The sequence below is a fragment of the Cyprinus carpio genome, chromosome A14 (assembly GCF_018340385.1).
Source record: "Cyprinus carpio isolate SPL01 chromosome A14, ASM1834038v1, whole genome shotgun sequence".
Classification (NCBI taxonomy): domain Eukaryota; kingdom Metazoa; phylum Chordata; class Actinopteri; order Cypriniformes; family Cyprinidae; genus Cyprinus; species Cyprinus carpio.
Window position 1 is genome coordinate 21,491,876 of NC_056585.1, and position 70,611 is coordinate 21,562,486.

Consider the following 70,611-nt stretch of genomic DNA (forward strand, 5'->3'; position numbering starts at 1 on the left):
GTTAGTCGCTATGCGCAGTTCTCTAAAGGCATCAGAACTCTGGCTGGACTTGTCCATGGTGCGGAGAAATTTGGACTGGAACACTTGAAGCACCGCCATCTTGTGAAGCACTGAGCCAGCCTGGCCAACTGCTGAATAAGCCCTGTTTGCTAGGGTTGAGGTAGTCCTGCATAGCTTAGATGGATGCACTGTTTGGGCTTTTAACCCCAGGGCTGATGGAGCTCACAGATGCGCAGTGACTGCCTCTTCCAGAGGGGGTAGCTTGCTATAACCTCTTTTCTTCAGCGCCGTCAACAGTGTTGAGAGCAGTGGAAGTAGAGGGATTAACACGGGACGAGTATTTGAAATAGATGTCTTATATAACATTACCAATGTTTCTACTTTTAATCAGTTTAATGGATCCTTGCTGAATAGAAGTATTAATTTCTTTAAAAAATATTCTTACTGACCCCAAACTTACTGAAAAAAAAACATTATTTATATTCACGTATGATGAGTCATATCTGTATAAAACAGTTAAATTTTATAGCACATAATACATTTAAATGTGGGAGGGACAATCTGAAGTTTAGCTTTTTTTTTCTTTTAACAAAAATTTGTTAAAGCTTGGATATTTTAAACAGCAGTAAATGTCGGACCTTCTGCAGTAACACTGTGGACTAGTTGCTGACCCCTGGATAACAATATTCATGTCCCATTGTATATTCTTAATATTTTAAAATTCAAAGGCACGTTCAAAAAACATGATTTTGAAAATTTATGTTTTTGTTGTTGCTGTTGTTTCCATAATTGTTATTTATCTAAGACAATTAAAATGACAAGTCAGTAAATGGATCCAGTACTGACTGTCATTGGCTGGTCATAAAATCTGTTCCTGGAATATATCAGAAGCATCTCGAACACATTATTTTGGCAGATTCTGTTTGAAGGACAGGTGTTTGCCACACAACAGGCAGCAGGTGTAACAGAAGATTTATAGATTTTAATCACATTATATTGTTGAGAAATAATTCTGCCCCAAGGCTACAGGAAACAGTGTGGTTGATGAGTGGATATTGAGCATAGATCTAGCAAAATAAGTCAACACAAAGCAAATTAGTCAAACACAAATGTACATTTGTGATAATCAGTCATTACTGACCTGTTGCCGTAACAAGTCCCCCCTCACAGAGGCAATGTGTTTGCTTTGTGCTTTGTGTTTGTTTTGTTGTTGTTTTGTTTTGTTTCATTAATTGTGGTCTCATCCTCTTTATGTATGGCTGTAGGCCAAATGTGGTCAAAAACAACATAAATAAAAATGTCTTTATCTCTGTTATATCCTTTGAATGAATTTTCCACTTTTATTTTTAATTAAATAACTGAACAGCTTACTGTGAAATATAAGGGAGGAGAGGACAACTTTAAATATAATTTTCATATCAGAAATGCATATCATGGGACATTCATTTGTAAATTTGCTTTACGTCTGCTAAATTGATAAATCTAAATGAGGACAGCTGTAGTGACTGCAGCCCCAGAAGAATATATATATATATATATATATATATATATATATATATATATATATATATATATATATACAGAGAATGTTATTCTACAGAATAATTTAATTTATATTTTAAGGTGTATTTTGGTTTCCTAGGAGAGATCAGAGATCAATTGTAAATTGCTGTCTGAGTGGAAAACAGTCACAAAATCTCCATATACATGGGCCAAAAAGAAAGCACTGAGCATTTCCAAATGGTAAAATAAGCAGTTGGTAATTTGCATCATTACATCAGTGAGAGGGTGTAGAGTTTTCAACCAAAAGCCAGCTTTCCTTACATTTGTTTTATTGTTAGGTTTTGTAAGACTGAGTGTTCCTTCTGTTTCTTTTGGCACATTTGAAGCAGACGGTACAGAGTAGAACAAGTTCTTCCCTACTTTCACCTGCCACAGCTGGTGCTCGACCGGCATGTAAATATAAACTAAATGCCATGGAATATATGCACTGCTGCATAAAAACAGTGGCAAAATAAGCAAAGATCTATGTGATATGCAAATACACCATTAGAAGAATACATACCTTTCTATTAAAACTTTCTTTCTTTTTTCTGTTTATATGCGTGTGAATAATGTTTATGGTTCACAGGCCAACAGGAATTATCATAACTCATCTCAAAGATAAATCCAATAGTGCAAATGTTTCTTTAGTGTGCCGAATAATGGCACGTGTTTTGCGTGTTACTTTAACTAAGGAATTGCCTTATAATAAATCCACAGATTCCATACTACTTTATATCAATTTCTCAATCTGAAGAGGACATTCCCTTGGGCAAGAATTTGCTTGAGGGCTCATTCTCTATTAATTGAAGCTTCTGCTCGTACACATGAAACAAATCGTAAGAATGAAAATCATGAAACCCAGATTTGTTAATTTCTTAAGAAAATGTAATTCCCTGGTCTCCTGGGGTGTTTTGTGAGCTGTTATGCAAAACAGTTGTTATATGATCTGAGTTGAGGTCTTTGTGGTAAACTTCTACCTGCTTAAAGTTACCCTTAAGTCAGGTAAAGACAACAACCAAATGGATTCATTTCTGACAGGATAACTGATTTACAGATGCAACATGTCTGTTGGTGACCTTGGTGAAATTTGCCAAACAAAGTTCTCCATCATGTAGACATTTTTTATGGTTATCTTGACAGTACAAACGTACACATGCATACTCCTACTCTAGAAACTGCTCCGGGCTATAGACCCCACTAACAGAATCAAGTCTCAGAAACTATTCAGTTTGTCTGAACCAAAGGTTTCTTTTTTTTTTTCTAGTTTCATTTTATTATTTTTCATTTGTATCTCTATTTTCTGGTTGCTAAGCATGCATTTTAATCATTACAGTATTTGTACACTTAAACAACACTAAGACACTTAAAGTGTTTTAAACCCTAGGTAGTTTAATTAGGCCAACGTCAAATTCTTTGCTTAATTTCATTTTTTAATTATATCAGTGACAAAATTGAAAATAATAATACATTAAAACACATAGTATTTCACAATTTCACAGTTAAATAAACATGGTTTTAACAAGGTCAAGTGAAAAGTCCGTAATAAAGTAATAAAATGCACAAATCTATTTGACATATTTTGATTTATTTATTTTTTTGTCCCATCCGTTGCGATCACTACAATAGTGGTTATCGCTGTGTCAGTGTCAATCATTGCAATTTCGTGAGTGACTCATGGAAAGACAATTTAGTGGATTCACTCCAGTGTAGAAATGCAATTGTCATTGCCAAATCTTGGCAGAGCATAATTTGGCTGTTGGTCCATTTAGCAGCATGTAAAACAAAACATTTATTCAAATCGTGAATGGGATGTATACAGAAAGCTCGCAAAAAGCACTTCCTTTATAGTCATTCACTCACTGCATTTCACCATGAGTGCAAAAACTCTTGTTATAATCTGACATGGACCTTATTAGAGTTGTAGTAAATCACATTAACCATGTATGTTTACATTTGACAACCAGAAGTGTCCAAATACTTTATTTTTCTTAAGATGAAACTGTATATTTATTGTTTCATTTCAAACCTAGAAATCTATTAATTGTTTTGAAATGCATAAATGTCCAAATGCTCTTTGAGGCCACTATATTTAAGAATAGAACAGAAATCATAGAGCAGAACATGAAGGGAACTGTTAACTATCTGTCACTGTCTGGCTGTATCAAATTTTCTGTTAACTAAACAAAAATATCAAGCTCTTATCTCGAGCAGCTACTGTACTGTCTTACAACATATTATCTCCCATGTAATCATCACATGAATACAAATGCTGACAAATTTTAAGTATAATTGAAGCACTGCCAAAAACTGTGGGCTCAGCAGTAGCCTACATAATACAAAGTGAAAGTTTCAAGAAAAAAAAGGGAGGAGTGATGACAGTTAGAGTGACCTGGTGAAACTAGTTCTAGTTCTCTCAAGGTCATCTCTTTTTTTTTTTTTTCATGGAAGCTCTAAATCTGAGATAAACTTTGCTTTTAGTAAAATAAAAAGGAATTTGTTTTTAGTAAAATACAAACAGAATTTATTTTAAATAAAATTATTCAGTTGAATAACATGTCACTTTTATTTTACATGTATTTTATTAAAAAAAGAAGCAATATACACCCTTAAAGACCTCATAGTAAAGTAAAATAAAATAAAAAACACTCCATCCTTCACACATACCCAACTTTACAACTATACATAAAACACATTATCATGTTAAAATACAAAGACTGACATTATCATATGACAATACCAGCATGCAGCAGAAGAAATTCTGCTATACGTATATATTTTCACTGCATGGAGTTTCTCCGCCCACATAAGAAGTGATTCTTCTGTTCTGTTTCATTACATGTGCTTGAATTCAGTGTCAGTAATATGAGCTAAGTAAGAATCAGATATGTGCGTAAAATGGCTTGATGTCAGCAGCTGACCTCAGGTCAGAGCTGCTGGTAACAGCGGCCTTTGCTAGAGTCAGCCTGTCATATCTCATGCTGACTAGACCATTCCTGTGGGAATTCATTCGTATCTTGTGCCCACAGAACTCAAAGGATTTCGGTTAGGCCAAAAGCAGTGTATAGTTTCAGGAAAACAACAATTTTTTCTTGCCCCCAGAGACAGTAGCGTGTATTGATCATTCAGTTTTTTTTCTGTTTTAGCTGTCACCCGCTTTTCTTCCTACACCTCTGTGCCCTCCCGAGGGTAAAGAATACCTGTGGAGCTCAAACCAGGGTAGAAATGCCCATTAAACTGACTGAGAGCAGGCCCGCTGTAGCCTAAAGTGGAGTGGGACGCTGATGGGGAAATAGGGGGTGGTGGGGGCAGAGGTGACGCCCACTCAGACAACGTGGAGCTGGGGGAGTAAGTGCCAAACCCTACGGGTTGCAAAGCTCTCTGTGCTCCATCCCCTGGCAGACTGAGTGTAAAGGGACGACTCAGGGGATCTCCCTCCATGTCGAGAGAACCAGCTACGCCAGACATCTCAGTCAGGAAGTTGCTCAAGCATGGTGACGGACCCGTGGATGTGGGTGAAGGACCCTTTTCAGGCAAAGTGGAAATGTCAACAGCTTGATTTTTTGGACTGCCCCTGCCATTACTGTCTCCTGACTCTGAGCTCAGATTCCCACCAGAACTGCTCTTCTCTAGGAGACTGTCAGACTTTCTCTTCCTCTTGCGTCTGAAGTTACCGTTGTCAAACATTTTTTCACAATTTGGATCTAAGGTCCAGTAATTTCCCTTCCCTTTAAAATGAGAGATAAATTGCACATTAAATACAGTTATATGATCAAAAAATTATCTAGGTATTATATAGTATTATTAATTATTAAAAATTATTTAAAAAAAACTATTTATTGAAATATAATGATAAATTAAATTTATTATTAAAATTATATATAAAATTATATATAAATAATATTTACATAAGAAATAATGTGTAATGTTTATATATTTTATTATTATTAAGACTATATATTTTAATACTTTTTAAAAGAATTTTTAACTTTTTAACACTCACCTGGATCATCTTCATCTCGTGGAACCTTTTTGAAACAGTCGTTTAGTGAGAGGTTGTGACGAATAGAGTTTTGCCATCCTGCTTTGCTCTTGTTATAAAAAGGGAAGTTGTCTGCAACATACTGATAAATCTGACTTAGAGTGAGGCGGCGATCTGGTGCAACATGTATGGCCATGGCAATAAGAGCGGAGTATGAATAAGGTGGCCTGACCAACTTCATAAGATCCTCTTGAGAAGGCATGGAGAACCAGCTCAGGTCGCCACCGGGACCACCTGGTCCCCCAGGACCCAAATAGGCCCTCTGCATGCCGTAGTGCTGGGGAACAAAAGGAGGTCCTGCAGGGCCTGGGGTTCCACCCAGATAAGGAGTGCTGTTCATCCCTGGGCTGTTGAACCACAGGTAGGGGTTAGGCGATGAGGCGGCGTAGTCTCCGAGTTCATATGAGGAAGGATTTGCTCGCTGTGGACTCGGCAGTGATGGTGGTGGATAGTAGCCATCGCTGTACAGACTCAGTTCTGGAGGTTCCTGTCCCAAGCTTGGGAACTGAGGGCCACATCTCGTCGGAGACTGACCTTGAGATTCATAGGATGCCATTGCTGAGTGATCTGGATGTGTTCCTCTTGGAAACTCTTTCTTTCTGATGACCTGTAATAAGATGTTTCCAGTCGGAGTTGTCCTGCGTGTGTCCTCTCTCAGTGCTATTGTGCTTTCTTCTGCTGTATCAACGTATCAACATCATCACCTGTTGCACCAGTTTTATTTATGCATATGTAGCACCGCCTCAGTCCCACCTTATTGAAACCTTCCACGTGTTTATACTCTTCCTGACACAGCCCCCATAACCACCCACTTATCCAAAAACCAGCAGCAACACCATCACCTGAAGGCATTCACAATTTAGCCTGACACACTGGAATTTTCAGTTACAACCACATAAAACTACTGAAAATAAATTTATATGTGTGTGTGTGTGTGTGTGTGTGTGTGTGTGTGTGTGTGTGTGTGTCAGTGTGTGTGTGTGTATGTGTGTGTGTATGAATAAAACTTTTTCATAACTTTAACTTCTCAAAATATTTATGAGGAACAAGCACAAATTCATTGACGGAAAAGTTTCAACAGCAGCTTGTAAGTAGAATGATATTTACATTCTTGTCATTCAACCGTTCTGTGTAGAACACTGACTGGATAAAACAGGTGTAGAACCACCACCATCAATTCATTTCCCTTATCGAAAGTGTTGGTTGTAATTAATTAAAGCATGCAATAACATTTTAGCCAAGAGATAGTGCTTAGTATAAGTGCAAACTGTATTACATTGTATTATTAAATGACATTTATTTATATTTATTTAATTGTGTTGGTTCGCTCGTTCATTTATTTAGCAGGCCACGCCGGGACGTCAGGGAGGACGTCATGACGTAAAAGAATCGATGAATCGTTTTATCAATAGGTTTTCTGAAAAGAACACCTTTAAAGAACCGATTCGTGTAAATAAAGCGGATGTCCCTTAAAAGAAAGCGAGATTTATAGCGATTCCACAAGGTGTACGGTATTTGAGAGTGTGCACGCGCGAGAGCCGTTAAATCTACGTGTCGCGCGCATTGCTCCAGCAGTGCCAACTAAACATTACAAAAAAAAATTTTTACAAAACCTTTATATATATTGTCTGCAGTTCGATACATAACCAAGGTAATTTAATTAAGTTCTGAATTTCTATTCACACTACATGTATATTCATTTATTAACGTAATTTAAAGCAGCGTCGCTTTGATCTGAGGTAACGTTGTTACATTTGAATGACAGAAAACGGATGGAAGAAAAAACGTGTAGAACAGATTATGTGCGTTTAAAATTTGTTCTTATGTAATGAAAATATCACTAATTGAACATTTAAGATTAAATAACAGCAATCCATCGGGAGTTACGGACTTTGCTGGTTTTTAGATGTCGGACGATATTTCGAGTGCGCAATTATGTGAGAACATCACTCGTGAGAGTTTACAACTTAACCAACATTTGGAGAAGATGACTGAACAAATGGAGAATGTTTCAGGTAACTTAGCAAACAAATACTGCATTAAATATAATAACAATGCTGTGAATGAAAATCGACTGTGTCAATTTCATTTTCTTTGTCCTCAGTGAAGTTGTCTTGGATGGCATATGATATGGTTGTGCTCCGAACCAGTCCAGATCTTGCTGAATCCTTCAAGAACCTGGAGAATGAGTTCCTCAAGTGCAAAGCTGTCATCTGTGGTCCCACAGATGGACAAGATAAAAATTGTCATCCTGCTACTGAAGAACATAATATCCCCCCAAAATAAAGTCAGAGTTTCAATGTAGAACAGAGGCATATCTAATAGGATGATGTTAATGTTGTTAAAACTGATGCAGTTAGATCTTCCAGAGTTGTTTGGTGCCACTGTATATTTGTGATTTAGCATGGTTTTATTCCCTCATACAAATGAATAAAAATATCAACCAAGCAAACATACTGCTTGTGAATCTGATTAATCCAATACCAATAAAATACAAAAATGGGGCTTCTGAATATTCTGCTGTTCCATTTTTAGATTTTCTTATTGTGTGTGCCATCCATTTAAGACAGGAGACCATATTCAATTCAATTCAAGTTTATTTGTATAGCGCATTTTACGATACAAATCATTGCAAAGCAACTTTACAGAAAATTAAGTTTCTACAGTAGCTCATCATTGATGACTGTCACTATATGTGCATACGGCAGAAATGTTCGGAAAAATCAATAAAAAATGTAAACAAACAGACGATTAACACTATTAACAGCAATTATGCAATCAAACTTATAGCAAAATGTGGTAGTTCTGTATGTTGTCTCAGGGTTAGCATCATCTGAGGTCCTCTGAGGGGTTGGCATCATCTCTTCTCAGGTGTTCTGGATCCAGACTGGAGCTTTACGGCAAAACAGAGAAACAAATAGAGACATAATTAGCATAGCTGCTGTTCCAGCCAAGTAAAATTAATTAGTTTAACCTAAGCTAAAGAATAATTATGTGCATTTGATCAGATATAAGTGCAGTCCAAAATTATGAGATGCATTATTTGAATGCTTGGCCAAAGAGGTGTGTTTTCAATCTAGATTTAAACAGAGAAAGTGTGTCTGTACCCTGAACATTATCAGGAAGGCTATTCCAGAGTTTGGGAGCCAAATGCGAAAGATATACCATATAAATGGTAATAGATAATTATCCTTACCTCTGTGTGTCTTACAGATGGAGTCTGAGGGAAATTCCACAGAGAATCGTGAACATGGGACCTCAGATGGCCTGGATTATATCTTGAAGCAGTTGGATTTAATGTCGGAATTGATTGACCAATTGGAAGGTAAACTTGCTACGTTAGAACTTCTTTTTGTATAATTCAGTGACTGTTGGACCTAATCCCAACCTTATTTTCTTAGATTGTTCACCAGTATTGTAAAATTATCTTATGAAATGTAATAATAATAATAATACACAGTTTGAAAAGTCATCTCTGCACACTCATGTTTTGACAATTCTGAAATGTGCTGGCAGTTTAATAGTTCCCCTTTTTTTTTGAGTGCTGGCAGAAATTCCTCTGGTGGCTTTGAAATGGGTATTGCGTGAACAAATTTCGAGGAAAACATGGCACCCTTGCCAAGGGTGGCAGTTAACGAGGAGTCAACGCTAAGACATTAATCTGTGCCCGCCGTCAATGCTAACACAAACATATCAACACTCAGAACATCCCGCAAATCCTCCAGGGCTGTCAATAATGAGTTTTATGATGTCATATAGCCATTATATTTGTTAGAGACATGTTAGCTACATCTATTGCTGAGCCCTGCATATCCAGTTAAGTAGAACTAAATATAGTTGTATATTGCAGCAGTTACTTGTGGATTAGACCTGCTGTAGCTGCATTTTAGATTGATTACTGTAAAATGATAATGAGCTGATAGATTTTCCCTTTGGGTGTACGTTAGCAGTAACCTTTGCATAATACATAACAGAATGCTTCTATTTATGTACTTTGTCTACAGTAAACACACAACCTGTTGGTGCTGGTTATGTTTCAGTCAGTCAGAATGAAATCAGAGGGTGTCTTCTTGTGTTCTTCTTGCTGTATGTTCAACCACTACACCTTTTGTTTTCAGTGAAGATCCAGCTGCTGCAGTGTAACCTGACCGTGTGTTTCACACACCCTGATAAAATGGCTTGTCTCCAGACTGACGTGGAAACCCTAACGGGGTTAAACCATCAACAGACGATGGAAGACTGAATATGTAACTCAAGAGAAGTGCTTTTTCACTTAAACTTCACAATTTAATAGGAAACATTCAGTTCAAACATTAAAAAACATTAGGATTATTTAATTTAGAACAGACAAATGTACATTTTAAGAGTAAGTAAAATTGTAAAATAATAAGTAAAATTGCCTCTAGCTAACACCGAAACACCGATTTTAACACCGAAAGTGTTTAAACATTTATTTTTAATTTAAAAAGTGTAGACAGTCTTGTTGGATCGAATTAAACTGAGTATGATTTATTAATTTAGTCATGGACTTCATATTGCAATACTTACATATCCAGGGGCCAGCTGCATAAACAAGTCATAAACAACACTATGTTAAGACTGTGTCTTAAGAACTAGTTTGACCAACTAGTAGCTTTCCAAGAGGTAATCAGACCTACTTTTTGGATTCAAATTACACCATTCTCCCTTTTTATAACTGACTTAAAAAGTTCTAACCAGTCTTAAAGAAAAAAAAATTAGATGACTAGCTAAAAAGGTTTATGCAACCGGCCCCAGGTGTTGATTGCTAACTTTAAAATTGTTGCATTTCACCAGACAAAGTGTCTGAATTCCATGTAACTCTGTTTGACACTGGAATCCAGTCAGCATTACATAGATTCTTCTTCTGCTTTATGGGTTCAGAAACCTGCCGGGTACATGAGGCAGCACTGACGATTAGGTCCTGATCCACGCTCCATTCCGTCTATCAGAATCAGTGGGGTCTTCATGTGATGTGCAATCATGTCCATGACACTGGAGAAATTCTGGGACACACATACAGTCGATTAATTGAGGGAATATCACTAAACCAATATAAATCACCACAGCTGATCATCTAAAACACAATCCTCACTTTAACCCTATAAAGCCTTTTAATTAACCCTATATAAAGCCTACTGATGTGTTTTTGATTCACAACTTTCCAAGACGTCTAAATTATCAAAACCTGTTGTACACAATCTGTTACATGCCTTCTGTCATCTGACTGGTAATTTATACTTTTTAAACAAGTAAAAGACCTTAAAGTATTATTCCAAAAATGTCACCTTCACAGTGTGTCTGCGGGTCCTTAAAAAGGCTTATAATGTCTTAAAGTTTTCCTATTAAAAAAAGGCCTTAAAATGTTTTAAATTCAGATTCAGTGGGTTTTAAATATTTTTGGTCACATTAACACAATTTTTTTTCCAGTCTGACTGAACATCAGTAGTTAATGTGTCATCAGAGAGAAGTGCGGTAGCAGAATAAAAAAATAACAAAATAAAAATACAGGTCGAACTAGCTAGCTAAGTTAAGTTACATTTTAGACACCATTTTGACTGTTTTGTTCTATTTCACCACCGAAAATAGTTCCAAAGATCAGAACAGAAGAATTGCACATTCTCCAAGCAACACTGCGTTTTTGTTATTGATTCAGCGTTCTGAAGGAATAAGTGCCTTACCGCCACCTACTGGTGGTTTAGTCTTGTGTTTAAAAGTATGCATTTCCCCCCAACATATATGTATATTCAAGATTTTATTTAAAACCCTAATCTCATGACATTATTTCCTGCAGTCAAATCAAATGAGCATAATTTCAATTAATTTATTGTTAGCATAATTTTGGTGTTTTTATTTTTATGTTTTAATTATTTGACATAAAAGATGATGCATACAATTAAAAAGTATTGGCATTTATAAAATCCTGGGGTAAATATTAAAAACATGCCGATTTAAGTATGTAAAAGCTGATAGAACACTGATGAAAATATTGCTTATGAATAAATTGTTACACCACCGAAAATCTAGGTGATTCTGTGCTTTTGATATTTTGTATGGGAAATTGTCTGCTGATATGAAAAGTTCACTGTGTATTGTAATAATAAATAGCATTTTTGACAGCGATTAAATTTTGTTTTCTTGGGCATATGAGGAACATTTATTTGCATGTCTCTTAATCATCTTTGTATCGTTTTGCATTTTATGTTTTGCCCAGAGCTTATGAAACTAATAATAAGCTTATGAAACTAATAAACTAATAATTTTATGCAAGCATTATGCTATGTTATAAAGATCTCACTGAATTACATTACAAGCTATCAGAATTTTATCTTATTTTTTGATCATATAAATGTCAGCAACTGCACCAAATTGCTCATTTTTGCTCTGTTTGGGCCTTTGATTAAAACTGAGGCATTTTTCCCACCTTAAGTATAAGCTTCATATTGTCCTATATTAATGTACCATACTATATGAGACATAAACGCCTGATACTGAATACTGAAAATAAAATTTAAAAAAAATCGTTTTGTCTAAAGGTTTAATAAACTGTTCCATGATTTTTCTGACTAGTGTTTTATACACCAGGCTTTACAGGGTTAATAAGGATATCATTCATGACTGACGTTTCTGTCAGAATGAACAGATGCCATTACCTCGACACCATTTAGGCCTGTGCCCAGGGAATATCCATCTTTGTTTCCAAGGAAACGGATCTGGATGTTGTACACTTTTTGTTGGTGCAGCACCATGAGCGTGTATGGCTGCTCTGTGCAGCCCTTTGAACTGTCTCTCACCAAGAAACTGCCATCCTAAAAAAGACATAATGTTCAGCACTAAGTATGTGTTTGTCTTCATACACTTGCTCTCTCTATTTTTTGCTATCTATGTTTTCTTTCTCCGCATATACAAAGGAAAGGCCTGTTTTTTTTTTTAAATTACAAATTAATTCTCTCATAAAAGCTTATTTTATTCACAATTTATAAGAATTATTTGAAGGCAGGGGTGTATTTTAGATCATTCTAAAACATTCTATGGCTTTAGTGGTGGAACTCACTGCATTCATTTGTCTTAGTGAGACTTCGGCCTGTGCTCGTGACATTTGCCCCACATACCACCGTCGATCCATGTCCTGAGTGCATAAAAACAATCAGCCTTTACACTGTGGACGAGTATGTGTTCACTTTCATTATTACAGCAGGAAATATATTTTATAGTTTCTATGATTTTAAATAATGCACAAGGTGAGTTAGCAATACTGGGCTTGTGATTCTTTTGTTTAGAGTCATTGTAAAGGAAACCACGGGACCACGTGTAACAACACTGCCATCTTGTGGTTGTTCAGTCCATCTGCATGCTTTAAGTTCATTGGTGGTTTGTGGGATTGTGAGATGCTTGCTGTCATATTTATTATAGGTAATGTGATTGTGCTCACCTGCCCCATCATCACATTCACTTCTACAGGTGGAGGAGGAAACTCATCCCTCTGTTGAATGTGATGTCTGTGTTGGAGATTGAAAAATATTTAGGTTCTATACTGCTCTTTTACTTTATAGGAATCAATGCAAGTTTTTGATAAAGATACATACCTTTGTGTGGGTAAAGTTGCTGATTTTGAAGCCATTGGTAAGGTGTTTTGTTTTATTTCTGTAAGTATAAAAATGAAATTTAAAAAAAATAAATAAACGTTTAGTGATATGACCATACAATACAAAAGGTTTAAAGAAGATTTCAAATTAAACCTGAGTGGTACCTGATTTGCTGATATTTTGTTTTGGCAGTGCAGATGAGCCAGGTTTCTTACTCCGATCTACCTTTGGCACACTAGGTTTGGCTGTGGATATGATTTGCAGAACATTCAGAGATCATGCTTTCATATTAGAGGGAATTTAAATTGAACTCACTCACATTGATTGGAGGGAATGAAAGGCCTGTGTGGAGAGGGATCCGGTCGTGATGGAGGCTTAGGGGTCTGAAAGTAAAGACAGTCATCTTATGCATGACCTTGCAGTTACAGCATTTACAGTAAAAAGAATCATTATGATATGTTTATACTAAAAAGAGTTTTACTTACATTCAAAAGCCCTCTGGGAAGAGATCCTGACCTGTTGTCCTGGGGTGGTCTTGCAGAACCACGTGGGCCGCTGTCTACACAACACCATACGACAGAATGTGTGAGTGAACCTTACTAATTGAAATACATGGATTCTTTACTTTATATCCATTTAGTGATTTGTGTTAGTATTGTGAATTACCTAAATAATCACCATCACCAAGAGGCTTGGCAACACGAAAGTGAGACGGTAATTCAGAAGGTGTTTCAGTAGGAGGTGGTTCATAGTCATCATCAGTATTCACGTCTTCCTCATTATCACATGATGCTGCACATATGTAATTGTCTTCACACTCATTATTATCTGGCTCCTCATAGTCGTTGTCACTTCCTTCTTGGTCCTAGAAATATAAATGCACATTTTGCATTTAATCCTAATAAGTCCTAAAAAGAGTGGTGAGAGAATTTATTTTTTTAATATAACATGGGGACTTACAAATTCATCAGAATCCCAACCCCCTGGATTAGGTTCTACATTATTTCAAAGAAAATAATATAGAGACATTATGAGACATTTTAGGTTTTGCGCATAATGAGTTAAAAGTAGTGTAAACAGTTGTTTATGTAAATGTACAAGTGTTACCTTGGTTTGGAGGCATCCGATGATCTGATCTAGGCAAGGCAAAGGTTTTAAAATGGCAAATTCTCAATCAAGCAGAGACAGCTCAGTTTTGTTTTACAGAGATAACAGTAATGGATTTCTGAAGCGTTTTAAAGCATGATCTTACTTACCTATGAAACAGACCCTTCTTTTGTTTGGTATTCTGATTAATATCTCTGCAGATCTTTGTGATAAATTCCAAATAGAAAAACAGAAGTAAATAAATATAGAACAATGTAACAAGAATAAATATAGGAACAATGTAACGAGAAAAGCCCCCCCCCCCCCCACCAATATTTGAAGGCGAGTGTTATTTACATATACTTTGTGTAAATGTGGTGACTTTTCACTTAGAATTCTATCTGCAGGCTCTTTAGTGTTTTTTACTGGACAGTTGCTATAGTCTATATTAGTGTTTCTGTAGCCCAAAAGACTATAGAGCATTGTGACAGCAATGCAAGGCATTCCCATGGAATGAACTAAAGAAATGTACACTTCTAATAAATTCAATTTCCAGCCTTGCAATGCAAGTTGCTGTAGATAAAGGCATCTGCCAAATCAGACATAGCAGAGCCAGAAGGCACATGCACTTTGGCATTATATTAGTTTATACACTTTTTTTTCTCTGTAAGATTTTTGTTCTTGGTTTTGAGCTTAAAACTTACGGTATATGTGCTGCGGGGAACTTCTTAAAGTCCTTATCAGTCATATTCTAAACAAGATAGAAACAGGAATTATTTGTTCTATATTGTGATTTGGCTTGTCTGAGCATAGTTTTATACAGTGCTCTGTGAAAGTCTGTTTGATTTTTCACCAAAAAATGTTTTAAGAAGGTCTTTTTTTAGTGTGCAAGTAGGATTTCCGTTTAAATTACCAAACATTCTTTTTGCCATTAGTTGTAATAATCCAGTAAGATTTTTGTATGCACAAGAAGTCAAACAACAGATGGTTTGGTGCACACAGAAATCTGTTTTGATGGTAAGTAAGGTCTGCGTTTTAGTGTATTTGTCATAGAGAAAAAAAAAACTAATTTACCAAGAATCTTGCACCACTCATATTGCTTTTTTTCACCACTCTGTCACACCCCAACAGTTTCAACTGAAAACAGAAAAAAAGGTGTGATGACTGAAAACAGATATGCAGTTACACTTTGCATTTACTAAACTAGGTCACTCACATTTGATGAACACTCTATATTGTGTTAAACGGACAGATACTACAGTAATGTGTTAATCCAAGATAAAATAAAGCTTAGAATTTTATATAAACTAAATCAACTATAATTGACTTTAAATCAGATTTTTTACAATAAGTTTCTATCTATCTTTTTTTAATTACATGTGTTTTGGACAGTTTTGACATGACAGTGCATTTGACCAAATGATTGCAAAACAAGGCAATAAATTAACTGAGTTCATTAGAAACTTTACACAACTCTCAAAAAGACAGTTCAGAAAACCACATTGCATGGAAGTCAATCAGCCACACTTGAAGTGCTGCAACTGAAGAACAAGTGTGACTGTAAAAAAGATCTCTAAAGATTACCCACTCAAAGAGTATTCAAAGTCACATTTGACATTTTAATGTCAAGGGCATCATTATAAAAAATAAAAAAATAATAATCTGTCACATGTGAGGAAAAGAACTGTGCCTAATTAACAGAACACGAAGGTTACATGATATGCTTTGTAAGGTTGACAGATGTTTTTTAATGCATTTAATTTGGATGTGGCTTGTCAAAAGAAAAATAGGATGAATTTCACATACTCACTCTTTTAAGATAATCCGCCAAGTTTCCAGAGTTCCAGCCCATCACCTCTGACTTGGATGGTACACTTTCAAAACTCATTGTGATTGGAATGGTTGTTTCTCCAATACGGTGTAAATTGACTGTTCTACAATTGCAGGTGTTTCTTGCTGTTGAGTTTTTGTTTAAGAATCTATGACGCTGGCTATTAAAGTATACAGCTTTGCTGAAAATTGTATGGCGCTTGTCTTGCTTGTGGCTAGTGGTCTAACACTGAGTGTGATGATACTGTTGACACAGAATAGCAGGCTCTCAGCGCTTTCTGTTTCCTGTAACTTTGTATAGAGGAAGTGCCTCATCACCAAAGATGTGAATGTCAAAACTTTCAGATAACTAGGACATATATTGGTACATAACTGCACTTTTGAGGCTCTATAACATAAATGTATCAGAAACATACCATGTTGAATATATTGTGCATGTTTAATTATAAGCAAATGGTTGCATGTGTAGGTTACAAGCATTGCAGGGGTTACAACAGTACACTTTGTAGATCGGACATATCAAAAGCAAATTAGTTCTCACATGTTCTTAGAATGAGCAAATAAATAGGCCATAACCGCAAATAAACAGTCAGACAACATAAAATGCAGGAAGTGCAATGCATTCCATCATTGTAAATAAACCAATCCCTGGTACCTATTCACCTGTTATGCATTGCATTTTTTCAATCAAAAAGAGGAAATATCCCTTTTGGGAACAGAACAGCATGCATTCTAACACCAAGGTGAGAGGTGCAGTTAACAGCAGGCCAGCTGGACTGCCAAAGTGAAGTAGCTGCTTCCCCAGGGTGCTTTACATAGGGCTGGCAGCTTGTAGCCAATAAAAAGCAGAAGGAACTTTCATTGCAAACTTTTTAGGTGTTAAAGATATCTTAAGGATGAATCACACTTAATTTTGCCACCATTTATGGTCAACCTTATAATCATTGGTGCTAAATGAATTCTTGATAGGTTGCCATAAAATGTTTTTCTAGGTACATTTTTCATGATTGTGGTTTTAACATAACGTGCTTTACTGTTTTTCCACACTTAAATATCCTAAAATATGTATAACATTATCTAAGAAACCCAAGACTCAAAAGATTTTCAAAATTTTAAATAAAACAATAAAAGGTAATTGGAGTGTGTCTTGCAATCTTTCTGCTTCGACATTTAATGTTTGATTCAGTGTTACTGAATGATTCTTTGTAATAATTTAACTTAATCAAATAATGATGTCAGCGATACTGACCTGTCTTGTAAAAGAAAACCAATAAACTAGTGCCAGAAAGTCAGTAGTTACTGTAGCTTGACGGAGAGTGTGGCAGTTCTTTCTGATGAAGTAACAGCGCATTCCTGGTCTTTGTCATGCGCAAGTGGAATCCTTAAGCTAAAAGGAAATAGGTATTTTGTGGAGTGGAGCAGACTGGGATCAGTGCTGGGGTTTTGAAGTGGATAAACCAAAGGGCTGCACTAGATTACAACCTGATTCTATCCATATAAGGTCAGTAAAATAAGAGACAAGGAGGGATGGGAACAGGGGTCATGACTGAGATGACAACAACATAGTACTGTATTTGAGGGGATGGCCACTTTGTTCCATATTCATCACAGCTCAGCAGGGTGGCCTGGGAAAAAAACACAGCATCCTGAAAGGCAAATAGGCATTCTGAGGTGAGTGAATGGTTTGTTTCTGTTGATTGGTGTACTTTGAGTAATATTTCTGTGTGTGTGTGTGTGTGTGTGTGTGTATATATATATATATATATATATATATATATATATATATATATATATATATATATATATATATATATATATATATATATAACAACATGTTGTAAGCTATTATTTAAGCTCAAGTAGCCTATTTTTTAAATATCAAGAGTGAAATTATTTTTGTCTTATAACATGGAAGTAGCCAAGGGAAGCAAATGAAGTCACTGTAACATACTATATTCTGAGAATCCCACCCCCTGTCCTCGAAGTCAAGACCCCCACTGGAGCCAATATCCCATCATTCATCAGGCCAGACAGTTTGGCAGATTTATGGCATGTCCCACTGAGTAAATGCAGCGAGTAATAGGCAAACCAAGTGAGAAATCTGCTGATAAATTCTATAAGGACAAATGTCATGATTAGGCATTAACATCCAATTTGGTAAAACATAATCACTATGTTGACACACGAAGTAGGACTGGTTTTACAATTTAAATGGGTTCTCAACCTCTTAACGTGACTAATAATGGAATTTAGATCCTTCCATTTGATTTATTTGCATGCATTGCGGTGACTTCCGCAGGTGTGATTACGTACACCAACACAGCGGTAACGCGGATTAACATGCTAAACACCTTCCAGCGGTGGCGTGTTTCCCACGGGCTTTGTCTACACTTTTGTCACCGTACTGCCCGCATATCAAAGTGGGCCAGACTCTAGGAAAGGGAGGCGCCTAGGGCCAAGTGTGACAAAGTTAATCCCCTCAAGAGTATTCATTAAATAAACGCTATATACTGTAGTACTAATTGAGATCCCTATACTTTCTTTTCTAGGTTCTCTCTCTCTGTCTCTCTCTCTCTCTCTCTCTCTCTCTGTCTCTCTCGCTCTGACGGTGCGTGTCTGGGATAGGACAACGCTCAAATGACTCCATGGACAGGAGGAAAGTAGCAACCATCACAATTGATTATCACTTATTTAATTGCTTATTTTGTTAATAATTGTATCCGTTTGTATTCTAACCTTGATTTAAAAGCATGCATGTAGCCTACTGTTGTTTAGTATTTATCTAAACTATAATATTATGTTTCTTTCTTCATAATTTATGTTGCTTTTTTTTTTCGATTTAAACTGCAATTTCTTATTTGGACATGCCTATTTGTTGTTTTGTTGTTCAATAGTGTTTGACTCAATTGGACGTATTTGGGTTCATAATCATTAAACGAGACCACAAGCAATTTCAGTTTCTGAGTTTTATGAAAATACTTTAATATATAATTATGTACAGACATAGCAAATATTAAGAAAAAGTGCAGGTGGAGGTGTTCTCAATAGAAAAGAGATTGTCAGGGGGTGTTTTATTTTGGTCCTCGAGGTCTGCGTCTGTGGTGCCCGTGGCCTCCGTGTCTCCGGGCGCAAACGTGTTTGACAATGACCTGAGAGCAGTTCTCGCACTTTACTGTGCAGCACCAGTGGAACTTGCAGTTGCAGCTGCTCACTATCTCTGTACGCCTCTCCTCCACCCGCAGACCGCACTCATGGCACAACCTGCGGCAGCTTCTCCTTTCCCACTGAGTGAGACTTTCCCCATGTTGCACGCACTCCCGACCCTCCGTGCCAGGAAGCCCGAGGCTCAGGTTCTTGGCGCAATAATCCGGCGAATCCTCCAGATATATGAGCTCAGTCCGGGCGATGGAGCCGAACGCGTCTGCCATAGCCACGCGGTTGTCTGCGCTATTGCCCGCGCGCATTCGTCTCTTATCCAATTCGAGTTTCTGGGCCTGGTCGTGCTTCACTTTTAGGTAATTGCCAATCTCACGGAAATCAGAAAGCTGCATCCAACACGTTTGCATTGTGCAACTTTCTGACATGCCATGGCACCTACAGATCCTCTTCATGGTCGCCTTTACAGCCTAAAACACAAAGTATTGTTAATGTACAGATCTTTTGTGTATGTATTCGATATACATATAAGGAACCACAGAAGGTAGTTTCTTAAACAAATAGTCTACTGCATAGTTTTTTTTTTTTTTTTTTTTTTTTTTTTTTTTTGTGAAGAGGTAACCATAACAGCAGCTGCTTAATTGCCTAATACAGTTTGCCATATCACTAGCTTATATCACTTTTTTTCTTTTTCTTTTTTTAACAGTGAGATTCGTTTTGCACAACCCAAAATTTATTTTGGCGCCCCTAGCGAACTCTGAGCCGTATGATAAACTATTTGTTTATTTTTAATACTGGATTTTAGAATCATTTATTCTCTATTCAGGTGTCGGGTGTGTTTAATCTGTCAGAACAGTATGAAAACTTTGACGTATGAAAAGTTTTTCTCAGATCAACTTACCAAACGTCCAGCTTCATTATTATGAAGATTAACTGCAGCTCGAGAGTCTTGTCCAGTCTCAAGCGCATCCACGTATTGTTTAGAAATGCTCTCGCCAAAATCCACGTTGTCGCTACATCCTCCCCAAAGCCAACCACGACCCCCTGAAATGAACAGTGTTTATCCCATTAGATAAATGCGTCGTGACTGTTTTGAAAGCAGCAAATACTTTTATTGCATTGTTAATACAGAAATATAGTTGTAGTATTTCTGCTTTAAATGAATCAGTCTATATTATATTGGCTAGTTTATTAGCTTATGAGTGTATCTGTAATGCTTTTACCGAGTTTGCCGTTCCTCGAACTGTCACATCCGCAGTCGTCCAGATCTCCAAGACTGCAGTTTCTGGTTAAAGTGTACATAACGCCAGCTGCGCTTATGGCATGGACAAATGACGTCTCTCTGGTTGCTAGAGAAGTCGTGAAAATAAATAAAGAGTTTTATTTTTCTGGCTTCGTTTTCAGTGTTTACAGATACACAGATCACATTTATGAACATATCTAACCACTTCTAAAGCCTTTATGAGTAGAAAGTTGCAGCGCGCTGTCCGGGCAGTTCCACCTGTCCCAAGCAAACTGATGCTTGCACTCACGTATCCCGCTCTGCGCACCGACCTGCACACTACTTGCATAGGTAAGACACGCCTATAGAAGAAGATAAGAGAAAGATATTGAGGATTTTGATGCGAGGTTTTCTGTACATTCTCACGCACACCACAAAACCAGATGATGTGGTGTATCTCCGTAAAACGATTTAACGAAGGGGGTCGTTTTTTGAAGCTATAGGAGAATAGATTACCTTTGGTCCGGTCATCAGCAAATTGTTCATTGTCCTATGGAAGCAAAAGGTAAAACAAAATTCCCGTTAAGTTATTTTTTTACATTAGGCTACAACAACTGATAATAATTCGCTAATGCATCCTCACCATGTGTCCCCAGGGAGAGCTTTGTCGCAAATAAAGAATAAAAAGACCCATAGAAAGAAATAAGCCATTATCTTAGATCCACAGTGATAAAACGGGCAATGTACTGATTCGATGATGTGCCGTCATGTATTTTATACTCCTCCTCCCATGGGGGTCAGAGTACCTTTTTGGTAATGGATTCTTGTCATGCTATTGGTCCATAGTCACCAGCCAAGTCAAGGAAACGCCTCCAATGAACTTCAAAGGATATCAATACACTACAGCCTTTTCTCTCTCCACGGGCAGGGTCTCAAAAAGTCCTTGGAGCTGATGCATAATTCAAGTGTGGTTGGGAGTGATTTTACACCGTTTATTCACCAATAAACATTTGAACCAGTTGTCAAACATGCGCAATGAAATTGACCACTCGGAGACTGTAATTTAGTTTTAAATATTTAATATGCTTCCCACGACAAAATAAGTCAATGTAATATATATAAACACAATGGGATAGTTTAAAAATAATTGCCTTAAATAAGTTCCATAACACTTCAAGCCCCTTGTGAAACAATACACACTGTCAAGTGATCTGTGTGAGAGAGAAAAAAAAAAACATGGTGCAAGTATTCAAAACAATCTTTCAACAATTGTAAGTAAATCTGTTGTCTAATGTCGAGAACGAAAAAGTGCAAATAATGAACCTATAGGTCTTCGTGAAATTAGAACTTAGTATGTGATCAATCCACATGACAGTGCATGGGAACGAGGAAGCCCTTGTGTCTTATGTAGGAGTTCGAATTAACATTTTTCCTTATAGCAATGTGCAGAATAATATACAGTAAGAGAAAAAGCAGCATATCTTAAAATCTCATATAAAATATATTTACATTGGAAATATACAACTTAATATACTGGCAAAGATGATGACTTCATCTATTACGCGCATGCTGTCTTTTGCGTGAATTGTTGTGCGGCCGACGGTTTTTGTGCCTTTTTGCGCAAAAATACTTGGTCACAGTCTGAGTGCATGTTTCGCATTTGACTGTGCAACACCAGTGAAATTTACAGTTACAGCTGCTCACAGTCTCTATCCTCCTCTCTTCAACTTTCATACCACATTCGTGGCAGAGACGCCTGCAGCTTCTCTTCTCCCACTGAGAAAGATTCTTTCCGCTTTGTAGGCATTCCCTGCCTTCTGTTCCATGTAGTCCCAGGCTGAGGTTTTTCGTGCAGTAGTCTGGAGAATCTTCCATATAAATGAGTTCTGTGCGCGCAACGGTGCTGAACGTGTCCGCGATTGCGCCGCGATTGTCCGCGCTGTTACCTGCCCTCATCCGATTTTTGTCCATCTCCAGCTTCTGTGCTTGATCGTACTTGATTTTCAGATAGGTACCGATTTCTCTGAAATCAGCCAGCTGCATCCAACATGTCTGAATACTGCAGCTTCCAGAGACACCATGACACTTACATGTCCTTTTGAGTGTTGCTTTGACAGCCTGAAATAAATAAAGCTTCACATTAGCCATATGCACTCACAAGCTTCAATAAAATGTGTTTCGTTTGACTAGAGAAAGTTGATAAGAGAATACAGTTATACTCACAAGTCGACCAGCTTCATTATTGTGCAGGTTCACTGCAGCGCGCGAGTCGTGACCATTTTCCAGTGCGTCCACAAATTGTTTAGCGATTCTTTCTCCAAAGTCAACATTGTCACTGCAGCCTCCCCAAACCCAACCACGTCCACCTTTGAAAAAAAAGGAAAAAAAAAAACAAGTTATTGGTCTGAAGACATGTAATAATTTTAATTACAGATAAGTGTAGTTCATAATAATAAATAATAAAAAAATGTCTTACCCATTTTTCCTATCTTGGAATCGTCACAGCCACAGTTATCGAAGTCCCCCATGCTACAGTTCTTTATCAAAGTATACATAACTCCAGCAGCACTTATGGCATGCACAAAAGCGGTTTCTCTGGTGGCTAATAAAAATAATAATAAATAATAAGGTCATTATTAGAACATGTGTAATGCAATGCATTTTTAAAGTAAAATGTGATGTATTTGCAAGTTTTTGGTGTTACAATATAAGTTTCTGCACAAAGTATAAAAAAAATACATCTTGGTGGATTTTAAAAAATGTTCTCCAACACAAGGCTGTAAAATCTTCATTGTTAAGAGAGAAAAATTAAAGCAGAATACATAATCAGATTTTGCTTAAAGCGAATAATAGTGCTTACCACTTCGCAGGCCGTTATGTGTAGATAACTGCAGTGCGCTTTCCGGACAGTTCCACCTGTCCCATGTGAACTGATGTTTACACTCTTCAATACCACTCTGAGCCCCTGCCTGCACACTGCTGGTGTATGTAAGGTAAGCCTGATGAATGTAAAATACGTGCATTAATTAGACACTGTACGTACAGACCTGTCAAATAAATGAAATATCGCTCCACATAGATATAAAAACTTAAATTACCTTTGGTCCTGTCACCAGGAAGTTATTCACCGATTGAAAAAGAGAAGAAAAAAGCATGACATTAACATAAGTTTTATTAATAAATACCAGTGGAAAAACAACTAAAATATAATAAAATATTTCAAATATTCTGTAAAGATGTCTGTACCATGCTGTTGTCGACAGTATGTGACAGCATATAGACATCACCAACGATGCAAAAAGCTGGCAAGGGTTCATTGCTGCGTGAGCGACCCCTGATTCTTCGATGCTCCCTTCTTGTGGAGATGCAAGGCACAAACACTGAGATGGATACCCAGGAAGAGACAGAAGAAGTGACTGAGTGCTCGAACGAGCAAGGCATTTATACCTGTCGCCAACTTTGACTGCAGGCATCTTCCAACCTTTGACAATTCGCTGTGAAAAGACGTCGAGGAGGTCACTGGAATTATGTGGCCTTAACTGCACTTCAAAGCATTAACACTTTCCCCTAAGCCCTTCAGTCTAGCTTTCATTAAGCCATCTTTCATGATGAGGGTTGTTTCAGTATGTTCACAGTAAACTCTTTTACCCGACTGTTTGTTTTAGTTTGTTACTCAAGTTACTGTCCGTTCAACATTATGCTTGCAACTTTAATGTGCTACTATTTGTGTATTTGAAAGACTATTTGAATGAATTTGACTGTCCAAACCCATCAAACTGTTCGTCTAATATCCATTCATTATACTTGTTGAAGGTGTTGTGTAGTGCTATAATCTATAATGTAGGGCTATTCATACGCTGATTGTTGATTCCGTGTTGGACATGTACCACTGGACATGCATTTTTGCATCAGAATAGCCCTTTTATCTGCCTTCTTAAATTAAGGGTTTATTAGTTTAGGAATAATACTAGACTATTCTATGCACAATAAAAAAAAAAAAAAAAACATAAATAGCCTATACACAATATATAGCCTGTATAGTAATATCCCATTTAATATTTTTTTAATTCTTGACTTTATAGATGTTCTTTATTTGAGTCATGACTCTTCACGTTTTGGGAAAGTTCTTCACCGGGAAATAACACTGAAATGTAAGGGGCTGCCCTATGCTGTATACAAAAACCATAAAATCATTCGGCTCCGTTCGCTAAGGGCCATGCAAATAACATGTAACACGTCTGCGCCTCTAACACTCTGGTGTTAATAGAAGACCAGCTGATCCCCTGGGAAGAGCTCTGGCGTGAAAAATGTCTGGAAATGTAGTCCGTTGCATGTATAGACTGCAACATGTCATAATACTAGTCCCCAAATATGTATATGAATCCATACGATTTATTCCATCATTTGACCCATGTACACATATGACTTGTGTCAGAATGTATACAAATTTGTATTTTTTTATTTTTAAGGTGCCCATATATGTCATTTCACTGGTTTATCAAAAAAAGGTACACATCAGGCTTAAAAAAAACTTCTTTTCTTTTTTTTTTCTTTTTTTTTTCCTTTAATATGAGACATAGGCCTAAATCATAATTTTTAATAATAGGGCAATTTTCATAACTTAGTTCTTACTGTTGACAATTCAATCATGTGTCACTAAATGAAGACTAATTCAAAACAGATAAGACAGTTCACACCAAGTTATTTGTCACCAAGGGATCAAAATGTAAACAAAAGGATAATCATGAGAACGATTATATTTCATCATTTTACTTTCGATGACTTTTGCGATTAATTAATACGCTATATGGAGATGTGATTTTTAGAAATTGTTGCTCGTGTTAGATTAATTGTTGAAACCAAGTATTGACATCTTCGAATCAAATCGGTAGACACTCAAAATCCCTTTTCAAAACAGCATTTATTTGATGGTCGGATAATGGTTTAACCAATGCTACTGGCTGAAAGACAATAGAGGGACGTGCAAGTGAAGATAATCCCCACTAATTGGACATCGGCATTATCAAGTCTACACGGTGCCTGAAACCCAAATTCCCACACCTACATGTTACAAAACAAACCAGTATTAAACAATGATCTGGTACAAGCAGACCTAACCTAAATGAGACCGTCGTGCCATAAACGTTCTGTCGCAGACATCTCAGAATGGTTTTATGGGGTAACAAACTGAGGGCAAGGGCGCATCGCCTACTTTCACGCTTTAATTCATGTTACTAACAAAATATGTGCAATAAAGGAATAATCACAAAGTAGGAATTAAAAATGGCTATAAATGATCATCACCACAGCGTTTACTCCCCATGTCAGACTGAAACCAGGGAACATGGCTCACCTTGTTGCACAGATGATCCATTTTGACTAGTCACTCACAGAGGCTCAGGTGCAGTTCATTAGTCTATGATGTTAAGGCTGTTCTTTTCGTCTTGTTTTGTGATTAAGGAAGGAAATATAAAACACATATGACAAGTTCTTTGAAATGTGTTTTGTTTTGCAAACGCGCCTTTTCATAAAATGGTCGAATATTTGGTAATTAAAAAAAGTTATATAATGACCTTGAAATAAATATCATCTGCATAGTTTTTGTCACATAAAATGTTTTTCAGTTTTTTTTAAAATATAAAATATAAATATTTGAATATTTATTTGTTGATTTAAGAAACAATTATGTGCCAACGCTTTCTTTTTTCTGTAATTTTAGACTTTTAATGAAGCAACAAATCTCCAAAACATTTAAGTGAATTTCAAACATTCGTTATAGAAGAAAACATTTTACTTAATGTTTCTCGAATATATAGGTCCGAGAATTAACGTCATATATAGGCTACCTTATAGGCTAATCCTTTCTATCAGAACTGTTCATTAGGTGTCTGCACGAGCAACATAGGCTATTTAAACCAATTAAAGACATTTTTCTTTTTATTTGTGTTTGTAAGTCTTTATCAGTTTACTTAATTGGTTTTAGTTATGTCAGATTTGCAGAGAGATAAGTTGGCAATAAAAGACGATAAGGGTCGAAGAAGCACTGGTGTTCAGAGTGCGGGTGATGGGTGCAAGAACAGTGACGCCAGAGCGCAGCCAGCTTCTCAATAACATCTCAAACATAATTGAGTTCAAAGGAGATCTAGGCGCGTCCTCTAGCACCTCATCAGCAGGTGTTAAATGTAAAAACAAGAATAGCCATGTAAAATACACGTAGGCCTAGTATCGGATAATCAGCGATGTTTGAGCCCAGGACCAGAATTAAGAACCGCTGGGCTATTATTAATCGTGGCGCCCCTGCTGGCCACACCACAAGACAAACTCGTTTATTTTACACTTTTATTGTCCTTCTATTAGCACCATTCTGAATTTAAATAGGGTGACCATACGTTTTATTTTTCCCGGACATGTCCTCTTTTTGGACCTAAAAAATGTGTCCACCGCCGGGATTTCTAAAGTCGCCATTCATTGTGTGCATTTTTGAATTAGATCCCTGCTAGGGACTGTTTTCTTAATGAGACTTTTGTGTCCAGTCCAAGCGGCAACCTCCCGCTCTCCCTCGTGAAGCCAACAAGGAAGTGTCTTAAACTGTAATTCATCGACTGGCCGCTTGAGGCTGGCTGCAAAAGGGAGTCAGTCCCATAGACTCCCAATGTTAAAATGCTTAACTTTACAGCAGAAAAAACATGTTTAAAGCCTGGTTCAAAAAATGATTTTAGTCTATAGCTATCCTTCATGACAACTGTGAGGGGGGTGAATTTTTTTTATAACTCATCCATTTAAATTATAATAAGCCTTAAAGTTCTGCATAATTAAGGCCGTGGCCACTTGAGTGAGAGGTGGATTGTCGCTGCTGACACTGCCGTCGAGCTAGGTGGGCGTGGCTTCAGCAACCAGCTCCCGCCCAGAGTCGTGCGGTGGCTTGCTGCCAAGATGGCGACGGAGCTTCAAAAACGCTCTTCAGGAGTCTACGGGTGACGTCATGGACACTACGTCCATGTTTTTATACAGTCTATGGTCCAGTTCCGCCTGCTCCCGCAAGCATTCTAATATTGCATATAATTTTTGCGCATTAGGGAGCCCCTGCAGAGTATGTAAATCTCTTTTGAATGAATGCTCACTGTTCACTTTTACTTTCGATTTCGCTATCACACCTCCTCTGTGTAAAGGATGATCAGATATTTGCCAATGAGCTCAGGATCTGTTGAGCAGCAAATCCTCCAGCATGTTCTGTCAGCCATCTCTCCACTCAACCCGTGATCAGTGATATCGGACTCCTGCAGCTCGTGTTGGATGCAGGACGCCTTTTTTTCCTCCATGGAATTGGGCTACTTTTAAACTGTTACCAAGGTTTGAAATGTTGCATAAATTACATTTGACTGAAATTCTTGTATTGAAACATTTTTTTATTCTACCTATGATAAAACTGTGCTGGCCACTGGTAGGAAGCTTTTTAGCTGTATTTAAGATCAATATGCATAACAGTGACTGTAAAGTATGTATTTTAGGTATGGAAATGGCATATTTAGAGTTTTGATATTTGGGATATAGCTATACTTTGGGCAATATTTTAACCACCAACCAACCACACCCCGACCCCTCTGCCCTGCCCGCACCCACTGTCCTATTTTTAGAAAACTAAAATATGGTCACCCTACTTTTAAGTTTATGCCAGGTTGAAAACTATATGTTCAAAGTAACCACTAACTTAATCATGTATTTCTCAAGTAGTCTATTAAAATCTTACAAGCACTAAATCCATGGCTTTCTAGCACATAGCCTATCTTTGCCTTCTACTCCAAGAAGATGCATGCAATATATATTTTATTTCTGGTCAAGTCTGGCAGATTGTGAAAGTTTTTTTTTGTGATTATTGTGATAAACTTTAATTCAAGTGATGTATTCTTCTCAAACCTGTGTACATTGTGACCACTTACCACATTTAATGTGACAGCTTACCCCACCATTGGTGTCCAAGAGTGTGTTGCACATGGAATACACAGCCGTCCAAAAGTTTGGGATCAGTATGATTAGGAAATAATTATTTTATTCAGCAAGGATTTATTAATTTGATCAAAATTGACAGTAAAGACTTTCTATTCATTGAAGCACTGTAAAATAATAATAATAATAAAAAAAAAACTTCCACAAAAATATTTAGCAGCACAAATGTTTCAACACTGATAATAAGAAATGTTTCTCAGATCAGTACATTAGAATGATTTCTGAAGGATCATGTGACACCAAAGATTAATGGTTGCTTTGCCATCGCAGAAGTAAATTACATTAAAAAAAAAAAAAAAGTAATTTTAGAAGTATTTAAAATTGTAATTATATATATTTTTTCTATATTTTTGATCAAATAAATGCAGCCTTGGTGAGCACAAGAGACTTTGACTTTGTGTTTTGAATAATAATTTCCTTATACCTAAACAAAAATCATTTTAAAAAGAGGAGTCCTATTTGGTATTTTACTTGTTTTACATTTCATTTGTCTTTATTTCATGAAGAAACCCTTATTAAAAAATAATAACAAAAAAATCCACTGAACAGAATTTGGTAAAATATCTATTTTAAACCCTGTCTCAAGTCATCCCGTTTCATTACACTCCCATTCATAGGCCTCAGTGACTCCAATCGCCATGGTAACCATGCATCACATGGGGAAATAGCACCCTTTAAACAGAAAAAGGAATTGTAATATCTGCCATGTCAGAATAACATGTCTTATGCTTGTCTTCTCCTTGTCTCTTAGGTCATGGTGTGGCATCGCCTTTCCTCTCCTGCTCGATAGCTGAAAACAGAAAAAGATGAAATGTAAACGTTTTTAATGCTTTATAAGCGTAAATACCTTTATTGTGCCAGTAAAGCTTCTTTAAGAGAGATATGTGTTTGAAGGATGAGGGAGCGTGGCATTATTGCAAATAAGATGCTTATTCACATGGGAAATTCTGCGAGCATGCTTAGGTCTGCACTGCAATGCTGATGGAGGACTTTGAGCTGAGACCCATCTGCTGACATAAGAAGCTGAAAAAAAACTGAGCAGAGTGAGAGTGGAAGAAAAATAGAGAAGGGTATATAAGATAAAAGAGAAAGATATGGCTGAAACAAAATGATAAATAAAGAGAGGTGGTAGACAGATCACCGCAGAGACAAGAAAGGCAGATGGGGGAAGGGGTGGGGGGGGTTAGAGAAACCTACACCACACCCAAACTGATTGGACACACTGAATGCAGGTATGTAACAGACACTCACTCTCTTTGGTGGGCAGAGGGTTCTTCTCTTTTGTCTCAGTCTTCTTCAGCTTGGTTTTGTCAAACTTGGCGATTTCTGTGAGGTCTGGCTTGTCAGACATGATTGCTGTCAGTAGAGATGACAGATGTGACTTACGGAGCATTGACCTTGCTTTTGTCTTATGTAGCGTTTCATAAAGGAATCTTGCATGCTGTTTCTTCACTCATTTTAGCCATTACACAGCAAGGTCTTAAAAGGTTTTTGATTACAGCTAGATATTACAATTATTTCAAATGTTAAACCATCAGAATGCTATATTTCAAGAGTGCTATGCTTTTGTTAAAAGTCAGTCAGAAGCTAAGGGAAGAAATGTTCTCTCTGTCTGGAAGAAATGTTATTCTCCCTGTACATGTGTGTGATGGTAGCATGTAGCACACGTGTTCCAGCATGCATGTGTTATGTTCCGATGCTATCCGCCCATCTAGCCAACTCTCAGTGCATCCTAACCAGCAGATTTCCCTCTTTACTTTCACTGGATGTCCTTTCTTTGTTATGTCTATGTCTTTGTTCTTTCCATATTGCTTCATTTCATTTAAGCATGCATGCAGTCTTTTTTTTTTTTTTTTTTAGACTAGACTGCAGTGTCTACCTCGCAGGAGAAATAGCCATCCATTTTTCTATATCCCTCTATCTCTCTTCACTTTGGCTGCCACACCTATAGCCAATTTACCATAAATCATGTTAAAACCCACAAGCACATGCAGAGGAATGAGGATGGTTATTGTTACGATTGAAAAAAGACTTACTGTAGTGTACAGAGTGGCTGTATCCACTGGCTGGTAGAAAGACGAGGTGTCTGCTGAGATTACCCTAGACTGCTTCTGCTGGTGTCTGTGTATCCGTTAGGGCGTGGAATTATGAGGAGAGAGAGGGAGGGAGGGAGGGAGGGAGGGAGGATGCTGGAGAGGTTTAGTCAGCCTATCCCTTCCATTTGAATATTCATGCTCCATAGAGAACAGACATTCGATGCCTATATGTGATTGATTGATGAATTAATAATAATGGAATATGACAAATAGAGTGGACACAAGGGGATGTGATTTTGGGATCATGGGGTTAGCTGGAAGCAGGGTTCTGTCACACCGTCTGGCAGCTGTCTGGTTTGGGGCTGGGATGAGACCTTGAGTCATGTCTCATTTTAAAATGTGCCTCTCGCTGAGCCAAGGGGAAGCACCATTTAACTGTTCTATAATTACACATATATCATTTTAAATATATAAATATAGCTGTAGGTTAAGTCATCGAAATTAATGAAAAAAAATGGAAATCAGGTTACATGATGCAGTATTGTAGCTATATGCAAGCCTTTGAGGCTTAAAGGACTGGTGATTTGATACCATTTTCTCATTAATTTGCTATTTGTGATAACTTATATCTTACTTCTCACATTAGTGTGACACCATCTCACATTTCAGTCAGACTAGTCAGCTGTTTGTGCAACGACATTTAGCTGATCAAAAGTGACAGTAAAGACATTTGTATTGTTACAAAAGATTCCATTTCAGATAAATGTGAATTTTCTATTATTTAAGAATCCTGACAAGAAGTATCATGGTTTCCACAAAAATATTAAGCAGCACAACTGTTTTCAGCATTGATAATAGAAAAATGTTTCTTGAGCACCAAATCAGCATATTAGAATGATTTCTGAAGGATCATGTGATACTGAAGACTGGAAAAACGGCTGATGGAAAATTAGCTTTTAATTTTTATTAGAGAGAAATAAGAGAAGGATGTTTATATTCAAATAATAATATATTAATGAATCATTTTAATCAGATTTTACTTTTTAACTTCTCAAACAGTTTTTTTTTCACACTTTCAGGATATTTGCTCATTCATTTATTTTTTTTACACCAGTTCTCTGTCCTTGTCTGTTCCCATTTGTCAATTAATTTGCTTAATTTATTATTATGCTAGATCTTTTGACTTCAGCCATCTGTCAATTTACTTACCTGTATACAAATCTTTACAGAACAGGCTGCAGCTTATGTTCATCTGTTCGCAGAGAATGTTGAAATTTCAGTGGGCACAGCAATGAGAATGAGATTTTCTAACAATGCTGAGAGTTCAACAGTTGAACGTTACTGAAACATGTACTTGCACGTACAAAGTTGTACATACAAAAACATTCATATGCATCTGTATGTACAAAATGTGTTTAGGAATACAAAACTAATAAAAATATTACAAAGATATATGTACTGTACACTACTGTAAAATTAGATTATATGAATTAAATGTAGCCTATGTGCATAATATCTTTTGATGAAAGTTCAATGCAGATGCTGGTGTGACTACTCACCAGCAGATGGCGATATTTCATTTTGTTCAGTGTGACTGGTGCCCTCTTTGGCAGCATAGTGCAATGCAGGAAGATCATGCATAACATTATAGAAGCATTATTAATTAAATTACAAGATAAAATATTAATTTACTTCCATCTAGGGTGATTCACTGCCTTTGGCATGAGAAGCCGGGATAGGCTCCAGCATCCCTGTGTCCTATGTAGGTCAAGCGGTTTGGAGATTGGATGTGTGTGTGTGTGTGTGTGTGTGTGTGTGTGTGTGTGTGTGTGTGTGTGTGTGTGTGTGTGTGTGTGTGTTATAATAACAAGAATTGAAATAGTATATTAACTTTAAATAAAACCAAGAACCTATCTGATTTTAGGACTGCACCTGGTGCTCTATATATATATTTGAAAGACACTTCATCATTTTGAGAAATATTTCAGCCATTTCTTAATTCATCCCTCTTCAAGTGAAGCTCTATTTCCTTACAGCAACTATATCAGTAAGCTGCAATGAAAAGTGAATTTATAAATATCAACAATTTCTCTGGTTCATCTAATTTACATATGAAATTAAATCAAGGAATCATGCTTACAAATATATTAATAGCTTTTGTAATCTGCAAAACTCTTTTCAACAGATTACCATCTGCTCTAAAAGCTATTTATCATGCTAAATGCCATTTGTATATCACAACCTATCCATGCAACCATTGTATTGTTGCAAATCCAAAGATAAATATCCTCTCATGAGTCTCATTAAATCTCATTTAAGTAAGTCTGCAATTCCTCTGAGCTGGAGACATCAAGGCGTGCTTGTTGTCTGAAGTCTGAGCTGGCAGGAAGCTGAGAGCTCCATCCAAAACCTTCAGCCTGGCTCCAGCTCCTTCCATTAACCTTTGAGCTGTAAATGCTAGCAGTTAGGAGGTTTGGGGCCAGAGTCCATTGATAAGGTCAGTCAGACATCCAATTTACCTCATGAAAAGGCCAGAAGCAAACCAACAGACTTTCTTTCTCTTTAGTGTCTTGTCAACTTACACTAACACACCGCTGTGTTTCTCGCTCGGATCAGCTTCTCACAAATTCAAATTGCACTTGCAGCTGTAAGAGCCACAGTTGATTATATGGTAAATGACCACATGGTGGCAGTATAAGTACGCTTATCATAAACTGAGCACCATGTGGGCAGAAATGCAGGTGTCAAACTTTTCCCTCCAAGCCATAGTACTATCTTTCATTGTCACTTATGTGATATTCTTATGACTTTATCCGTGACCTTCACTCTTCATACTCAACAATTTTTTTTTTTTTTTTTAGCATACAAACCCTTATTTAGGTGAATTTTAATACAAGCCATATGCAATTGCTCTAGTAACCCCACACCATGTCATCAGTTCTCATGAGCAGTAGTGGGCGGCTTTGCACAATGAGCTCATTCAAACGGAGGCAGCGCATAAGAGCTCTGTTAAGTACCTTGGATTTGAAAAATGCATTACTCACTGACGCCCTCAAAGGTGCTTTGCTAATAGTTGTGATTATATGATTGGTTGTTTAGATTATTTTATTGTTATTACGTATTTTTTGACATATATGACATAAATAGTGTCATAGAAATGCTGTAGACAAAAGATGCCCTACCAAGGCCGAAAGCTGGCCCATGATGACATTTGTTTTGGCCCACCGTGCCATTTCATTGAAGTATATCTTCATTTGTAATTTAGATTTTTTTTTTAGCCTACATTTTTGTATTTTATTTTTGCACTGTATTTTAGTTCTCAGCGCTCATGCGATGTTGAATTTGACTCTCTTCAAAATGAAGAAAATTACTTGTTTGCTATGTGCAGGAGTGTTTTTGAGATAAATGAGACAGGTGAAGCGTACTCTGTGCCTTAAGTTTCAACCACGTACTGCTGTGAGGCTGTGTCCACTAAGAGAATTATGATGTGCTGACCTGACAGCAGTCAAGGTTACGATGGAAATAGAAAAAGGCCAGTGGTATTTACTCATGAGGTTTAGAAACAATAAAAGCCTGACAGCGTTTAAGAGATTTAAGACATGCCCACACATCAATGGACAATCCTCTCCAGTTCTCTCTTCTCTCTTTCCCTTGATTTTCTGCTCTTTGACGCTGGGTTCACATGACATACCACTGCTGGGATCACTGGAGCGAAGCTTTGGAACAATGTTTCCCACATCAGTGAGTGCAGCCTGCGACCACACACACACACACACACACATACCCAAAACCAGGCCGTCATTGTTTCATTGTCATTTGACTCGATATATCTCTTGTAAAGACATTATTATGAAATGGTGACACAATGATATGTACATAAGCTGCAAGTGCACTCAACAAAAGTGCATGAAGATGAATAAATAAAAGCCCCTGGAGTTTCAGAGGTGATACGAGGGCTTTATTTTGTGAAATCTTTTCAAATGAAGGATGTAAAAAGTGCCAAGTGTGTTATATAACACACATACTTTACACACCATACTTTAGCAGAAATGTCTTCTATTTTACTCTGCCTTTACTTTCTGTCTTGTGAATGTTCACAAACTGACATTAAGTGGCAGTTGGACACTTGTTATGCCCGGTATGTAGGTGTATTTTCTGTTCATTGGTATGTTGTCAAGCTCAAGGTTAGAAAGATCTGGACAAATGGTGTTATGTGCACTTACATGGACAGTTGATATTTGACAGGCACAGCAGAGCCCAAGCTGTTAAAACATTCAAATCAAAACATGATTTTTCCATGCAAAACTGTTCAGCAGCATGGGCAGTGCAAATTTTTTCACTTAAATAATTTTTTTATCGTAAAGAAATGCTTCAGGTTCATTACAAGATCATTCAACAGCATTTGTGGCATAGTATTAATTACTACAATAATAATTGCCAACGAAAAACAAAAGTTATAGTGAGCCACTTAATTGACAGTAAATGGGACAATTTTTTGAGAATTTAAAATGAGAAATGTGAAGCCTATAAATAAATAAAAGCATTTAAATTAATGCCTGTGTTAATACTGGGGTATTATTTGTAAAGCTGTAAATTTGTTCTTGTCATTTTTATGGTTAATGTTGTCATGCAACAAATTTGTAAAATGTATTTTATTTTTTGTCACACTAAAATAATGTAATGCATATTGTGACTACTATTAAAACAGAGAGTATTTTAATGTTTATGGATTGTCTTCATTGACTTCCATTGTATGTGCCTTACTTGTTTGCATTTTTTGTTTTATTATTTTTATTATAAGAAAATGAGAGGTTAAAAGAGGAAGTCAGTTTATGGTGATCAACACTATAAGTGTTGCCGACTGAGCTTAACTTGTACTGAAATCAGAATATACCTTTAATCATAAATACATTTACATTACATTTATTTAATTGTGTGTAACACGGTTTCCAAAGCAAGTGTGGAGCTGATCTTATCAAATAGTTACTTTTTGAAACCAGTGGAACAGACGGTAAATGGTGCATATTTTGTATGTAAGGTCTTTCTGCAGAACTGGACACACATTCTCATGTTCCTCCCAGATTTGAGTTTATCTGGCCCATGCAGCCTGTGAGCAGAGACAGAGATAAAGAGGAGGGATGGGGAAAGGAAAAACAGGGAAGACCATACACCTGTACATGGAAAACATACACTCTCAAGGCACCTTATCAGGTTCAGACACAAACTACTATCTGGAGCATCAGCGTATACTGCTCGTTTATTTTGGGGTGGAGAGAGAGACAGATAGAGGCAGAGAAGAGAGAAAAAGAGATTTGTTGGCAAATGTTTTTGTTTTTTGCTCATGTCTGCAAAAACAGTCAAGGAGACCACTAACTAAAGATTGAAGAATGGGGAAAAAGAGGAAATTTTTTATAGTTTATTGTAAAGATTTGAAACTTTTATCATGTCTTGTCACGATTGTTTTAAAATAAAAAAAAAAATGAAAGGGAACAAACCGTGTTTATATATATTCACATTTCTACTGCACACATGATTATGATGCTCACTAATGTGCATTGCTGTGGATGAATGTGTTTACACTGTTTTTGCTGACATAATTTATTTTATCAACGTACACCAGTAGCTTAATGAATTATATGAATTAAGAACAGCTGCTTTGCTTTGCTTTGTATATTTTGCAAATGGCTTATATTTTCCATAGAATCAATTATATATAGGCCTATGTATACCAGCAGTTAAGGTTAATGAATTTACCAGTACTGCAGGTGCTGTGTTTTACACATCTTAGGTGTACAAATTACGCTATTTCCGGTACTTTCCCATCGACTGTTCAGCAGAACCGGCGAATCTCAGTCAGAACTGGCGATAACGGATTGGTGAATGAATCACTCTTTAGAGCTTGTTAGTTTCGATGAACTGTTCAAATGGCTTTGCAAAAAGGACCTGATTCGATTTGTGATTCAGTCTGAAATTTGATTCACACACTGAATTGTTTGGAGTAGCATAGTTTCTCACTTCGTACAGTAACGGAATACTTTAGAAGTCAGATAGAAAAGAAAAGAAACCTTCGCTGGATAAACTGGATACAGTCTCTTGAAACCAAACCAGCAATGTCTCCTGTCGTTGTCAGCCATGAAGAAGATCTTTATTAAATTCAACACCTGCACGTGCAGCTTGTGAACGTCTCTGGACAGGTAAAGACATTTTATGAAAACGCTACATCATAAATCACTAGTGGCCAGTTGCATGAACTGTTTAGACAAGTCTTGAAAAGTCAGGCCTGTTATTTTATTTTATTTTATTTTATTTAATATTTTATTTATTTTTTCCGACAGTGGTCATAACTTTTTAAATTATAGGTTACAAAAAGGTAGATTGGTCTAATTTGAATCCGAAAAGTAAGACTGATTACCCATTGGCTAAGTGCTGGTCAAACTAGTTCTTAAGACACAGTCTTAACTTAGTGGCTATATTTATTCAAATATCATGGTATCATGATATTCTTTGAAATAAATCATGCTCAATGGTATAATGTAAATATTGTGTGTGCCTGTACTGTATGCTGCAGTTCTACCTGAGTGCATTGATGACACTTTATTTGTTGAGTATTTGTGGTTTTGTATACATTTTAATGTTATTTTAATATGTTTATATATATATATATATATATATATATATATATATATATATATATATATATATATATATATATATTATTGTGGTCTTTGTGCCATTTATTGCAGTATTTTGCAGTATTATTTTTGTTTATAACTATATTTAATTTTTCTGTTTATTAATGAATTTCCTAGTCACATGTTGACTGCATAAATTATTGTTTTTTAGAAACCTTTCAAGGGAAACACATTTTTTAAATGCTTTTTGTTTTAATCATTAGGATAATTAAAAAGCAACAAGCTGACACATTCAAGGACTCCAGGAACTGACATGCTTATTAAAAAAAAAAAAAAGGTCAGAACATGAGAATGTGCAAAATGAGATCTCGGGCCGTGTTGAGGCTGTGTGGGGAATTGAGACTGATTCCCGGTGCAGGGGTTCTGCACAGCTGGCAGATTGTGGGCTCAGTGGAGGTGAGCAGTGAACTGACCATCCAATGTCAGTGTATGTGTGTGTGGCTGTGCTGGTAAAGACAAATGAATTCAGTTTACAGGGCCTCAGGTGCTTAGACTCGGCTGGTCATATCGCTGCTCTGGAATTTTCCCTCGGCCGCTCACAGGCCATTCCTCAGAGAGAGAGTATTGATTTGTCCCCTCCAGCTTCCATAGCATTGTTTCAATATTCTGGGTGAATGATAAAGTGTGTCTGTTTTGTATAAAGGCTCTCAGCTTGTTTTTTTTTTTGCCATGATATGACATTTATCTAAATATACTTGGATTTAAAATAAGATCATTAGAGGTTCCTCGTCCTTTTTAACCTCTTACTTGAAGAGGCTGGATACATTTGGCAGTACCAAGATATCAACCTTTGTAATTTTGTGATTTAACAGAGGCCTATATTTGAACACTGCCCTAACATAAAAAATCAATACAATTCTGGCATCATACATGAAGTGGCAAGGTTTGTGAAGCATGACTTACTGGGAATTTTGGGGTGGGGTGGGGGGTTCTATACAAGCAGGCATTCATTATGCTTTCTCATTATTATAAGGGCCTTTGGCTGCCTCAGAAAATATTTTGTACTTGTCAGTGGGATGTTTTGAAGTAGCGGGGGCTCCAAGGGAGGGATTAATGTGTTACAAATCGGACAGTGCTTGATGATAAACAATATAAAATATGTTTAGCTGTGTGTAGCTGTGTGTGTTGCACACATGTTGGCGTGTCTGTTTGCAAGTGTTGGGGAGTAATCACAGCTTCTCAGATGCCCATCCTCCACACATTAAATGACCGCACACAGGGCTGTGTCACTTACTCTCTCCTCTCATCCATATTTCCCTCACTGGCCACCTTCCAGTGCTGAGGAGCTTTATAATTGGGTGAAATTGAGCATTAATAACATTGAGCTGAGGCATTATCTGAAGAAGCATGAGGAAGGAGAACATTCAGTCACACTGAGACTGAAAATTAAAGACTAGTGTTTTGGCAGCTCTGTGTCAAGGTTTTGGTATCATGTCTCTTTTTCTTTTTCATGCAACAAATAGAAATGAAGATTTCTAGCTCAAAAATTATGCAAAAGCATCACAAAAGTGGTTTGTTGGACACTATGTTGTTTTGAACCCACACAATAAGTTTATGTGATTAGAAATATTCAAACCATTGTTCACAAACTTCCTCTCCAGTGAGAATTTAACTGTGGTTGCTGGATCATTGAGTCAGTGAGTTGAAATTGAGAACCAGATCATTCTGATTAGTGCATAAATAATTCAGAGTGGTTATATAAAATGGATTAACTGATTCATTGAACTGATCAGAATGATTCATTCATGAATCAACCACAAAAGTAACATTACATAAAGCTCTTATACGACTTTAGAACACTTTGTCTAATCTGAACTACTTTTATTACGCTCTTATGGTGCTTTATTGTCATTTGATGGTTAAAAGCTGTTGCTTTTATAATTTTAAATGATGACAGAATTAACAGTTTTATTGATGCAACCATTTTGCTTTGTTTTTGTTAGTTTTGATCTGTTATCCAGTCATATGCTTATATAGGCAGTGTTTATTGGGACATTTGCAGTACTGGCTGATGAAATATCCCCTTGTTAAATACATTTATTGTTGAAGCAGTCAGTGATAGGCTAGGAACTAATTGTGACTATGATGTCTTGTCATGTGCTATTTTATAGGTCCTTTGTTGGCGTCACTCTCTGAACGAATGGCAACAGAATACCCTACTTAAGCTAATTAAAGTTACTTCAACATAAATGACTTGGGATAATATATCTCTTACTGACAGAACACTTTAGATCATGGCCTTGGCCCAGATTACAGTAGCATTATATATTATTCCTTGCTGGTCTTTAGGTTAATATTCACAGGTTAAACACTTCATCATTTACAGTCCATGCACGTGAAGTTTCACCTTCCAAAATGTTTCTATAAATTCAGAGTAGTTGTATCTCCACTAAGAGGTCTATTGATTGGATTAGCAATGAGAATGAGACGAGGGTCACCTCTGAGGTTCAGGTACTACATTGACAAATTACCTCCTTTCAGATAATTTTAACCTGTTCATTTTGTGCCAGGCTTTGTTTTAATGGGATTACATGCTGCCCAGCCCTTTTGATAAAAACAAGCCACCATACATATAATCTGAGCAAAGGAGCTTGGAATTGATACTGTAGATAGTGTTGATGAGATTGAATCACACCCATTCTTTCTTACTTTTGTGGTTAAGACCTCTTGATAAGACCTCTCTATGTGGTATCATAAAAGAAGCATTCTCTCTATCTCGTTTGTGATGTTCCCTTCTAAACTAAAGGACTTTCACCAGGGGTGGTCGTTTGTCAGCATACCCTACTGTCACTGTATGACCTCAAAATGTCTTCTCCACAGTCTGGACCTCCTGCTGTAGGAGGAGCCAGCTTCCTAACAGATGCACTGGGTGGAGCGCCATTCAGCTTCCCATCACCAAACCTGAACTAGCAGCTGAAAGAGGCAGAAATGGGTCAAGATGATGTTACCTTGTGCTTCAGCAGAACTCTTTAGACCAGAGTTTCCTGAGGAGAAATGGATTAGGCAATTACACAGCTGAGGCTGGGCTCTATCTCCTAAGCCTGCTAGGTTTGCCTGTGCACAGGTTTCTGCAGATAAGTGACCATTCTTCTTTCTCTCAGTAAGTGCTGTCAGTGCTACAGGAGTCTCACTCTGTAAACCCAGCTCTTGGGCTTGCAACAGCTTAGAGGCTTCAGTCCCATTTAATTAAAAAAAATGTTTTTTTTTAAAAGAAATTGTTCACCCAAAAATAAAAATTCTGTCATTACAAACTCTGCTGCTGTTTAGTCCATGAAACACATACAGTACTTTGCACAGCTTTTTCATACTGTGATTACATAACCTATACTATAATACTGACTAGTATCAAGCTCCAAAAAAAAAAATTATCATGCATTTCAAGTCTTCTGAAGTCATATGATGTTATTGTGAAGAACAGACTGAAATTTAAATCATAGTTTAGTCTCAAATCAAAATCATTCATGCAACGCAGTACATGAATGATTTGGGCTCTTAAATCAAATATGATGCAGATTGGATGTCAGTAACACCAATTGTCATTTGGTCTCAAGAACCAGCATTATGACTTAAAAGCTGCACCATATTTGATTTGAGAGCTGCAAACTGATTTGCAGGTGAATAATTACTTAAATTTCTTGGTATGGCTTTGGAAGACTTGAAATATAGTGCATGAGTCAGATGGGCTTTTTAAAATGGTGCATTTATGACTGTTTTGTTTACCATTTATTGCTACTGTATAGAAAATGGTCAGAATGTTTTCCTTTTTGTGTTTTCTCAGAACAAATACCAGAATACGTATTTGGAAATAATATTGAGTAAATAATGAAAGAATTGTCATTCTTGGGTAAACTTCTTCTTTAACGTGAAATATGTGAGGGTAACAATCCAAACAATAGAGCAAGCCGTAATTTGAATGAATTGTCTCTAATGTAGGACATTTATCATACATTTTCAGAGCCAACTGAGTTTCACGAAAGTACACATGCATATATAAGTATATTTCTAATCCAGCCGTAAGTCATATTTAATAAAGGAGAGTCAGTTTCTGTTGTGAGTTAAGTCTTAGATTAATGATGAGATTTTAGACAATGTTATTTTTCCAGTGCTAAGAGCATCTTTGCTTGATTGCTTCCATATTTTCACTTGAGAAACAAAAATGTGTCTTTTTTTATACTCTCTGTGCTTTATTTAACAACACATTGAAATATTCAGAGGAGTTCAAAGCAAAAGCAGCACAAAGAAATGAATGGGCTTTTTGAATGCCTTGCATCTGAAGTCATGCCTGAACAGTCAAGAAACAGCAAATTCAGTGCAACAATAGCATTACATTAGGACCACTTTCCTGAGCAATTAAACTTGGCACAAAATGTCTCTTTGCAGAAAAAAAGGAAAAGGAAAAACATGACTAATCCATAGGGTTACTACAATTGTCTTTTTCTGAAGTATCCTCTCAATAATCCTCAATTTCTTAAAGCCTAGTGCTCTTTCAGACAGCTGTGGAGGTTAAAAAAAAAAAAAGGCAAATTGCTCGGCAGTGGGCAGAAATGAGTAAGTGCGTCTGTACCATCTAGATTGGTCTGTATGCCAACAGGAAGTGAAGTCTTAATAGCGTTTCTCCATTTATCTTGTCCCCTGGCCTATTGAGACCAATTAACATGACCAGACGAGCCTGACAAGGAGATTTCATTCATCAGGGGGCCAGAAAGTCAAAGGTTTCCTGTACTTTGGGGTAAAGAAATGATTCGCCACAATAAGACACAGACGAAAACAGGAGTTGGGATGGAAATGGAGACAAAGCGAGGCAGTAACGGTGCCTCTGCTTTTATTCTTTCTTCTTTCAGGTAACAGCCACTACATTTTTATATACTTGTGCAATTTTAGAGTATCCATAACCATAGTGCTTTCAGAACAGAAAAAATCAAATGCACTTAATGGGGAGATGTTTCCATTCAATTTTGTTATGTATCTAAAGATTCCTGTGAAGCAGTTGCACAGTAAGTCAGCTTAGAGATACTTTTATACGTGCTGTGGGTGCAAAGAAAAGAGCAGATGTTGTTTATGGCATGAACAAAAGCCCTCAGAGATTCATTGCATTAGAATTCCCGTCTGGCCCTATGTGTTGTGCTCCATCCTTCACCTTCATCCACTTCGTTCTGTCCACAGGGGCTAAGTCAGGTCGCCCATATAGATTTTACCCTGTGCTGCTATGAATCCTTCACCTGTTTAGTGACTTCAGTACAGAATGACTGGAATACAGACAGGAGTATTAGGAACTAATGTCATTGCATATACTTTTCACTTATACTTAAAAAAAAAAAAAACCTTCATCAAGTGGCTGTGTGTGGAACACACTTAGCAGCTCAGTCAGGGTCCAAATGTACCAAAAACAACTCCTAATCGCCAAGTGATACTGTGATACTAACCAGCTGGCTGATGAAACATGGCACTGTGTTCATTTACACGCAAGCAGCTCATGATCTGGTGTTTCCAGTGTCTCGGAGTGGCTCAGTAAATGTTAACAGTAAAAAGTTAGCAGTACATGCTGCTCTGTATGAACCATCTCTGCAAGCTCTGAGAGTTTGGGTTGCTCATAAGGTGCATTTGAAAATGCAATACACGTCAACCATTTTCCCAAATTTGTAATGAGAATTGTTTATAAATTGGTTTTCAGCTAAAGAGAAGCTGTAAGGTCTTCCAAAAGTTTAATGTTTGAAAAGCAAAAAATTAAGATCGCCATAAGTATTGTAATTTTACAGTTGTTCTGTAAAATTATTATTAATATTAAATACTTGTTTTTTTTATTTTGCAGTATTACTGCAAATTTGATATAGTTTAAATAATAATAAAATAAAAACAGTTTTTGTTATTATTATTATTATTACTATTGCTGTTGTTGTGTAGTCATTAAATGGGAGGAAAAAAAATCCTTTTTTTATATACTTAGCTAATCACATTGTATTTAAAACTGCCAAAAAAAATCTTACCCGTGATAGAATTCTTTTTAGACCAGAGTTTAAAAAAAGGGTAGACTTTTTGGCTATATACTTTGAATTTTAATAGATTTTAAATTTTGCAACGCAGTTCCCTTACATTACATATCATTTCTATCATTTCACTCTAAAAATGGCTGGGTTAAAAATAACCCAATTGGCAACCCAGCGCTGGGTAAATATTGGACAGAACACGTGCTGGGTTAAAGTAACCCAGCATGCTGGTTTACACATTTTAACCCAGCAGGCTGGGTTGTTGAGAAAACCCAAGATATAGCCATTTTTACCATTTGTGTGTTTGCATTTTTGTGGTTCTGGGTTATTCTTGCTGGGTTATTCTCATAATTTCCCCTATGCTTAACAAGACAATCATGGATTAATAAATAATGAAGAATACAGGTTATTTAGACTGTTAAAAAGTTATTTTTAATGCAATCTGACATTCACAAATGTGTCAAAATTTGTACCAATGACAAACAACATGCAATTTTCTTTTTTCGTTTTCAACAAATGCGAAAAATCACAGAAATACAGTTGCAATAAATAAGAAAATTAGTTCTGAATGACCTTTGTCTAGCTGTTTAATTATTATATTTTGACATGTTTAACTATTTAAATACACAGTGAAATGACATTGACACTTAAAATTTAAAAAGACAGAGAATGCAAAATCATTTAAAGATGTCCTAAAATTTATATCAGGTATATAAAGACTCCTAGGTAGATGTACACTGTTTAGGGTAGTAAAGGTATAGTTCACCTAAAAATGAAAATACTTTCATTTATTACTCACCCTCATGTCGTTACAAACCCGTAAGACCTTTGTTCATCTACAGAACACAAGTTAAGATATTTTCGATGAAATCCAGGAGCTTTCAGACCCGGGTGAATAATTACTGACAGAATTTTCATTTTTGGGTGAACTATTGTCAAACACTTAGAAAGCTTTGAAGCAAAGATCTACAGCTGAGAGCAGTGAACTCTGCTATAGAGCCTGTCTATGGAAGGACAATTTTCAAAAGGAATTGCAAATTATATTTTCAATTGCGTTTTCCACATGTGACAAATTGTGACATAATCAAAACACAATTGCAAATCTTGCATTACTGTTTGCGTTTTCACTAATGCACAGTGACTGCCAAATTTCAAATGGAAAAGCAAAGTCCACTTGCAACTGTATTTTCCATGTATGATGAGTAATGAGCCTGTTATATTTAAAAAATACAGTGTCAAAGCAGGTTTACAGTATTAAATAGGAAAATAGTGTGTAATAATGCAAAAGGACAACAGTAAATACTCAATTTTCAGTTAAAGTCAGTTCATCATTGATTCAGTGATTTATCGTCCAGCTGTGCAATCAAGTAGTGTCCCCACTAAGCAAGCCAGAGGCAACAGCGGAAAGGAACCAAAACTCCATCGGTGATAGAATTGAGAAAAAACCTTGGGAGAAATCAGGCTCAGTTGGGGGGCAAGTTCTCCTCTGACCAGACGAAACCAGCAGTTCAATTCCAGGCTGCAGCAAAGTCAGATTGTGCAGGGGACTCATCTGGTTCCCGATGTCTTGTGCCGATGTCCGTCTAGGAGACAAGGTCTTTACTGGGGATCTGTCTCTGGGGCTCATCTAGTTGTCCTGGTATCCACTGTCTTTCAGGGCTGTAGAGGTCAACTCTAGGTGCTGATCCACCATCTGATCTGGATACAGACTGGATCCGGGTGGCTACGGTGACCTCGGAATAAAAATGAAACAGACTAATGTTAGCTTAGATGCATCATAAGAACAAGTACATCGGGTGTTATTAATTACCACGTCTGCTTTTTCACTGTGTCGCACATGTAACATGCCAAAACTGAAATGGAATCGCAATTATTTTAGCATCTGAATTTCCAATGCCTCACATGGAAACCTGTCAATCTGTGTCAGGGGTGGGACCATACTATGGGGTGTGTTTGTATTGGGAGGTGACGTCACTCAAAGACAATTGTGCCAAATGCTTTGGACAATGGAGGTAAAGGCACTACTAAAGGCAGCTGCTGCTACTCCGAGAGATGTGTGTTAAAGAACAGACAGTGCAACCCGGGTCTCCCTATATTCTTGGCACCTTACACAATAAATAATCTTTTTAGTCATTTTAACCCCAAATGCAGCTACTATCCCCTGCTAACGGTGGGAGCCACAATGGTACTATTGGTCAATATTCACCATTAACCAAGTGCTTTTCACCTGAGGAATACAATATAGGGTAAGATGTAAATAGGCAAATAAGAGTAGAACTGCAAGGTTGTTTTGCTGACGTGCATCAGAGTGCAAACAGTGAGATTTGGGGTAAAAACTACAAAATATCTCCCAATACAATCATGTCCCATAGTATAGTCCCACCCCTGACACAGATTGACAGGTTTGCGTGTAAGGCATCTGAAATTCAAATGCTTTTCAATTGCGTTTGGTCTTTGTCACAATTTATGCGTCCAGATGTGGAAAAATGCAATTAAATATACAATTTGCAATTCCTTTTGAAAATTGTCCAGAAGTGTCCTTACCTGTCCATTGATTATGATCAATGTCTGATTGATCTGCTGGCATTTTCAAATTGCCATGACAAATGGATGGGGTTTTGTGGACTGCTCGGTTAAGGAATTCCACGTTTGTTCCAACCTATAAAATAAAGTAAACAAAATACAGATTTTTAATAGCAGTGATTCAGTTCAATAAACTGTGTGAAGTTCATCATGATTATGAGTTAAATCCACCTATGAGTAGGTCTACAGAAGCTGAATATGCTATAGTGATTGGCTGAAAGGTGTGCTTTCAAACTGTGTAACCAATAGGATGTTACAGTCAGTATAATCTCAGTTTTATATTAATATGCTGGCTATATCGAAACACACAATCACAGTCACTGGCACACAGATATGTGAGATCACACTGCATAGTCACAAAGAAATTTCTATGACAGGTCACGCAGGTACTGGGTTACTCTGCAGCTTTAAAATAGTCCATATATAAACACTTATAGGTGTACCAAAGTGATTTGGGACAAGTCAAAAACACGATCTGGAAAAATGGGTATATGATGTATTTTCTCATAAAATTATGTACATTCTGACAACAAAGTTACAAAGTGCAGCTTTAACTAGCACGAAACAAAATTATATGTGCGTTTAATTTACGCAAGTGTTAGTTGATTATCACAGACAAACAATTATGTATGTAAAATGTATAATAAACATGAACTTACCGTTACACGTCTCGATAAGACTGCATTCGACGAGTTTTTTCTCTCACAAATGTATCCATGTGCTCTTCTGACAAAAAAAAAAAAAAAACCATTTTGAATTATGACTTACCCAAAAACCTTTATTTACGTATGTAAAAAGACTTTATAAACCACACAGGCATCAAAAATCACCTCACTAACGCAGCCTACGGCACTCGCTGTGCGTGCGCGCACTTTGAAATGTATCGAGGCCCTGAGACGTCGATTCCTTTCCGGGAATCACTTTGTCCGAGAACTGATGAACCGGTTTATTTGAACCGGATCGTCGGTTCTTTTAGACCTGCGGTCCAGCGACATTGTACGTAATTTGTATGATTTACATGTCGATATGGACAACTGCAGGCGTTAATATTAGAGCAGAAAGTCGTATTCACTTATTTTTGACTCACTTAAATGTTAAATTCGCTTTTCAGTGTCAGAAAACGACTCTTTCCTCTATTTTCACGGATATTCACATATTTCAGCCTTCCGTCGCTGGCTGATACTTAATAAAACTCTATTAATCTGTCGTCTTAGATACCTTAACACGATTATGCGAGTACACGTAACGTAGAATGGCCGTTTGAGGTAAACTGTTCGTCATTTAATATAACTAATGTTGGCCTGTATAAGTTTAACAGTATTGTTTCCGCAAATAAAGTTATAATTCTGCCAGTTTAAAATAATTATTAATGAAAACATTAAATAAACTTACCTTAAAACAGTTGAAACCAGTGGCTTTGCCCCGTTGTTCTTCCAAAATGACAGTTGGGAAGCGATTTAAACATCTTCAAGGCGCGTTAAATAACCCAGCGTTGCAACCCAGCAGGTTTAACTCAACACCTGGTAAATTGAAACTACCCAAAAGTGTTTAAAAAGTAATAAAATAACCCAACAAAATGACCCAACAGACTCAGCCCAGCATTTTGGGTTAAAAAATAACCCAGCCGTTTTTAGAGTGTTCTTTTTACATCTTTGAATAAAAGCACATACTGTTCCCGTCACAGATTACAAGAGTTATGACAGATGCTTCCATCATCAGGTCCATCTCTGACTCACACACACTTGGCTCACTCTGTGGTTGTTATGAAATATCAAGACAGATCTTCAACCAGCTCGCTGTTGTTTGTCAGTTTTCGCAGTGGGCTCTGTTACCATGGTAATTCAGATGAGTGAAAGCGTTGCACTAATGTTTGTTAGTGTATCGGAGGTGTGGAGGAAGAGGGGAGGTAATGATTGTGGCCACAGATGTTTCCAAATGACTCGTTTGTAGCTGTTTTCCTCTTTGCCAAAAATTTTAATAGGCTGGATGTTTCGTTTCTCTGTTGTAAGGGGCAGAGGAGGTGTGAAATCTGCAGGGAAAACCACTTCCAGCGAGTCAACACTAGATTTAATATTCATCCGTTGAAAGAAAAAAAAGAGCTAAATATTTTGCTTTTTGACAGCCAGCCAAATCAGAACAGACAAGTCAAGTCTTTCTGTCTCTGACGCACACACACTCACTCCTTCACAAATACACTTACATATCGCTTTAGCACCTGCCTCGGGCCGCCTTGAGGGCTTCCAGCCTGTATAGGAATGGGAGACTGACAGCGTGTATCCACTAGAGGAGAGGTGAGGCTGAGATTCTCAGAACTGACTTCGCATACTTTCCACCTGCACCTCACTGAGAGAATGATTCCTTGCTGTGACTCCTCCACTGCCTCCCACATATGTTAACAGATCAGTGTCAGTATTGCAGAATAAATCGCTAAAAGTAACGACGCTACTACCTGAGCTACATTTTTCTAAACTGTGTTAGTATTCCAGTAACAAGCTACTTTTTGCAAATTGAGTGTATAGCGACCAATAGGGGTGTAACTGTACATGTATTCATCTCGAACCATCATGGTATGGTTAATGCAATCAGAGGACGAAGACAGTCAGTCAAGGGCCAGAAGGGGGCATGAAGTAATGCAACGCTAAATGTCACAATAGGAAAGAGCAGACAATCTATGTACCAACCCAAAACAAGTGCAGTGAACGGTGGCTTCTATGTACCATTATATCCCTAATAACCTAGTGAATTGGTTCATTTTTACTCTGTCCTTGTCCATGAATTCCTTGTGTGTCTGTGTAAATGAAGCTCTTTCTGATTCTGATTCTGACCTAGCCTTGGAAAGTCGTAGTGTAGTGAATCAGTTTGTTTTATTCTATTCTCTCTCTCTTATGCAGGCTTAGAAAGTCTTTATTTATTGTAGTTAAGTGGTTCTTTAATAACATTCATGTAAATAAATTCTACTTTTATAGCTCAGTATTTATTTAATATGTGCTGCTGTTCATTTCAACTTTTATAAATATATTTTTTTGTATTTAGTTGTGTAAATTTCTGTTTGATGCTTTTTTGTTACTCTAAATGAGATTATACACTCTTGTTGTAATTTTTACACATCCTTGAATATCTTCAGTGTCGTTGTGCTAGTATAGATATAGTCTTAGTAGTAATTCTAATTAATCAGATGTTCACGTATGCATGAAATAACTCATGAAATAAGAGCCAAGAGTGCCCCTCTAAACATGACGGCTACTCACCCTCACTGTAACTCTCAAACACCTCCCCCACACACACACAAACATTCTGGTGAGAATTTTCCTTATGCTTTTAAACCTTAGGATAGTGATGAACCATTATGAATTATTTTATTTTTTTCAGAGGGCATCTCAAGGAAGCAGTAGGTGCTGGACTGCAGGTGGTGACCAGATAAGATACTAGACAGGATTAAAAAAAAAAAAAAACTGTGCTAGTCAGGCTATCTGCTTCCAGTCAGTGCACCACATGATTTTAGCTTGAACCATTTGGAATTGCAGCCGTGTCAGTTTGATGGGGAAATATTTAGGAAGAGAACTGATTTTCTGAAACATCATATTCAAGACTGCATTTCATTCTGCTCAGAGATTTATGCTTCAATCCTTCCATCTGTTGCTAAGAATTTTAGACTGTATTGCAGAATTCTTTAAATGTAAATTGAGTAGACTGAACTGAGAAAACAGTACAAACTTGGACTGATGAGCTGCTGATACGAGTATGAGTGAACCAAGCACATGAATGAAGGGGGAAAATGAAACGTTTAATGGTTTCTCATGGTTTATGTAAAAAAAAAAAAAAAAAAGTGAGTTGATTAAGACTAATTTAACACTTTATATGCTTTCCACTGCTTAACTGTCGTACGTGCGTTCATGAGAGAGTGGAGTTCCAGTGGATGATATAGGTGTAGTGAATATATATGCTAGTCTCTTGAGAACCAAGTTTTGTTTACAGTGAAGGAAAACTAGTCTCCTCTTGGGTTATATTGAAATCCTCTGACATTTTTCTTTACAAATCCTCGTTTTGACCAGTGTTTTGTTTTGCTCTGTCCTCTGCGCTTCCACGTTTGTCACCCCGTTTGCCTACGACCTACGTCATGCCTATGTCACTCGCTTGTGTACACGCGTACAACAGTTCACTTCAGAAGGCCTTTATTAACCCCCCAGAGCTTTGTGTAGTACTTTTTATGATGGATGGACACAGTTTATTTTGCTTCAAAATCTCAACACCCATTCACTGCCATTATAAAGCTCGGGGGATCCAGGACACTTTTTTTATATAACTCTGATTGAATTCGTCTGAAAGAAGAAAGACATATACATGTCTTGAGGGTGAGTAAATCATGGAGTAATTTTCATTTTTTTGCATGAACTATCCCTTTAAGCAGCACAATTGTTTTCAACACTGATAATAAAAAATAAAATGTTTCTAGAGCAGCAAATCAGCATATTAGAATGATTTCTGGAAGATCATGTGACACTGAAGACTGAAGAAATGGCTACTTAAAATTCAGTTTTGCCATTACAGGAATAAAATGCATTATAACATATATTCAAATAGCTAGCAGTTTTTAATTGTAATTTGATCCAGTTAATAAAACTGAATAATTATTTTTCACATATTAGACATTGCTATTAATCTCATCAAGTATTAGTGAATAATGTTCTTAGTTTCTGTATGTTTCTCACTCAAAGCTATTGTAGTCTTTTAGAAGATTTGTATATAAAAATAAATCACAAGTCATGAAGTGTGACTTTTAGCCACAAGAATCAATATAGAGAGTCACAAGGCTCGCCAGTCATAGGTTGAGTACTAAGGGTATATATCCTTTGGTTTATCTTTTTCATGAGGCATGAAGGTGCTAACCACATCATCTCTCAGTGCTCCATATTACATTTACATTTAATCATTTAGCAGACGCTTTTATCCAAAGCGACTTACAAATGAGAACAGTAGAAACAATCATATCAACGAGAAAAACAACAACGGTATACAAGTGCTATGACAAGTCTCAGTTAGTCTAGTACAGAACATGTAGCCAGGGTTTTTTTTTTTTTTTTTTTTTTTTTTTTTTTTTTTTTTTTTTTTTTTTTTTTGGCATATGATAGAAGAGAAAAAGAAAAAAAAAGGTAAGTACTAATATTAGTTAGTTAAGTGCAGGCGAAAAAGATGAGTCTTTAGATGTTTTTTGAAAATGAGTAAAGACTCAGCTGTTCGAATTGAGATCGGAAGGTCATTCCACCAGCTGGGAGCAGTCCAGGAAAAAGTCCGTGAGAGTGATTTTGAACCTCTTTGGGATGGCAACACAAGGCGTCGTTCACTTGCAGAGCGCAAACTTCTGGAGGGTGCATAAGATTGAACTAGTGAGTTTAGGTAAGTTGGCGCCGTGCCAGTGGTCGTTTTGTAGGCAAGCATCAGTACCTTGAATTTGATGCGAGCGGCTACTGGTAGCCAGTGTAACCTGATGAGGAGAGGAGTAACATGGGCTGTTTCGGCTCATTGAAGACAACCCTCGCTGCTGCATTCTGGATCAGTTGTAGAGGCTTGATAGTACATGCAGGAAGGCCCGCCAGGAGAGCATTGCAATAGTCCAGTCTGGAGAGAACAAGAGCTTGGACAAGAAGTTGGGTGGATTGCTCTGACAGGAAGGGTCTAATCTTCCTAATGTTGAATAAGGCAAATCTACAGGACCGGGTCGTTGTAGCAATATGGTCTGTGAAGCTTAACTGATGATCCATCACAACTCCTTGGTTTCTGGCTGTCCTGGAAGGAGTTATGGTTGACGAACCCAGCTGTATAGAGAAGTGTTGTGATGAAACGATGGGTTAGCTGGAACCACCAGCAGAAATCAGTCTTAGTAAGGTTGAGCTGAAGGTGATGGTCATTCATCCAGCTAGAAATGTCACTCAGACAGGCTGAAATGCGAGCGACTACGTCGGGTCATCTGGTTGGAATGAGAAGTAGAGTTGAGTGTCATCAGCATAGCAGTGATAGGAAAAGCCATGCTTCTGAATGACAGATCCTAATGACGTCATGTAGATGGAGAAGAGAAGCGGTCCAAGTACTGAGCCTTGAGGAACCCCAGTAGCAAGTTGTTGTGACTTAGAAACTTCACCCCTCCAAGACACCATGAAGGATCTATCAGGCAGGTAGGAGTTAAGCCACTGGAGTGCAGTTCCAGAGATGCCCATCTTTCTGAGGGTGGATAGGAGAATCTGGTGATTAACAGTGTCAAAAGCAGCAGACAGGTCCAGCAAAATGAGCACTGAGGATTTTGAAGCTGCTCTTGCCAGTCGCAGGGCTTCAGTAACCGAGAGCAGGGCAGTCTCAGTTGAGTGGCCACTTTTGAAGCCAGATTGGTTGCGGTCCAGGAGGTTGTTCTGTACAAGAAACATAGAGAGCTGGTTGAACACAGCTCGTTCGAGTGTCTTTGCAATGAATGGAAGAAGGGATACCGGTCTGTAGTTTTTTCTAGAAGTGCTGGATTTAGAGATGGTTTCTTCAGCAGTGGGCTTACCCGAGCCTGCTTAAATGCTGAGGGAAATGTTCCAGAGTGAAGAGAGGAGTTGATAATGTGAGTAAGTGAAGGTATGACTGAAGAAGAAATCGCTTGAAGGAGGTGAGTGGGGATCGGATCCAGTGGGCAAGTAGTAGGATGACTGGAGAGGATAAGTTTGGAAACGTCCGTCTCTGAGAGTGGAGAGAAGGAGGAGAACGAGTGAGCATTAGTCGTTGTGAAGTTATCCTCAGTCTGCAGTGTGGAGAATTGGTCACTGATGTTTCTTGTCTTATTTGTGAAGAAAACTGCAAAGTCATCAGCTGTAAGAGTCGATTGAGGAGGAGGTGGAGGCGGATTAAGAAGAGAAGAGAAGGTTTTGAAGAGTGTCCGAGCGTCACAACAGTTGTTAATCTTGTCGTGGTAGTATGATGTTTTAGCAGTGAAGACGTTTGCAGAGAAGGAAGAGAGGAGAGACTGATACACACTGACGATGATCACGCAGTAGTCTAATGAGAAAACGAGGCAAAAACACTTACAAACTGCTGTCCTTCTCTGTCGCTCGACTGTTTTCTTCTGACAAGCGCTTACAGAACAGCTCTTTAAGTACTTTTTTACCGGCTTACTGGCTATTGTCACGCCTCCCTATTTAGAAGACCGAAACTGTCCAGTCCCGCGATAGGCAAACGCAAAACCAAACGCCACAATTCACACGTATTTACCAGGGTAAGACACACAGTAATTAAAGCAAAGTTTCCCTAGCAACGATGATCACGCAGTAGTCTAATGAGAAAACGAGGCAAAAACACTTACAAACTGCTGTCCTTCTCTGTCGCTCGACTGTTTCTTCTGACAAGCGCTTACAGAAACAGCTCTTTAAGTACTTTTTACCGGCTTACTGGCTATTGTCACGCCTCCCTATTTAGAAGACCGAAACTGTCCAGTCCCGCGATAGGCAAACGCAAAACCAAACGCCCCAATTCACACGTATTTAGCAAAGGGTAAGCCCACACAGTAATTAAAGCCAAAGTACCTAGCAACGATGATCACGCAGTAGTCTAATGAGCAAACGAGGCAAAAACACTTACAAACTGCTGTCCTTCTCTGTCGCTCGACTGTTTCTTCTGACAAGCGCTTACAGAACAGCTCTTTAAGTACTTTTTACCGGCTTACTGGCTATTGTCACGCCTCCCTATTTAGAAGACCGAAACTGTCCAGTCCCCGGCGATAGGCAAACGCAAAACCAAAAAACGCCACAATTCACACGTATTTACCAGGGGTAAGACACACAGTAATTAAAGCAAAGTTTCCCTAGCAACGATGATCACGCAGTAGTCCTAATGAGAAAACGAGGCAAAAAACACTTACAAACTGCTGTCCTTCTCTGTCGCTCGACTGTTTCTTCTGACAAGCGCTTACAGAACAGCTCTCTTTAAGTACTTTTTACCGGGCTTACTGGCTATTGTCACGCCTCCTATTTAGAAGACCGAAACTGTCCAGTCCCGCGATAGGCAAACGCGCAAAAACCAAACGCCACAATTCACACGTATTTCCCAGGGTAAGACACACAGTAATTAAAGCAAAGTTTCCCTAGCAACGATGATCACGCAGTAGTCTAATGAGAAAACGAGGCAAAAAAAAACACTTACAAACTGCTGTCCTTCTCTGTCGCTCGACTGTTTCATTCTGACAAGCGCTTACAGAACAGCTCTTTAAGTACTTTTTACCGGCTTACTGGCTATTGTCACGCCTCCCTATTTAGAAGACCGAAACTGTCCAGTCCCGCGATAGGCAAACGCAAAACCAAACGCCACAATTCACACGTATTTACCAGGGTAAGACACACAGTAATTTAAAGCAAAGTTTCCCTAGCAACGATGATCACGCAGTAGTCTAATGAGAAAATGAGGCAAAAACACTTACAAACTGCTGTCCTTCTCTGTCGCTCGACTGTTTCTTCTGACAAGCCCTTACAGAACAGCTCTTTAAGTACTTTTTCCCGGCTTACTGGCTATTGTCACGCCTCCCTATTTAGAAGACCGAAACTGTCCAGTCCCGCGATAGGCAAACGCAAAACCAAACGCCACAATTCACACGTATTTACCAGGTAAGACACACAGTAATTAAAGCAAAGTTTCCCTAGCAACGATGATCACGCAGTAGTCTAATGAGAAAACGAGGCAAAAAGCACTTACAAACTGCTGTCCTTCTCTGTCGCTCGACTGTTTCTTCTGACAAGCGCTTACAGAACAGCTCTTTAAGTACTTTTTACCGGCTTACTGGCTATTGTCACGCCTCCCTATTTAGAAGACCGAAACTGTCCAGTCCCGCGATAGGCAAACGCAAACCAAACGCCACAATTCACACGTATTTACCAGGGTAAGACACACAGTAATTAAAGCAAAGTTTCCCTAGCAACGATGATCACGCAGTAGTCTAATGAGAAAACGAGGCAAAAACACTTACAAACTGCTGTCCTTCTCTGTCGCTCGACTGTTTCTTCTGACAAGCGCTTACAGAACAGCTCTTTAAGTACTTTTTACCGGCTTACTGGCTATTGTCACGCCTCCCTATTTAGAAGACCGAAACTGTCCAGTCCCGCGATAGGCAAACGCAAAACCAAACGCCACAATTCAATTGTCAAGTATTTAGATGGGTAAGAGAAAAAGTAATTGAAGCAAAGTAGTTCCCTAGCAACGATGATCACGCAGTAGTCTAATGAGAAAACGAGGCAAACACTTACAAACTGCTGTCCTTCTCTGTCGCTCGACTGTTTCTTATGAATGCTGCTTACAGAACAGCTCTTTAAGTACTTTTTACCGGCTTACTGGCTATTGTCACGCCTCCCTATTTAGAAGACCGAAACTGTCCAGTCCCGCGATAGGCAAACGCAAAACCAAACGCCACAATTCACACGTATTTACCAGGGTAAGACACACAGTAATTAAAGCAAAGTTTCCCTAGCAACGATGATCACGCAGTAGTCTAATGAGAAAACGAGGCAAAAACACTTACAAACTGCTGTCCTTCTCTGTCGCTCGACTGTTTCTTCTGACAAGCGCTTACAGAACAGCTCTTTAAGTACTTTTTACCGGCTTACTGGCTGGCTATTGTCACGCCTCCCTATTTAGAAGACCGAAACTGTCCCAGTCCCGCGATAGGCAAACGCAAAACCAAACGCCACAATTCACACGTATTTACCAGGGGTAAGACACACAGTAATTAAAGCAAAGTTTCCCTAGCAACGATGATCACGCAGTAGTCTAATGAGAAAACGAGGCAAAAACACTTACAAACTGCTGTCCTTCTCTGTCGCTCGACTGTTTATTTTGTTAATTACTTACAAATTTGCCTTGTAAGTACGTTTTACCGGCTTACTGGCTATTGTCACGCCTCCCTATTTAGAAGACCGAAACTGTCCAGTCCCGCGATAGGCAAACGCAAAAAAACCAAACGCCACAATTCACACGTATTTACCAGGGTAAGACACACAGTAATTAAAGCAAAGTTTCCCTAGCAACGATGATCACGCAGTAGTCTAATGAGAAAACGAGGCAAAAACACTTACAAACTGCTGTCCTTCTCTGTCGCTCGACTGTTTCTTCTGGTCATATTCCCCATCCTCAGAATCGTTTTTCAGCCATTACGTTTAATTATCACATAGAGACTTTCTTTAATTCAAGTGGCCATCAGTTCAGTACAGGGCACATGAGAAAAGGAACGCAAAGCTGCCTAAATGATCTTTTCCCCCCTCATTTCCTTAGCTCAAGTGCCTCAGTGCTGAAATCCGATTGTCTCGCTGTTTTATTTCCCCTGTGGGTCTGTTGCCGTATTGTGGGTCATTTGTGTGGCTTAGACTGCTGAACTTAGAGGCATGCTGAGCTTATAGTCATTGTCAACACACACACACAAGCGCAGAGCGCATCCCAACCACCATCAGGAGAACAGATGCCTCCTCATCAAAGCATAAACCCCTCTGACGGCTGGGCTTTCCATCACAACACATCAGCCTTTTTGTTTTGTGTTTTCCATCCTCACACACAATGTGCAATTTTGCTTTTTATTCATGCCAGCTTGAGACAGGAAGGCCACTGATTGACACTAATCATTGCTTTATGCCTCTGTGCATCACTGTGATTTGTAAATCATATTTACAGTGGTGAAAAAATTCTGTTAACCCAAAATAAAAAAAACAGTTCTCAACATTCAGATGATAACTCTGTCTCCGGGTGATCTCTGTAAGAGAACATTCCCATAGCTTCTCCATGATTAAAATCATGCATTTTGGAAGTTGCATCAATTGTATTCATGTAGGCAAAGATGGGTATACTGCAGCTAAATTTGTTGTCACTCTTATTCTACATGCCATATACCGTACAGCTTGCAGGATGAGAACCATATTCTGCAGTGAAATTCAGTTGTAAATATAAAGGATTTACAAAACAATGATGGTGTCATAAACAATTTGCCTACCTGTGAAGCCCTAATATGATTCCTATGAAAGAACTGCTAATGGTTCTCTATTTATTATTATTATTATTATTATTATTATTATTATTATTATTATTTATTTGAACCTATTTGTAAATTATTTTAAATCTAGCCTATATATTTTTAATTTATTCCTGGGTTGACGAAGTTGAAAATAAAAAACTTAATGACCTCAAACATTTACATTTTGTTGTTGCATAAAAAAAATATATATTATAGCAAATAATCAAAGCTATATATTGTGAAATAACACGCTTCTTAATCTTTGTGGTTTTTCTTTGACCTATTTTTTTTTTTTTGTCTGCTACATGCTTAACATACCACAGTTAGCCTGTTAGCTTAGTCTATTTGCAAATGTTTTTATTTAATCCTATTTTTATAATTTTTATAACCTTTTTTTTAATGGGGTATTTACAATATCTTCCCCTGAGGTCCAAACACACTCAACGTCATAGGACATTCTTCATGTCACAGGGATATGTCTCGGATGATCTGTTGGCATCCTTGTTTTTTGTTTTCATACAGAGACTCTAAAACCCGGGCTAATTCCTCCTTGTAAACTCAAAGATGATTATTTGGAAAGAAATCAGATTACCCTGGTGGGATGAAGATAATTCGACTGGATATGTTCTCCTGTGGTGGTGGGAGAGAAAACCATTGTTCCAAATCGTACAGCGGACTAGTATGTGTCAATGCAGAAATTGCCTCACATCTCCATGTACAACAATTACTGTCTTAATAGGGCTAGTGTTTCTCAGCTGTGAGACACTCTGTCACTGTGTTTTGGATTTAAGATTGTGTGTGTGTGTGTGTGTGTGTGTGTGTGTGTGTGTGTGTGTGTTTGGCAGCAGGTGGAGAGGGTAAGAACAGAGGGTGAGAAACACAGAGAAACAGAACACTTCACTGGAGGGGCTGTACTTTCAGTCCAGTCAACCCATGGCCTCCTGGAAACAAACCTTTGGATGAAAAGCACATCACAGCCAACTAATTGGCCAGGAAAGATCAAAATGGCCTGAGGGACCAATTTCAGAGAGGCTAGTGAGCAGAGATGGAGAAACAAATGAAGAGAGCAGTATGGAAGAAAGAAAGAGAATAACAAGCAGTGGAATGTAACGGAAAGAGAGATTGCGCAGAAGAGGGCATAATCCTGGTGTCAGCAAACATAATGCATATCAATTTTGGCTTTGGCGCGTAATAGAGTTACTGGTCATTTGTCTTGACCCTCACAGCTTTTTATCCAACTTAAGTGATGGAAGGGAATCAAATGAAAGACATAGAAGCACTCCAGCGATTGTCTAATAATGATGGGAGTGTTTGTGTTTTGTTCTGCTAGATGTCTGCTTGTGAGCTGCCTGTGGGCAAAATAGAGAGAAAGATGTCAGAATGACTGCACTTAAAGGGATACTCCACCCCAATATGAAAATTTTGTCATTAATCACTCACCCCCATGTCGTTTCAAACACGTAAAAGCTCCGTTCGTCTTTGGAACACAGTTTAAGATATTTTGGATGAAAACCTGGAGGCTTGAGACTAAAAGAGACCTAAATTGCCAAGTAAATAACAGTGTCAAGGTCCAGAAAAGGTATGAAAGTCGTCGTCAGAATACTCCATCTGCCATCAGACGTGCAATCTGGGTTATATGAAGCGAAGGGAACACTTTTTGTAAGCGAAGAAAACAAAAATAACGACTTTATTAAATAATTCCTTTGTCAACGGTCTCCTTTGTGTCTCTCAATATCACTGTATGCTGTGTATGCTCTTCTGTGTCATCCGTGCCACAAGGATGTGCTGTTTTATTTCAAATCAAAGCTAAATACACGTAGAAACAGCACATCCTTGTGGCAGGAATGACACACAAAAATAACAAATTTATTCAACAATTCCTTTGTCAACTGTCTCCTTTGTGTCTCTCCATATCACTGTATGCTCCGTATGCTCTTCTATATCAACCATGCCACAAGAGGAGACTGTTGACAAAAGAATTGTTGAATAAAGTCATTATTTTTGATTTCTTTGCTTACAAAAAGTGTTCCTGTCGTGTCATATAACCCAGATTGCACATATGATGGCAGATGGAGTATTCTGACAATGACTTTTATACCTTTTATGGACCTTGACACTGTTATTTACTTGGCAGTCTATGGGACAGTCTCAAGCCTCCCGGTTTTCATCCAAAATATCTTAAATTGTGTTCCAAAGACGAACATAGCTTTTATGGGTTTGGAACGACATGGGGTTAAGTGATTAATGTCAAAAAATTTATTTTGGGGTGAAGTATCCCTTTAAGGACTATTTGTTTTATTTTATTTTGCCAAAACAAAGGATGCAATTTTGTTGGATGGAAAAAAAAGTTGCTTTGATGTTAATAATTACTAATTTATTGTTACACAATATTGTTTGTTAATTTGTTACTTGTACTAATAATTATTTAGAACAAATACTTTTTTATATGATTGCATTAAAAATTCAATATACTGAAAAATTGGAGGGGCCTATTGAAATTGAATGGCATGGATAATAATACCACCAGATTTTGAAGTGATCTCCAGCCGAGACTAATTGTAGACCCTTGTACTCTTTTCCTGACTTTCTGAACAAATCAAAGTTTTTCATTAAAATTTTGAAAGGTCCCTATTTGAATAGTACAGGATGTCAATGTAGTGACCAGCTCAGAGTTAAAAAAAATTCTCTCAGTATCTCATTGTGACGAGTGGGGCGAGGCCGAGAGCCGTGGGAACGTGTCGAGGCCGGTGGAGTGATTGGAGATGAGCGACACCTGTGCCACTCACCGGTCTCGAGTCCCATGGAGGAGATCCGGAAGGATAAAAGAGGAGTTACGACAGAGAAGGACGAGAGAAGACCAGGCCTCGACCCTTTCCCACGGCTCTCGGCCCTGCCCCACTCGTCACACTCATGTTTTAACCAGAAAATACCTTTGTCACATTTCTCTGGGAGAGAGAAAACAGTTAGTGAAAGATGGAGAAGTTTGTGTTTTCCTGTGATTTCATCTCTGCTCATTTTGCAGCAGTGAGGAGCGTTCTGTCAGATAAAAGAAGAAAGGTAATGGAGGATAATGACTTGCTCACAGTCCCTATTGCTTTTAAGCCAGAGCGCTGGGCTTTGAAACTGTGAAGCCCCAACTCCCTTCCCTTGACTGCTGTAAACAATGAGAGAGGAGTCAGAGAGACTGACAGAGGGAGAGATGGCGATGAAAGAGAATTAACCCATGAGACTGAGGTATGTCAAGGAGCAGAAAGAAGTAGTTCCCTCAGATGGTGTCAATAAGCCAGGCCACCCATGGATTGCAAGAGGGTCTGGCTGCAGACTTGCACTTGCACTCTCAGACTTGCACTCTCAGACACTTGCACTTCCGCTAGTGACATCACTTGCAGTCTTTATTTTATATTTTGTTCTATTTAATTATCATTTTTTGTTTGAATCTCTCAACATTTTACAACAGCAGCCAGGTGTTGAAGACAAGAAAAAATAAACTAAATTACAAAGTCGCTTGCAATCGTCACTTGCACTCTCAGCTACCTGCGACGTCACTTGCAGTCAACACAAATCATGCGTGTTGCCAATGGAGACAAGATGCTGTGGTGATTAAACGATTAAAACTAATTTAGTACCGTAACGTAAAGCGTCCTGCAAGAAAAAGACAAGACCCGCAAATCCGCGGCCACAGAACAGCAGAATATGAATGCAGTGCGCAAAGTCTCTTATTAAGCGTTTTCCTCCCGTAGAAAACATAAACACACAATATGGCTTAATGTATTAAGATGCTATTAAAATATCAAATTGAATATAGTTTATTAATATAATGAGTAATTTATAAAACATGGCAAAACATGTGCAAAACATGGCATAATGTGGCATAATAATAGACTAATATGATAAAGACCAAACTCAATATGCTCCTCTTCATTATTCTAAAAGTGAAGTGAAAAAATTAAAGACCAAATTAAAATATGCATAACTAATAGGTATGTACAGGCAAGCAGGTGAGCCCAGAATAAATGCAACACGCAAAGTTTCGTGTTACACGTTTTTCCATATAGAATAACTGTCTACAGCTCTTTTATATCATTGTCTTTGTCCATTAAGATACATTTGTGTTTTATTTATAATGATTTTCTATGGCAGGAAAATGTTTAACGTTAATGCATAACACATTGATGCTTTTAATATCACATATTTGTTGGTCTGTATATACTTTAAGTCAACAGAAAGACATACAGTATAGGCTCCTGAATTGTCTTTATAGTCCATTATTATGCCACATTAAGCGATTTGCTGTATTGAAGGACAAGTGAAAGTTTGCGCATTGTGTTTATGGCCATCTGCTTGCCTTGTAGTAAATTAAATAATAACTATATATTGGCAACACGCATGATTTGTGTCGACTGCAAGTGACGTCGCAGGTAGCTGAGAATGCAAGTAGCGATTGCAAGTGACTTCATAATTTAGTTTCTTTTTTCTTGTCTTCAACACCTGGCTACTGTTGTAAAATGTTGAGAGATTCATACAAAAAGTAATCAACAAATAGAACAAAATAAAAAATAAAAAAAGACTGTTAGTGATGTCACTAACGGAAGCGCAAGTCTGAGAATGCAAGTCTGAGAGTGCAAGTGCAAGTCTGCAGCCAGACCCTTCTCATGGATTGTGCTGTTGTGACATTGTAAGCACACAGAGACAAAGTGCGAGTCTAGTGCAGTTGGTTTGAAGGGCTGGACCACAAGCTGCTGCCAACCAGTCAATGACATTTAGTCAGTAAATCCTCTCATTATCTGTTATTTTAGCATGGAAGCCTCTTTTTATATTTTAACAGTTTCCGCCACTGAATGAAAAATAAAACAAGGAAACTGTCACTTTTTATCTCACACTTTTGACTTTTTTCTTTCAATTGCGAGTTTATATCTCACAATTCTGACTTTTTTCCCACAATTCTGACTTTTTCTCTCAGTATTGCATGATATAAATTGCGTGTTAAATCCCGCAGTTCTATCTTTGTAATGCGCAATTGCAAGTTTATATTTAGCAATTTTGAGAATTACAAAAAAAAAAAAAAAAAGTTGCATGTAACCAAAGTTGCCACTCAGCTTTGAAAGGACAGAGAGAAGAAAACACCTGAAAGACTCTGGGGCACTTCCAGGCAAACAGAAGAGGAAGGGCTGTTAGACTCAGTGACCGGCTCAGTCTGGGCCTCTGATTGCAGTGTTATATATATAAAGACATCAGATGGCAGATTAGTCCTTTGTGAGGGGGACATCGTTGCCTGGATCTCAAACCTTCAATTATCCAGCACAAAGCATACACAGTATACCTCAGAAATAGCTTTGATGACTGTCTGGATTGCTTTGTGTACGAGCCTGACTTCTGTGATGGTGAATGCTTTTTAGAACTTTCTTCTATTGGAGACATTTTTTTTTCAAGTATCCTTTAGTTTCACAGAGCATGCTTTTAAAATGGTCAAAATAGGCAGATAAATTGGGTTAAATGGGAGAGCGTGATACTTGTTTTTTTTTTTTTTCAATCATTATTTTTGTCTTGTTTTTCAGGAAATATCTAGATTCTAGACATCCTTGTAAATGAGAACAATTTACTTGAGAAGGAAATTTCAAAAGATAGACTTGTATTTGGAAAATATATTGAAATTTAAATTTATTTTTAGTAAATCATTGTTAAATTTTCAAGCAAGAGACTTAAAGGGATTATTTGCTGTAAATGTATTATATTGCAGGTAGTGTTGCAAGTTTCAGCTACAAATCTTCTTTACGGATCTGCTGAAGAATAAAATTTGCCTACATTTTTGATGGCCTAAAGATGAGTAAATTAACAGCAAATTTTAATTTTGGGGTGACTCTTTTAAGTCAATTTTGTAATTTAGTGAATGTATCATAAGCCTGGTATTTATCTAGGAATTTGTCTTTAGAATGTTTAGATATTTTTGCTAGAAAAAAAAAAATTGGTTCCATTTTGTTGTTTTTCCTCAGTTAAGAAGGGATGAACACCAGGATCTGTGAAGCACACACCCCTCATCAATACTGTAGTCTGTTCATGTGGAACCTGGAAAATGAGAATTTGCTCTCTATAATCACGGGCACTCTTAACAACCTATCAGTATCAAACAAGAAATCACTCAATATCCACAATATCCACAGGACTGGGCTCCTCTCTCTTCTCAAAAAGCTCCCTCCTCTCACAGCCAGTGATATTACATCCTCCTCTTGTTCATGCTTAGCAGAGTGTGGGAAACCAGAGCGGCATAACCATGTGTGAAGGCCCATAGCATGTGGAAGAAACTTGTATGGTTTACTACTTGAGTCGCTGATACATGTCAACTGTTGCAGCCAGGAGTGGGTTTGAGGGTTCAGCCAGTCAAATCTTGCAGCAGCACTTAAAGTGAGGAGGATCAAAGTAATTTTTTTGCTTCTTTGTTGTGTCATGGATGAGGGCAATTTCTGTCCATCATTTTGACCATATAATCATGCATCAGCATGACTCAGTGCACAGCCCCATAAATACCTAAAGGGGGGTAAAGTCTGGGATAGACCTTCGAGAGGCATCTGCACTTAAAAAGGAGTGGTAAATTATACAGTAGCCTATAGTATTGTTCAAAAGTTTGTGGTAGGTTTAATGTGAAATATTACAATTTAAAAGAACTGTTTTCTATTTGAATATATTTTAAAGTGTAATTTATTTCTGTGATGGCAAAACCGAATATTCAGCAGTCATTACTCCAATTAATTTGGGCTGTTCAATCAAAATGTGTTTTTTCCACTTTGAAAGTGAGCTCCATATTCTCATTATTTCACATATGAGGCATGTATCAAATTATACAAATATATATAACAGGGTTACAGGTTCTTATTATTGGTTTTGAATATAATAGTGCAGTTTAATATTTTTGTTGGAACAGTGATACTTTTTTTTCAGAATTCTTTGATGAATAGAAAGTTCTGAAGAGTAGAATTTATTTGAAATTAGGAATCTTATGAATAATTTCTTCACTAGTTAAAGCTTCCTTGTTGAATAAAAGTAATAATTTCTTTCAGAAATAAAAGGCAAACTCTTACTGACCCCAGACTTTTGAACAATAATGTATATCTGAAATATGTTTAATGCAAGCAAATTTAAGCATGTTGAAATCAGGCGTCAGCAATGGAGCTAAAAGTGGATGCTTCCTGGTTAAGGTGCCCCTGCCGTGAAGTGAAGTGAAGTGAAGTGAAGTGACGTGACGTGACGTGACGTGTGGCCAAGTAGGCTGTCCCATACTTAGAATTTGTGCTCTGCATTTAACCCATCCAAGTGCACACACACAGCAGTGAGTAGCGAATGCACACACACGTGAAGACACACCTAGAGCCGTGAGCAGCCATTTTTGCTGCGGCACCCGGGGAGCAGTTGGGTGTTCGGTGCCTTGCTCAAGGGCACCTCAGTCGTGGGTATTGAAGGTGGAAGAGAGCGCTGTACATTCACTTCCCCCCACCTACAATTCTGGCCAGTACTGAGACTCAAACATGTGACCAATGGGTTACAAGTCTGACTCTCTGACCATTAGGCCATGACTATAACAAAAATGGCAGCACTTACTCAAAAACCTGTATGGAATATGCTGGCACTATGGACCATTTAGTAAAAACAAAGAGGCTTTAATGGATATTATTATTCGGCAGGAGTTTCAGTGCCTTTGTAAGCTTGTTAAGTGCCGTCTCTAAATGGCATTCTTATGCACCAATGGATCTTCGTTTTCTCATATCCAGATAATAGAAGCACCTGCATTCATAGCGTGATAATGATAATTCTAATAATAATACTCTCAGGCATTTTGAAGCGTAATGAAATGGTTTTGTGATGTTTTTTTCTGCAAATTGATATTCCAGCTTCCTCGTGCTAGAAATAATTTAAGTTATTGTTAGTTTTCTAGAGGTCTGGAAACTAAAGCATTGTTTAGTTTTCTCCTTAGTTATTTTAGGGTTAGTTTCAATTCAACAAGAAGTTTTTGTCAATTCTTGCAACAGTTGTAAAAACTGTTAATGGACGATGCTGGTAGTTTTTGTTGAAGGAGAATATGCCAATGATAATGTTGTGGCTCTTGTAAATATTGTAGCATATTGTTGCTCATGCTACATTACCTCCTAAAGTCTTGTACCATTTAAGGACAAATCTTTCACCATAAGGGTCATTATGGTATTTTAAAGACAGACTGGAGTAATTCACTTCCCCTTATGTGCTCTGTTTGAAGAGAGCATTTGAGGTCTGTTCTCATTTGTGCTGTTTGTTTGCAGAAAGCTTCATGTTTGTTCCTCAGCATGAGAGGAGGCCATTAGGACAATGCTAATGATGTGATCCTTTTCTTCAGTCTTATTCTTCTAAATTTTTCAGGTGGTGAATTATTGAAAGATATATTGCCTAACAGTAGTGACAATTTTTGTTTTTCTCCACAACACATTTGTCATTAAAGCCTGACAAAGGATATAATAATGATAAATAAAAATACTAATACTAATGAACCTTTTAATTACATTTTTACATAGGCTATGGTTTGTTTTTGTAAATTTGTAAAAAGTAAATTTTAGTGAATTTTTTATTTAAGATTTTTGCTTTCAAAAAATGTTTGTAAATAGTTTTCATTTATTTTTCTATTTTTGTTTTAGTTTAATTTCAGTTAGTTTTTAGTACTTCAACTTATTTAAAGTAGTTTTAGTTTGTTTTTAATTCAGTATTAATGTTTTTTTTTTTTAATTTCAGTTTTATTTCAGAGAAACAAAAGTGTTATTTGAAAGGTTTAGTTAAAGGGTTAGTTCACCCAAAAATGAAAATTAGGCTGCGTTTTACTCACCCCCGAGGCATCCTAGGTGTATATGACTTTCTTCTTTCAGACGAATCCAGTCGGAGTTATATTCAAAAATTTCTTTGATCTTTCAAGCTCTATCGTTGCAGTCAGCGGGTGTTGCATTACTTCAGTCCAAAAGACATTAAATAAAAAGTGCCCTTCCATAAAAAAAAGTGTCTCACACGGCTCCGGGGGGTGAACAAAGGCCTCCTGTAGCGAATCGATTGGTTTTTGTAAGGAAAAAATCCATATTCAAAATGTAATAATCACTTGAATCTAGCTTGCGCTCACTGTTGTAAATGGAAGCAGTTCCTGGCGGATGACGTATGAGGTCAGCTTTACGAATGTGTCACTCATAAGTGACGCACGCGGAAACGCAAAAGGCAGCGGAGAGATCAAAACAAAACAACAGTCACTAATTAGAAGTACAAAATAAGGATTTGTAAAGAATAATGTTGGAGGATTTCGATATAAGACCAGAGGAGACTGGTTTTCCTTTGCTAACATAAGGAAATTTTGCTTCTTTTGATCTTGTAAACAAACGTTGGTTTTCACGAGACTCACCAGCGCATGCGCAATGCTGACCTCATACATCATGCTCCCGGAGCTGCTTCTGTGTACAACTGTTGGCGCAAGCTAGATTAAAGTGATTATTACATTTTGAATATGCATATTTTTCTTACAAAAACCCATCAATTCGCTACGGGAGGCCTTTGTTCACCCCCCGGAGCTGTGTGAGACACTTTTTTTTTTTTTATGGAAGGGCGCTTTTTATTTCACTTCTTTTGGACTGAAGCAATGCAACACCCGCTGACTACAATGATAGAGATTGAAAGATTGAAGACAATTTTTAATATAACTCCGACTGGATTCGTCTGAAAGAAGAAAGTCATATACACCTAGGATGTCTCAGGGGTGATTCATTTTTGGGTGAACTAACCCTTAAACGATAATAATAATGCTCTGCATTTTTCAGCATTGAAACAGCTCTAAACAATTGGATTTATCTGAAACAAAACTGCTGTGCTGTATAAGAAAAACTCTATACCGCATTCAAAATCTTCATTGTTATTTGTGTTGCATATGTGGTGACTATGGAAATTAAAACCAATTAAAGTGTCCCAGTTCTGTCAATCAAATCCTGCATCCTTATTCTGCCCTCCTTTTGGGCTGCCGAAACAGAAGCCAGCGCCTGACTCAGTGTTTCAGCCTTTTGCTGTGATGAAGTTATTTGTGGCAGAGCCTTTGTTTCCACTCTTGAGCAGCACCGCGAGCAGAGGGGACTTTCAAGAGCACACATGCTTTCATCTCAGTTTCACTGCAAGTAAGAGAGAGAGAAACTGAAAGGGCTAGTACTTTAGGTTGTTGCATAAAAACTATGCCTTCAGCCAAATCGATCAGGTCTACATCACAGTAAGGTGGAGTGTTGCTTTTATCTATTAAACTTTCATTGGTTGATGTGTGCTCTCATTATCCCGAGCCTTTCACTAACTATTCTAAGTTGCAGACAGTGTTGCCATATCGGGGGACTATTTTCAGCCCAAAAGCTCAATCCAACAAAAAATCACCCAAAACTTTAACTGTCATAATAATACAGGTATGTGATAGAATTTTATTAACTCCTTAAAACAAAATAAAGATCACAAAATAATATAAAAAAAGCAAATTTCCCAGGAAAACAAATTAAACAGATCAAATCAGGGCAAATACATTTAAGAGAATTACCAAATATATATGTCTAGGTAGACATCAGCCTATGTCAAAACGGTGATCAAGAAATAAATCGATACCCTCTGAAAACACATGCATCATATTCAGTGTCACCAATCAGAATAAGCCCATTTAAATGGAAAAAGTGTCCAGTATAAGTGATTGGAAGCAATAAGCAGGGATTTCTCACACTCGTTCATGCATACACCATTACAGTCAAAACTGTGGCATTCATTGATACTGTACGATAATCTATTAACAAAAAATAACAACAATAATGCACTTAACTTCAAACAGAACTACAGCATGTCTTTCATGAAGTACATTGTTGAACATACAGAACTTTGTATAAGTATGGTTTATATGTTTGAAAACCTCCAATCTGACCCCAAACCAACCCAAACTTTGTCCACATGCCCAAACCATTTTTTACCAGCTCAGTCTGGCAACACTGGTTGCAGAACAGCAGCAGCTTAAGAGACCTTCAGAAACAACTTTTTTTTGCTAAAACATACTGTACTATAACGAGAATTTTATTTAGTAAATGATACTAAAAGATTATGTCGAAGTTATTTCATAATTGTATTCCATATTAATTTTAAAACAGAAATTATATATATGTAGGTGTGTGTGTGTACATATGCATTTGAATAGATGCTTTTTAATAGTCAGATGTTGTAGTTGCATTCATGACATCTCATTCATCCTTCCACTAGTTAGACAAATTCTATTGTAACATAGCTGGCCTTCACTGAAGAAAAGTTTTTCAAGTGAAGTAATGGCTTTCATGAAAGAAGAGGAACAAGAGGGCCAACTAACAGAAACACTACAAAGGACAGAGGAGATGAGGCTAGCTTGTAATAAACCTCTCCAATTGTTGTCTTCTTCTTTCTTGTTGTATGATGCTCCATTGATGAGTGTTGAGGACTGTACGGAAGCTACATCAAAGCTCCAGTCTAATGTGGAACTCCAATAACAAGAGATCCAGCCTAATGGATGATCAGATCCAGCTTACAGAGCACCGCTAGTGTGAAATTAAGGGTTTATTTAGCCTCTGTTTATTTTCTTCCCATCACAGTGTTTGTTTTCATATCAGTTTTTTTTTTTTTTTTTAAAGCAACCACCTCTGGGGTTATTCAGACAGGCTCTGGAATTAATGAAATTCATGAAGATGAGAAAGAGAGAATGAGGATGAGAGAAAAAGTTGTCTGTGGAGGGGTGATGTTTCAGGAAATCCATGTGGCTTCTTTCCCTGCAGGGTCCTGTAGGGGGTTTGTTCACCCCCTCCACAGCCGTAACAGCCTCGTGTGTATGTCCTTATCCTGACCTGGAATTCTTTGAAACCATGGGGATTATGGTGAAGCCTGAATTTTGATATATGGAATTAATGGCTTGAAGAGGACCTCATCACTGTTATAAGATGACATAGGAGATGCTAAATCAAGTATGATCTGGGAATGGATATGAGATTGAACTGTTCTCAGGATCCCAAGGGCACTGTTTATGCTCATACGCAAGTGGGGCCTGAAGAAACAGACAAAGTGACAAAGAATATTTCTTTTTTATGCAGTTTAAACTTAATTCTGTTGAGACAGATAGTTTCACTGGGATGCAAAACCTGAAATGATCTAGTTCCTCTTTGCCTTAAATCAGGGATTAACTTTTATGTCCGTACACCTAAGGTAGCCTAATATTTGGGGTTATATTTAATCAACTCATTAGCGCTTTGGCATTCCCTCACAAACCCACGTTTGGGAAACCCTGCCTTAAAGGGATATTTCATCCATAACAGAATATTCTGCATCATTTATATTAATTTTTTCACTTTCATGCATTGATAATTTGGTGTAGATACAGCATTCACTCTATTTCTAGTAAATTTCAAAAACAAATACAAAGAAATGGCAAGTAACACATGACAATTTGAAGTAGTAAAACTGAAATAGTATTTCCATGTAAAACATACTCAAGTGGTCTTTATTTACAATCTGTAAGGCTTTCCTCCATTGAACACAATTTTTTCAGTGTATGGACAGAAGATTTTTAAAGTATGGACACAATTGTTCTTCAAAATATCAACTCTTTTGTTCCACAAAATAAATAAAGCCATACAGATTTGAAAGGACATTAATGTGCACCTGCTTTTGTGATAAGAATTTTTTTTTACTAAAGCAAAGGAGTACAAAAACTTAAAAATCTCAAAGCGCTCCCTCTGAGATATTACGAATATTGAGTACAATCCCACATACACACTCATGCAAACATAGATGAATAAAACCCACTCAAGAACGCCCACCAGCATGCTGCCTTCTCTACTTCAAACACACATGCTCCTGGCTTGCTGATGTCTGCTGCAGTCTAATTCCTGATGAATAGATGGAAGTATGTTTCCAGCCATTACTCTGGTGCCCTAAGCAAAGCCCCTCATACAGGTCCACTGCTCTTGCCAAGTTTGGGACAGCCTGATAAGAGCCCTAACCCTTCCAGTGGCCAGGTTCTGTATATCAGGGAGGTGCCATAAGCTCATCCTGCTCCAGGCTCCAATGGTCTGATAAAGTCGAAGGGCAACACTGGCCCCTAATCAGTTAAAGCCCTGTATTTCAGTGGAGAAGCCAAAACTGCGATGGAAACTTTGTGATTTGGCATTGGTGCACACACAGAAAGGCTGTTATTTTTGCAGTTGCACATGTTGCAGATTGTTTAAGCGTGTATGAAAGTTGAAGCTCATCGCTGATCAGTGCAAAATGCTGTTTTCTGTTGCTTGCTATAGACTCTGAAGAGAGCTGAGTCACAGGACAAGGGTTATATTTTCAGGAAGTTATGAGATTATGATCTCACAGTTCAGTCTGTATTCCATTACATCATTCTTTGAACACTTTATCACCCACTTTACCCAGTAGTGTCTTCTATACCAATTTGTTTTTCAGTACTGTGAGGTTTTGAGAACAAAAATACAAAGCTTTCTTAAGATCAGCAAGCTTTAAAAAGGAAAGGATGTTTTATTTTAATTTTTTAAACAAATTAGCTTTGACAGTTAAATAATGGAGTTAATTTTTTAATCTGGCTCTTTATTTTCATGTTTTACTTTAATGACAAGCATAGGCAAAACAACATGGCATCACTTCCAGGGCTCGACATTAAGCTTTGACATGTGCTTGTCCTTCGGACAAGTAAATCAGTCATTCACTTGTACGAGTAAAAAAGTTACTTGTCCGGGGGAAAAAAATTGTTTTTTTTTTTGTCTTTTTTCTTTTTGCCGCAAATGTAATTTATTCT

General features: G+C 37.5%; 6 protein-coding genes and 1 long non-coding RNA gene across 10 annotated transcripts; 1 reads left to right on the plus strand and 6 right to left on the minus strand.

The window, feature by feature from the left end:
• Positions 1 to 3,118: 3,118 nt before the first annotated feature.
• LOC122147457 (forkhead box protein I1-like) lies at positions 3,119 to 6,289 on the minus strand. The gene is made up of 2 exons (XM_042770210.1): positions 5,546 to 6,289; positions 3,119 to 5,270 (listed from the first exon to the last, which is right to left on the minus strand). Exons 1-2 carry the CDS (start codon positions 6,138 to 6,140, stop codon positions 4,708 to 4,710), a joined length of 1,158 nt encoding a protein of 385 aa, XP_042626144.1. The 5' UTR covers positions 6,141 to 6,289; the 3' UTR covers positions 3,119 to 4,707.
• A 760-nt stretch (positions 6,290 to 7,049) lies between these two features.
• Positions 7,050 to 8,031, plus strand: LOC109055419 (synaptonemal complex central element protein 3-like). The gene is made up of 3 exons (XM_019072642.2): positions 7,050 to 7,235; positions 7,491 to 7,599; positions 7,689 to 8,031. Exons 2-3 carry the CDS (start codon positions 7,491 to 7,493, stop codon positions 7,868 to 7,870), a joined length of 291 nt encoding a protein of 96 aa, XP_018928187.1. The 5' UTR covers positions 7,050 to 7,235; the 3' UTR covers positions 7,871 to 8,031.
• A 1,818-nt stretch (positions 8,032 to 9,849) lies between these two features.
• LOC109055418 (lymphocyte cytosolic protein 2-like) lies at positions 9,850 to 17,552 on the minus strand. 3 transcript variants are annotated; one of them, XM_042770208.1, is made up of 15 exons: positions 17,405 to 17,552; positions 15,349 to 15,411; positions 14,979 to 15,025; positions 14,445 to 14,510; positions 14,296 to 14,324; positions 14,149 to 14,183; positions 13,855 to 14,053; positions 13,674 to 13,747; positions 13,508 to 13,571; positions 13,353 to 13,433; positions 13,189 to 13,246; positions 13,035 to 13,101; positions 12,657 to 12,731; positions 12,256 to 12,411; positions 9,850 to 10,608 (listed from the first exon to the last, which is right to left on the minus strand). In XM_042770208.1, the coding sequence occupies exons 1-15, from the start codon at positions 17,453 to 17,455 to the stop codon at positions 10,483 to 10,485; spliced, it is 1,191 nt and encodes a 396-aa protein (XP_042626142.1). In that variant the 5' UTR covers positions 17,456 to 17,552; the 3' UTR covers positions 9,850 to 10,482. The 3 variants fall into 3 exon arrangements, with proteins under 3 accessions (XP_042626142.1, XP_042626141.1, XP_042626143.1); XM_042770207.1 differs by lacking the exon at positions 17,405 to 17,552 and adding an exon at positions 16,085 to 16,359; XM_042770209.1 differs by lacking the exon at positions 17,405 to 17,552 and adding an exon at positions 16,081 to 16,358.
• Positions 17,553 to 19,009: 1,457 nt separating this feature from the next.
• Positions 19,010 to 21,819, minus strand: LOC109055449 (protein Wnt-8a-like). Its single transcript, XM_019072664.2, has 6 exons — positions 21,126 to 21,819; positions 20,999 to 21,032; positions 20,706 to 20,844; positions 20,484 to 20,609; positions 20,162 to 20,304; positions 19,010 to 19,730 (listed from the first exon to the last, which is right to left on the minus strand). Exons 1-6 carry the CDS (start codon positions 21,191 to 21,193, stop codon positions 19,176 to 19,178), a joined length of 1,065 nt encoding a protein of 354 aa, XP_018928209.1. The 5' UTR covers positions 21,194 to 21,819; the 3' UTR covers positions 19,010 to 19,175.
• Positions 21,820 to 21,970: 151 nt separating this feature from the next.
• Positions 21,971 to 25,936, minus strand: LOC109055436 (protein Wnt-8a-like). 2 transcript variants are annotated; one of them, XM_042770206.1, is made up of 7 exons: positions 25,836 to 25,936; positions 23,728 to 23,862; positions 23,581 to 23,613; positions 23,343 to 23,481; positions 22,959 to 23,084; positions 22,706 to 22,848; positions 21,971 to 22,600 (listed from the first exon to the last, which is right to left on the minus strand). In XM_042770206.1, the coding sequence occupies exons 1-7, from the start codon at positions 25,854 to 25,856 to the stop codon at positions 22,034 to 22,036; spliced, it is 1,164 nt and encodes a 387-aa protein (XP_042626140.1). In that variant the 5' UTR covers positions 25,857 to 25,936; the 3' UTR covers positions 21,971 to 22,033. The 2 variants fall into 2 exon arrangements, with proteins under 2 accessions (XP_042626140.1, XP_042626139.1); XM_042770205.1 differs by having other exon boundaries at positions 23,728 to 23,976; positions 25,836 to 25,893.
• A 3,021-nt stretch (positions 25,937 to 28,957) lies between these two features.
• LOC109055448 (thymosin beta-like) lies at positions 28,958 to 30,649 on the minus strand. Its single transcript, XM_042770212.1, has 3 exons — positions 30,523 to 30,649; positions 29,738 to 29,842; positions 28,958 to 29,276 (listed from the first exon to the last, which is right to left on the minus strand). Exons 2-3 carry the CDS (start codon positions 29,835 to 29,837, stop codon positions 29,239 to 29,241), a joined length of 138 nt encoding a protein of 45 aa, XP_042626146.1. The 5' UTR covers positions 29,838 to 29,842; positions 30,523 to 30,649; the 3' UTR covers positions 28,958 to 29,238.
• A 14,220-nt stretch (positions 30,650 to 44,869) lies between these two features.
• Positions 44,870 to 47,416, minus strand: LOC109084182. Its single transcript, XR_006161637.1, has 4 exons — positions 47,174 to 47,416; positions 46,441 to 46,507; positions 45,743 to 45,857; positions 44,870 to 44,931 (listed from the first exon to the last, which is right to left on the minus strand). It is a non-coding gene; the product is annotated as an uncharacterized LOC109084182 (long non-coding RNA).
• Between the last annotated feature and the right edge of the window lie 23,195 nt (positions 47,417 to 70,611).

Coding starts and splice junctions, on each gene's coding strand:
- LOC109055419 (XM_019072642.2), top strand. CDS start 7,491: ATGTCGGACGATATTTCGAGTGCGCAATTATGTGAGAACATCACTCGT. Junction 7,600..7,688: donor ACAAATGGAGAATGTTTCAG/GTAACTTAGCAA, acceptor CTTTGTCCTCAG/TGAAGTTGTCTTGGATGGCA.
- LOC109055448 (XM_042770212.1), bottom strand. CDS start 29,837: ATGTCTGACAAGCCAGACCTCACAGAAATCGCCAAGTTTGACAAAACC. Junction 29,277..29,737: donor CCCTCTGCCCACCAAAGAGA/GTGAGTGTCTGT, acceptor TTCTGTTTTCAG/CTATCGAGCAGGAGAGGAAA.
- LOC109055436 (XM_042770205.1), bottom strand. CDS start 25,856: ATGGATCATCTGTGCAACAAG. Junction 23,614..23,727: donor TACTGTCGACAACAGCATGG/TACAGACATCTT, acceptor TCTCTTTTTCAA/TCGGTGAATAACTTCCTGGT. Junction 22,601..22,705: donor ATAATGAAGCTGGTCGACTT/GTGAGTATAACT, acceptor TATTTATTTCAG/GCTGTCAAAGCAACACTCAA.
- LOC109055449 (XM_019072664.2), bottom strand. CDS start 21,193: ATGGCTTATTTCTTTCTATGGGTCTTTTTATTCTTTATTTGCGACAAA. Junction 21,033..21,125: donor GCTCTCCCTGGGGACACATG/GTGAGGATGCAT, acceptor TTGCTTCCATAG/GACAATGAACAATTTGCTGA. Junction 19,731..20,161: donor ATAATGAAGCTGGACGTTTG/GTAAGTTGATCT, acceptor TTTGTGTTTTAG/GCTGTAAAGGCGACCATGAA.
- LOC109055418 (XM_042770207.1), bottom strand. CDS start 16,162: ATGAGTTTTGAAAGTGTACCATCCAAGTCAGAGGTGATGGGCTGGAAC. Junction 13,748..13,854: donor TGGTGATGGTGATTATTTAG/GTAATTCACAAT, acceptor GGTGTTGTGTAG/ACAGCGGCCCACGTGGTTCT. Junction 13,434..13,507: donor TTTCATTCCCTCCAATCAAT/GTGAGTGAGTTC, acceptor TCATATCCACAG/CCAAACCTAGTGTGCCAAAG.
- LOC122147457 (XM_042770210.1), bottom strand. CDS start 6,140: ATGGCATCCTATGAATCTCAAGGTCAGTCTCCGACGAGATGTGGCCCT. Junction 5,271..5,545: donor ACGAGATGAAGATGATCCAG/GTGAGTGTTAAA, acceptor CTCATTTTAAAG/GGAAGGGAAATTACTGGACC.